Below are 66,109 nucleotides of genomic sequence, written 5' to 3' on the forward strand. Positions count from 1 at the left end.
CAAGTGACGGGGACAGGGACGGGAGACACCTGTGAGGCCTGCCAGCAGGTGCAGAACGACTTTTTTGAGGTGAGTCTGAGGGTCCCTCGGATCGGGCCTTGTGCCAGAGGGTGGCAGGTGCGAGGGTTTGGTGACACTTGTGGGCTCCTGACGTTGGATTGAGCCACAGGGTGGGCTGGTTCCTAGAGATAGAGGGTGAGTCACCCGCCAGCACTTTTCTCAGATACAAACCAGCCACCCAGGGCGTGAACCCTGACCATCTTCCCTGTGTGGCACTCCCGCTCAGGGCCACTCTCCCTGTCCTGGTCATCCTGGGAGGCGCCAGACCACCAGGACAGCCCTGTGCCCAGGGACCACTGCAACTCCTAAACCAGCCGGCCCCCGCCTGCTTGCCCTGCCCATGTGCTCCTTCCACGGAGACCACAGGAAAGGCGCCTGCCCACCTCTCCCCGCCCCTCCGCCTCCTCACGGACCCTGGAGCTTCCGCACGTGGCCCCCATGGCGTGGTGCGGCCCCCAGGGTGGCGTGCCCTCTGCGGGGACCTGTGAGTCACAGGCTGTCTTTCCAGTGGCACCCGTCTCCTGGTCTGTTGGCTTTGCCACACCTACATGATAAAACCCACATGAGAACGTTCACTCCCTTCATGCTAATTCTTTATCGGTTCTCAGTATCTCCTCTTGGCTTTGTGGTCTGTCTTTCCGTGCTTTCTATGCTGTCTTTTGAGGAACATACGTTCTGAATGTAATGCATATCTATCACGGGTACGAAAGGCCCTACCTGGGATGGTATGGTAAGAAAAATAAGTTAGACCAGCCGGCATGGCTCAGGGGTTGAACATCGACCTAGGAACCAGGAGGTCACAGTTCCATTCCAGGTCAGGGCACATGCCCAGGTTGTGGGCTCGATCCCCAGTGTGGGGCGTGCAGGAGAGGCAGCCGATCAAGGATTCTCTCTCATCATTGCTGTTTCTATCCCTTCCTCTCTAAAATCAATAAAAACATATTTTAAAAATTAATTTTTAAAAAGAAAGAAAAGTAAGTGAGACAGATGGAGATTGGAGAAGACACAGTGCGGTCATTGTTCCCCCCTTACAGAGTGAGGGGGACCCCGTGACAAGCACCTCTCGGAGCGGCCTGCCCCACTGCTGCTCACACACCCGCGGCCGAAGCAGGCCGGGTGTTCATGCCTCGCAGCAATGCGGGGGTGTCCCTGCCGTGACGTTATGTCATACAAGACGCCGCCGTAGCACAGGAGGGAGGGTCTGCTGCTGGCTTTGAGGAAGCGAGCTGCCACGTTGTGAGAGGAGCCGCCACCCAGTGGGACCTGAGGACGGCACCCCCAGCTGACCGCCAGCGAGAAAACTAACTGCAGAGGACTGAATTCTGCCCACAACCACGTGAGCTGGAAGCGGGCTTCTCCCGGAGCCTCCAGTGGAGGCCACGTCCCCGGTGTCCGGTGAGACCTCAGCAGAGAAGCCAGCTGATAAACAGGCGTAGCTTTAGCCTGTTTGTGGCCATTTGTTACAAAGCACAGATGACTGATGCAGATTTTGGGGTGGGGGTTGAACCCCACCACGTGCCTGAGAGGTTGAGAGCCCTCAATACTCGGTGGAGAACGCTGGTGACCACCACAGATCCCGGATTTTTATACAAAAATCCATTCCAGGTGGTTTAGCTATAAAGGTGACAGACAAAACCATACAACTTTTAGAGGACCATACAGAAAAACAATTTCATCTGCACACAGAAAATACACACTGCACAAGAAAAGATTGATCCATTTCATTACATTTAGACAAATGACATTGATGTTTGCCGCTCAGAGACTACCAGCAATGCTAATCCCAAAGGATCTATTTCGGGCCAAAGAGAAATAATCACAGAAGGAAGATGTAAAATGCAAGAAAGAAATCATGAACAGAGGCCATGGGGAATAGCTAGGTAAATCTACAGAAAACCACCAACTGCATAAAACAGGAAAAATCAGGTCTAACATGGGGACATTGAAGTTAGACATAAGCTATATGACACAATCGCCGATAAGTCAAAGAGCGGGGATACGTTCTAAGGTCTCGTATCATTTGGAAGGAGTATAAAATACTGGTAGACTTAGACCGTTAAAAGTTATCCACAGTCGCCACTGAGAGACTAGAAATGGAATATATAAGTTTCAAATAGCAGAGAGGAGAGAAGAAAATGGGAAAAGATCGACCATGTGGCAAGCTCAAAATAAAGGGCAGAGATAAATCCCACCGCCCCGAGGTTATACTGAAGGAACCGGTGACTGCTCTGAACTTGACCTTGAGACGACACCCTGCTGAACTTGACCTTGAGACGGCACCCTGCTGAGCCTTACAAGGCTTTCAGGGCCACTTCCTCCTCCACCTTCAGGCTTCGTCTTTAATTTCACCTTCTCAGAGAGGCCTTCGCTGACCTCCCTGCTGTCTGGTCTCCAGGCTGCCTGTTTCCTCTGCGGAGGCACCATTTACTGAGCACCACCCGTCCACCCTCATTACTGGTGCATTCCATATCTGCTCACTAACGGTTATTTCTAACCCCAGATCAAAACTCGCACCCCAGTCATGGTCATTCGAGAGCATTTGAGCCGCTGGACACCAATTCCGGGGAGAGGCTGAGCCAGGCTGCATGCCGCCTGTTTCGGCCCACGCCGTAAATAAGGGTCCTTTTCATAGTCTATTTAGTGCCCTTTTTTGCATTTTTGCGCTTTGTGTTGGTGGTTTGGGCGTGTGAGATGGTCCGAGGCGCACTGCGGCGTGCCTCACGGAGAAAACGTGTGTTAGACGAGACTCATACAGGCATGAGTTATAGAGCTGTTGGCCGTGGGTTCAATGGTAATGAATCAAAATATATATTAAATCGGGTGTCTTTAAACAAGGTGTGGGTGAGTCAGTTGGTGGAAATGTGGCCTGAGGTTCGCAGGAGCCCAGCCCTGTATTGCCCCCGGGGGCAGAGGCTCGGTGTTGGCAGAGAACGGTTACCACCCAGGGGCACTTGCAAAAGGAATGAGTTAAAGGGCACCTGAACCCTCGTTCATACTCTCAAGGTGCCAGGACCCTGGACACAGGATCCCACCCCCTGTCTCAGGCCAGGGAGCTTTGAGAGGGTACTGGCCTGAGCGCCCAGTGTGTGGAGTTCGAGAACCAGTCACCCCTTACTGAGCATAATGCAAGTGACTCCCTCTCCCTGGGCCTCAGAAGCCTGGAAAAGAGCGCGAGTGGTTTTTAACTTTAATTAAGCATCCACTATATGCCAACACTGCAGGCATCAACTAGGGAGCATCCAAAACTCTCCAGGGAGGCTTAACCGGGGTTAGTTTTCTTTAACTGACAAGGGCTGGGGCAGCATGCCATCCATGCGTAAATGCATCTGACCCCGTCATCTTGACCTTGTCGTTTTAGCCTCATGGCCCCGGATGGCCGCTGCATCTCCAGCCTGTAACCTAAACTCCAGGAAGAAGAAAATAGCCCAGAGGAGGCAGCGATGCTGCATCAGGGAAGCAAACGCTCACAGGGGGAAATCCAGCACCTTCCACGTCTATCCCCGCTTAGGCAAGAACGATGTCACGTGGCCCTGGATTCCACGGCAGCAGGGAAGTCAGGGGTCCTCGCCGGCCACTTTGCAGGGAATTTGCTTGTATTCCTAGGAGGCAGTTATTTCTAACAAACCCCAGCACCAAGAAGCTAAGTGACTCGAATCAAACCCGCAGAGCTGAGACCTGAACCCACATCAGAGTCTCCAAACTCTTTCTTGCATCACTGGCTCCTGCTCTGCCAGCTTCTCCAAAGGTGAGGGGGCGGGGGTATGTGAACTTTTAACTCTCCTCCTAAATCACGCGTCCAACTTGCGCATCCTGCTCCTCTCCGACCTCGACGGAGCCCGGCCCGCCTCCCCGCTCCTCGGCACTGTTGACCCGGGAGCAGCTGCTCACCTGAGTTCAGCCGCTGCCCCTGTAAGAAACGCCCCAGGTCCTCGTCAGGCCCGTGGGCGTGGACCCCAGCCTGTCACGGCCCCGTGGGCAAGCGAGGCACCCCAGACCTCGAGGGCCCGTCCGATGGCACACGTCCACTCTGCCCCAGAGGGTGCCTGTGACCGTGGGGTGACGCGGCGGAAGGCGGGTGAGTGTATAAAGCTGCAGAAACTGCAAACCCCTCGTGAGACGACCGTCACAGCTGCCGCTCGGGAATCCGGCCACCCCCGGGGCGGGGACGCCTGCCAAGAGGAACTGTGCTTTCCTGCCTCCCTCCGGCGAGCCCCCCATCGCATTTCCGTCCCTTCTCGCCCAGGAAACCTGAAATCACACGTTCGTCAGGCTAAGCCTGGATTCCTGGGTGGCTAATGTTTCTGAGTAATCGGTGTCGACTTGCTGGTCTGTGGCTGCGAGTGCGGGACAATGGGCTCCCCGGCCAAGGCCCGTTGCCTAAGGCCCAAAGGATGGCTTTCTGCTCATCAGGAAATGAGCCCCCTCCCATCACAATGGAAAGTCTATGTGGCCCGGGGTGCTTCGGCTCCCAAAACCTCTTTGTTTTTGCATGTACACATATACCGAGATTTGTTTCCGGAGCAGGAGGGGCTAGGAGGAAACGCAATGGACACCAGGGATTAAGATAACCCTCGCCAGGGCCGCCACCTCTCCCAGGACATTTCCTGTTGAGCTAAGGCCTGGGTCCTCACACGGCCTGTGGCTCTTCCTGACGGCGTGTCAGCCCCAAGCCCAGAGCTCACGGCCCCCTTGGGGCGGAGGCAGGAGGTCACGGGGGCGACCTGGGCGCCACTGTACCCCAAAGCCAGCGGGAAGAGCAGGAGCATCGACAGCAGGCAGGGGAGGGCAGGGCAGAGCAGGGGCCCTGGTTGCCAGCCATCCCTTCCGAGGATGTGCTGGACGGGACAACAGCATGGCCCTGAAGGTCCCAGCCAAGAGGTGGCAGGACCCGTGGGAGCGTTTCCCCAACCACTGAGACCTGGTCCATTTGGCACCTCCCACGACCCACTGAGAGCCACTGACTTAGGCTCGACAGCAGTCCCTCGTCCTTCTGAGGGGCTTGTCAAAAGACGCCCCACCCTAAGGCCACACCCAGGCGGGGAGCTGGTTTTCACACCATCACCCAGCACATCTGATTCTTCTTCCTTCAGGCGATCCTTGCAACCCAGGCTCCTGGTGGGTGGGTCTTTCCCCTCCAATCCTCTCTGCACGGCCTTGCCAGGCTAATCTCCCCAAAACACCGTGCACATGAAACACAGACACTCACACATCTCCTAACCCTTCAGGGGTAACCCTGACCACCTCCCATTTTATCAGGTCCCTGATAAGCACATAATCACACTCAATCTGCCCAACAGCCTTATGAGGCACCCATATTTCCATTTTACAGATGAGAAAACTGAGGCTCAGAGAGATTAAATAACTCCCCAAACCACCACTCTTCCCCCCCCCCCCGCCCCCGCCCCCAGAGGTTAAGCGATACCGCTTCCCTGATCAGTGAAGCCAGGAGGGGAACCCAGGTCTCTGTGACAGCTCTTAGCCACTCTCTGCCCCGGGCCCACAGGCTCAAGCCCAAACCTCTGCACCTGGCCTTTGAGTTCCCTCCGTCTGGCCATTCTACCCCTCATCATGCAACTTCACTCTCATAAACCAGGCTGCTCTCCTTCCTCCCCCAGACACAGGCCCTGTACCAAAGCACTCCCCACCTGGAACGCCTCTCCTGCCTTGTAGCCAGTTTCCAAGACAACCCCCAGCAATCCTCACCTCCTGGTACTCACTCCCGGTGTAGTCAGCTTCCACTCTGCTTACGAGTGACCTGTGAACCAGCAGGATGTTGCAGAAACGATGTGTGTGATTTCCGAGTCGATCACAAAAGACACTGTGGCTTCCATGAGATCACTCGCAGTGGGGGAAGCTAGCCGCCACGGTGTGAGGATGCTCAAGCGGCCCTGTGGAGAGGTCCACGCAGTGAAGAACTGAGGCCCCCCGCACCAGCTGGCAAACACCTAAGGAGCTGCCTTGGTAGCAAATCAGTCCAGCCCCAGTCGAGCCTTCAGATGACACAGCCTCAGCTTGGACTGCAATCTTATAAAAGATTGAGCCAGAACCCCCTGGAGAGGCCACTCCCAAATTCCTGACCTACAGAAACTGTGCGATAATAAATGTTTACTATTGGTTTAAGCTATTACACTTTAGGGAAATTTGTTGTGCAGTAAAATAACTGATCCACTCTTCATGCCCCCCCCCCAAAAAAAGAAAACTGGGGGTGAAGAAGTCAGCGGATAGCAAGTGAAAAGATTCTCAGCACCATTAGACAGCACTTGATGCTCATTAAAATGGCTAAAATGCTAAACTGACAATACCAAGTGTCAGCAAAGACACGGGGCAGCCAGAACTCTCATACATGGCTGGTGGGAGAGCAAAATGGTGCCGCCATGTTGGAAACCAGTTTGGCAGTTTCTTATAAAGTTAAATATGCATTTATGCAATCCAGCAATCCCGCGTTTAGTGTGCACCCACTAAACCCGTCCACAAAAAGACCTACACCCAAGTGCTCACAGCAGCTTTATTTACATTTGCCACAAATGAAAAGGACGCAAACATCCATTACCTGGTGGATGGGAGAGCAATTGTGGTCTAGTTATACAGTTGAGCATTCATGCCCTATCCCTGTCATGTTCAGCAATAAGAAAGTAAGAACTACGGACACACGCACAGACGTGGATAAATCACAAATGCACTACGCCAGGAGGTGGGAGCCAGGCACAAAGGGCTGCATATGCGTGGTTTCACTCCCGTGGCGTTTTGGAAAAGGCAAACCCATAGGAACAAAGAACAGATGCGTGGTTTCCAGGGGCTGGGGTGGGACAGTTCTATACATCAATTGTGGTGGTGGTCACACAACTGTATACCTTTATCAAAAGGCATTAAACTGTCAAACAGGCAGCTTTTCCTGCATGGAAACTATAGCTCAATCGCCTCCCCGCAAAAGCCCTGGTCCTCGTCACTGGAAGCAGTAGAGCGGGAGGAAGGGATGAGCTCATTTCTGGGGCAGACACAGTGCCAGCGACTAAGGGGCGCTGTCTCCTGTGGTCAGCGTTCATGAGTCCTGTGCTCTGTCCATCAGACAGATGTGTAGACTGAGGCCTGGAGAAGCGAGGTCCCGAGGCGGCGGCAGCAAGGATGCGATGGAGTCGGGACTCTGGCGTCCACAGCCCAGACCACGGAGGCTCCCGGGGAGGACGAGACCTCGGGGAACAATTTGAAGATCAGAATCTGGAGGGAACCAGGTCTCATTGGTCAGCACCCACCTCCTACAAGCACCTTGATCACAGAAAAGACCCCAAAATGTGAGGAGGAATGAAGACCAGGGGCGACACCTCAGCTTACCCTGCCCTCGGGACGCTCACAGCTGCATTTGGCCCCAGGTGACCTCCCAGACCAAGACAGGTGGCTGCCCAGGCACACCCCCACGGTTCCCCGGGGGTGACGGAGGTCAGAGCTGCCCCTCCCCCTGGGCTGGAGTGCTGGGAAGGGAGGGAGGGGACTCAGGTCCTGTCCGGCCTGTCTAGGAGGGACGGCAGTCCCTGGCGAGGGCAGAGGAGTGTCTGGGCACCCACCCCCTGCAATCGAAGCACAGCCAAGTGTCTGCAGGGAGGGGCTAACGTGGGGGGCTCGCTGAAGGACCCTTGCACCCCATCCCAGTTCTGACTGAAAGTTCTAGAAGCAGGAAACTAGCACTAAGCCCTTCAGCCTGAGTATGCAGCTCAGGGTGCAAAGCCTCAGGCCCAGCATGAGCAGAATTTCCCACCTAGAGGCGGGGATGGAACGGCCCCAAGTCCCTGGGCCACCGCTCCCTGCTCTCCCGGCAGGTCTGAACCCCTTGGGGGGGGGGGGGGGCGGCAGGGGCGAGCGGCCTGCGCTCCCACAGTGACCTCTTGCCTGGCTGTGCGGTTTACAGGCAAGACCAAAAGCCACTCTGTGCCTTGGTTTCCTCCTCTGAAAGGTGAGAGTTGAAATCCTGTCTGTATCCGTCTCTCCAAGCTGCTTAATGGCGAGGAGGTCTGAAAAGTACGATGGTGTAGGCCTGGCACATGGTAGGTGCCCCTGTGCCTGGGCCCACGGCCTGGCAGCCCAGTGCCTCTGGGCCATCGCCCATGGAAGGTTGGGCGTCGGTGCCAAGATGCCGAGATATCCCAATCTGGGAACCTTTCTGGGCCACCCCTGGGGCTGGGACACCCCTGGGGCTTATCCAGCTCACGCGGAGGCCCGGCGGCCTGGACAGCCCTCTGTCCCCGAAGCTGGCCAAGGCCCTCGGCGCTGGCAGGGGCAGGTGCCTGGCCTGGACACACGCCAGAGGGGAGGGACTTCCGAGCGGGAGAGCAGGGCAACGGCCTCCTGGGCCTCCGTCTAGGACCCGCGTGGTACTGAGCTGACCGCGAGGACCAGAACCTCCAGGGACAGGGACCGCCAGCTGGACGGAAGGCCGAGAAGGACGTGCGGTCAGACTCTCCCCACAGAAGGAGGCCGGCTCTTTCCAAACTCAGGAATTCCCAGGTAGGAATATCCCCCTTTAGGTGCCTCCCGGGCACCGCCCACAAGCACTGACACTGCGACACGGCCTTCGCCACCCCGAGCTCTGAAGCCGGCTTCCAGAACACAATACTGACCTCTCTCACGGCCTCCTCCTCCCAGCGCCCTCCAAAGCAGGCAGCTAACAGAAGGAAACTGAGGCTTAGCAAGGTCATGCTCCTTCTCAAGGTCACGGCCAGGAGATGTGGAGCCAGACCCAGAACCCAAGATTCTCACTACAGGGCCCCCTCTGTCCCCTCACCCCGCTGCACGGGTGCGGGGTCCACACCCTCAGGGAGCCCCCAGCACCGCCAGCGCCGCCCCAGGCCAGGGCGCGCACCCCTAGAAGGGCCAGTCTTCTCACCTTGGATTAAGGCTCCCATGAGCCTCAGGGACTTGTGCTTTCAAGGGTTCCTTCTTCCATAAAATAATAATAATAAAATAATTTATGTTTATAACTGCATTGGGACAAAAGCAAATTAATAGTATATATCGTGCTACTTTCCCAGGGCTGCAAACCAGAAATTGATTCTCTCACAGCCTGGAGGCCCGAAGTCCAAACTGCAGGTGTCTCAGGGCTTCACTCCTGAGGCTCAGGGTTGGGGGGGTAGGAGGGGGGCCGTCCTTCCGGCCTCATCCAGCTTCCCGGGGCTGCAGGCGGCCTGGCTTGTCGCCCCAGCCCTCCAACCTCTGCCTCCGTCCTCACATGGACTTCTCAGGAGGACACTAGTCATTGGATTACAAGCCACTGTCCCCACTGTGACCTCATCTTGGCTAATTCCATCGGCTAAGACCCTATTTCAGATGGTCACATCCTGAGGTTCCAAGCGGACTCAGAGTCACGGCCCTCTCCACCCCCTAGCTCTCCACATATAATATTAAGACATTTTCTTCCATGTAAGAGGTTACATTTGTATTCTGACTTTAAAACATTTTTTTGTAAACCCAGGCACTGCGCTGCCTGGAGACGTCACCCTAATGTCTGGCCAGCCCTGGACCTAGCCCGTTCACCAGGCGTCACCAGGCGCACAGTAGGTGCTGGCTGCACACTAGGCGCGGGCAGGCTGGTCTTGGCCACTGTGAGGGGCAGGCCCGGCCGTCTTTCTGCCCGGCTGGCTGTTCGCCTCTCCCTCCTCCCCGGCGCTGGGCGGGAGTATTCTCTGCCGTAATCTCTTCCGTCCCGGGCACCTTCCCACTGGCCACCCTTCACACACAGCCCTGCCCGGGCGCCGCCCGCCCGCTCCAGGCTCCTGATATGAATGCGGAGGTTAGATTTCCTTGACACCACTTTAATTTTTCAAATAGCAATCGAGTTACCAAGCACACTGGCACCTGGGCCCAGTTCCACCACCACTTGGCAGGACCTGTGAGAGCGGCTGGCAGTGATGGATGCGGTGCCCCTCGGCACACCCCCACCCTGCCTGCCCTCCCCGATCCGCCCGGCCACCCGTGCCAGCCCGGCGACCGCACGCGGCCGGCCCCTGGCAGCTGCAAGGCCTGAGTGCCAGGACGCAGAGCGGCCTTCTCCCAGCGTCGGGCTCAGGCCGGGCAGCTTCCTGGCACGGCCTGGGGGCCGGTGCAGGGCCTCTCCGCCCCGGGGGCTGGGCTGACGTGGTTTCCCACCCACTCAGCCTCACCCTCCCTCAGCCCCATCGCCAAAGCAAATCACTTAGAAAAACGTGATGCAGAGACTCTGAGAGCTAGGAGGAGGTTAGCCACCCACCCGGCCGGGGGTGGGACTGGGGTTCCGGCTGTCAGAGATACGACTCAGTGGTCCCCAGGAGGGTGGGGGCAGCCAGGCTGGGGTCAAAGTCCAGCCCTTCCACTTGCTAACTCTGCACCCCCGGGCAAGCTCTCAGAGGTGCCCTGGGCTGTGCCCTCAACACACCACAGCTTAACCTCTCTGTGCCTTGGTCTTCCCGCCCGCAGAGTGGGTCGATCTGTGTGACCGGAAAAGCAAGCCCTCCGACGGGTCAGGGTCAGGGTCACGTGTGAGAAGCAGACGCTGGGTTGGTCGGGTCCCTGAGGAAGGCCAGTCAACCCTGTGGCAGGGAGAACAAAAGGCAGCTCCAGGCAGCTCCCCGGGAGCCCACTGTTAAGGGACTGGCCCGTCTGTATGCGACCCACCGTCTTGGTGCTGCCGAGTCTCCCGGAAGGACTTGGCTCCTCGTTTGCAAGCACCGTCCGTGCACAAGGTGGAGAGACTGAGGGCCTCTGGACAGACTCCAGGAGGGGCTGGGACCCGCCCAGGGACCCTCAGCACAGCACAGCCAGTCAGTCCTGTTCCACAGGGCTGACCTTGACCCTAGGTTGGAGTGCAAGAGATCAGCTTGGGGAGGGTCCTTGAAGATTGTGGGGAGTTTGGGGGGGTTGACTGGGCCCCAGCTCTGCTCTCCGTCCCCGACGAGTCCCCCGCCCCCCTCTGCCTGTCTAGATGGGGCTGCACGTTAGAATCCAGTGCCAGGCAGTGCCCTGCGGCCCCCGTTTCTGTAAACCCTGGGTCTGTCGCAGGGAGGGACTCGCTTCGCCGGGCCACTGAGCCACGGCAGGACCGTGGTGTGGACAAGAGTCAAGGACAACTTCCAGGGCCGCCCAGCGGTCACAGATGCGGGATGTGCTGTCTCCACGGAGAGGCGCAGGGAGAGTGACCGATGCTCCTTGGGGACCCACGTGCCTCCTGCTCAGCAGAGAGCTGCCTGTCACCTGGGAGAGCCCTGCTGCAGGCGAGGCCCCGGGACCTTAGCTGGACGCATAGCAGAGCAGTGAGTCAGCCGAAGCCGAAGCCGAGAGCAGGCAGGCTCCGCGGGGCTGCGGGTGGGGAGCGGGCGTGAGGGCAAGCCATCCATGCAGAACAAGGAGAACCGGCCTGGAACCAGCCCTGGGGCAGCGTCCTCCCCGCCTGCCTGCCGGGAGCAGGGCCTTGGGAAGCACGCGGGAGGGGAAGGCACCTGCCCAAGGTCGAGCGAGGACTCCAGGCCGGGACTCTGGGCTCCCAGCACAGCGCTCTGTGGGCAGCCAGGTGCCCAGGTACAGCCACCCTCACATGCAAACTGCACGGTCTCAGAGGCATTTCACACCCTGGATGCTGACGCCAGACAAGGGTCCGAGGAACCTGGTTCCAGACATGGCCTGGCTTCGCCTCAACCCGGCGGCCACTTACATATCTGAGCCTCCGTTTCCCCATCTGGGAAATGGGACAACAATTCTACCTCCCCGACCAAGCACGTTCGCATCAAGTGAGATAAAAGTTAAAGCACCCACTATGTGCCTGGCACCCTGTGGGGCAGGGCTGGGGAACATCAGGCCTGCAGGCCGTATAAGGCCTGAGAAACCATTTGGCCTGGCCCTGCCAAGGCATTAGGGTGAGTTAATTAAATGTCTGACCAAGTAGAGCGGGCTCATTTTTAAGTTGATGATTTTATATGGCCCTCGAATGATGTTATAAATATCCAAGAGGCCCTGGGCAGAGAAAAGGTTCCCCACCCCTGCTGTAGGGGCTTCACATGAGCTATCTGACCTGAGATCCACGTTATGGGTGTGGAAACTGGTGCCGAGATGCCAGCTCGCCTGACGCCACGTCCTGAGGAAGTGACACAGCCAGAGCCGCAGGCTGGACCCGTCTGGCACGGGACCCACCTGACCGCCTCCCCCTGCGAGGCCCTCGGGGCCAGAGGGGGACACGGGAGGTGGATCTGCAGGCCGGTCTCGCCCGAGGGCTCTGTGGGGCGGAGGACAGTGGACCCAGGGACTCACCGCACGACGGGAGGCAGGCACCGACGTGGAGACAGGGTGCGAATCCCAGCCGGACCTCAGTGGGCAAGTCCCTTCACTTCCCCGAGCCCCAGTTCCCTCATCCATAAAGTGGGGGATGGTGTCCCTATCATAGGGCTGGGGCGAGGCTTCCAGGGACGCCGACACCCTCAAAAGTGACCCACGGGTCTGCCCCAGGAAGCCCTTGGAGGCACTGGGTCCTCTCTCTCTCGGCTTCAAGCTCATCCCACATCACCCAGGTGTGCTGAGGACCCCCCCTCCCCCCAAATCCTCATGTTCTGGGAGACGGGAGCCTTTGCCACGGGTACCAATCAGGATGAAATGCCCACGGGTGACTTTCTGTCCTGACAAAGAAGCCCAGAGGCAGATGGTCCAGGGCACAGGAGCCGGCAGGCCCTACAGGAGAGGAGAAGCAGGGGTCCCAGAATAAGTGCAGACGCTGCTTGTCGGAAGACACAGACCACATGTCATCATTCCGAGTCGTTAGCAGCCTAACACCCGCGACTGAGCCTTGGGATCGAGGAGCAAGAATACCCTGGGGACCCGCAGGAGTTTGCACCCTGGGCCAGGAGCTGGGCGTCCCGGGCCGGGGCCCCTCTGCCCCTGTCTCCACCTCGGTGTGCCCAGCTGCGAAATGGACTGGTTAGACCAGATCCGGGGTCCCAGGCAGGGCTGGAGGGAAGGTGCCTGCCCCAACCACAGGCACACGCTTCTGCCGACCCCTCCGGATGCCACAGGACGCCGGCTGGCATGGCCAGGTCCTCTGACTTTCCCAAGACAAATCGGAATCTAGACTCATTCGTGAAATGTCCGGGAGCAGGTTGAATGGTGGCCCCAAAAAACAGATACAACCAAGTTCTAATCCCTGAACCTGAGCATGCGACCTTCTCCGGAGAAAACCCTTGGACGGTGTAATTAGTTATGAATCTGAGACAAGATTGCCTGGGGGGGTGGAGGGGCTTCAGATCCAACAACAAGTGTGCTCAGAGGAGACGGAAGACAGGGAACATGAAAAGGGAGGCCTGTGAAGACAGAAGCAGGGGCTGGAGCGCGCCACACGCCCAGGACACCAGGAGCCCCCCACGCTGGAGGAGGCGGGCAGGACCCCCGCCCCCCGCCCCTTCAGAGATAGCGTGGCCCTGGGACACCCTGATTTCTGTGGTTTTAAGCCCCGTGTGTGGTCCTTTGTGACAACCACCCCGGGACACTCACACTCTACCCACATACATGTGCATAGGCTGGCTTCTCTCTCCTCTTAATACTAAAGGAATCCAACACACACACACGGCAAAGAAGCCCAGAGGCAGGTGGTCAGCAGGCCCTGGCGGGGGAGAGGGGGGGCAGTGAGGCACCTGTGTGATGTCGGAGCCACGACTCAGCCTGAAACCTCGGGCCACTCCTTGCAACCTGGGGCCCCTCCTGCTCCTCGCGGGGCAGCTGCGAGGCTGGCTATGGCCGGGCTCTGGACACCCTCAGTGCCTTCCCGGTTTGCGGGGGGCAGTTATAACAAGGCCTTTGGGTTCCCGTTTCCCGAGTGTGATGGAGCTTGTGCATCCCTTATTCATGCCACCCTCCCGGCTCCCGCCCCACTCCCCGGTCAGAAGTGGCAGTGCTCGGGCACAGAGCCGGGCACAGAGCCGGGACCACCCCCCCGACTCCCGCCCCCACTCCCCGGTCAAAAGTGGCAGTGCCCGGGCACAGAGCCGGGACCACCCCACCCCCGACTCCCACCCCCCCCCGACTCCCACCCCCACTCCCCGGTCAGAAGTGGCAGTGCCCGGGCTCAGAGCCAGGCCCAGAGCCAGGCCCGGGCGGTTGGGCAGACGCGGGCACCCTCCGGCTGCACCTGCCTGCCCCAGAAGAGCGGCCGTCACATGGCCGAGGTGCCAAGCTGGTGAAAGGCCACCCTCTCGCCCCTGGCACCGCTGCCCACTGCAAACGCCCAGCCCGAGTTGGTGCCAGCAGCTTTCGGGGCTGTCATGTGCCCGCGCTGCTGGCGGCCAGCCGGTCAAGCGGCCCTGCCCTCCTTCCCCCTGGCACACCTCTGCCCCGCAGGAATGCGTGTGTGTGCTTTTTATTCCTTCAAGGGGAAAAAGCTCTCTCTCAGCAGAATTCTTCCCTGGACCCCGCAGCTGGCTGCCGGGTGGCATCCTGGGGCAGTGGGTCCTCCTGTTCCCTGGAACCACAGGTGCCCTCCAAGGCACCCCCTCACTCAGGAAGGGTCGGGGAGGGGCCCAAGGTCGCAGGGCAGGCTGGGGAGTCACCTCTGAGACTGTAAGTCCTGGACATCGGCTGTGACTTTGACGTTCCTCCACCCAAGCCTCGGGCTGTTCATCCCCAAAGTGGGCACAGCCACGGGGCCTGGCACAGGGGGGCACACCTGGGAAACCGTGCTCTCCATCGTCCACATGGGGCACTTCCGAGTGTTCACCTTTCGGGGGGCTGTTCCGATGGTGCCAGGAGGAGGGGTGCCCACCGGGACGCTGCGGCTTTCTGGGTGTTTGCTGGGCTCTAATCAAACACGGTAACGCACACGAGCGCACACTGGTCAGATACGCACTTGGCCACCCTCCTAGGATAAGCGACGGGCACGCCTGTTTCTCTGAGCCTCGGCTGTGTGCCCGGCGGGTCCACAGTCCAGTCGGTCACAGCCTCCTCCAGGGTCACCTGGAGGCGAGCGGCCGTGGGGCCGGCCTTGTACAGTCAGGCTCCACGACGGAAGGGCAGCCTCCCTCCTTCACGCGGAGACCCCGTGAGGGCCCAGCACCCAGGCCTTTGTGTCTGGTGTTCCTCCACTGAAAGCTGGGTGCTGACCCGGGCTCATCTCGGCACCGTGACCCCCTGAGAGAGTCGCCCTTCCCCGGTGGGCGGGTCTGTGGGGCGGCGGGAGGGCAGGCTGTGCTGAGGTCACAACATGGCAGAAGAGCAGTGACCGGGGGACTGCCCAGCCTCAGGCAACTCCTAGGGAACAACCACGGCACGGAGGCAGCCTCCACGTGAAAAGTGGGGACAGGGCCCCCCGTTCCCATCATCCAGATGGGAAGCTGGCGCTAAGGAGAAGCAAGACAGCATCTTCCCATAAAGCCCCCTCCTGGGTCCCAGCTTGGTCTTTCTACCCCAGATTTCTGCCCCCCACTCTCCACCCCAGGGCCCTGGCCTCCCCTCAAGCCCAGGCACTGAGCACCCACTCGGTGGGGCCTCCGGAAGAGCTATTGCCACTCCTGCTTCCACAGAGATGGAAACGCAGGGCACAGAGAGGTTAGGTAACTTGCTTGAGGTCACAGCCAGGGCACGGGCCTGAGCCCAGGTCTGGCTGCTCCCCTGCCCTTGCTTTCGACTGCCCAGCCACCCATCTGCGCACTCCTGGCTCCCGGAGCCGCTGCCTCTGGAGTCTTTGTCCCACGGGAGGGGGCTGCCTCCCGCACCAGAGCCCGAGGAAAGGTCTCTGCACCCCCCACCCCACCCCGTGCATGTGTCCTCCCGTCCGTCCTCAACAACAGAGCTCAGTGGTGGCTCTGGCCCGAAACGCACCGAAGAAAAAGGGCGCCGGGAGCCCCACTCTCAGGAAGGGGAACGCGTGGGGACTCAGGTGCCGCAGGGCGAGGTCCCAGAACCTTTTAGGACCAAACGAGGGGTTGGGACTTTTCTCTGAGGAGCCATAGAAAGCTCCAAGTTCAAGGTGAGGGATGGACTTTGCATTCGGAAGTGTCCCCTGGAGGCCCCGTGCCCAGAGGAGGAGAGGCCTGGAGTGGGGCGAGGCCACGCATGGGGGACAGGATGGGGCACTGAGCGGGAACGTGGGACCACGGGCACTTTGCTAAGGAGGCAGGGCTGGCAGGACGTGCAGGGTGGGCAGGAGCTCGCACACAGTAGGCACTTTTTTAAATGCCCTGCAATTGCCTCTGGGTTCCGCAAGAAAAGGATGTTTCTGGAAGTTTGGTAGAAAATTCGGAGAATGCAAAAAATGAACAACGGATTATGAGTGTGCCCTCCCCCCCACCCCCCCACCCCCTCACCCCAGCTGACTTCCGACCCAGCCACACGCAGCACTGGGCCAGGATCGGGTATAGAAAGAGAACATGGAAAACGCCGGCAGACGAGGAAGACAGGGGCCCGGGGCTGAGCCACCGAGAGGAGACCAGGCCCGTGGTCGGCCAGGACGCAACGTGTCCGTGTGGGCTGACCGGACTCCCATCGCACGCAGCTTCTCAGGGGTGGATGCCCACAGCCTTGGGCAGCTGGCTCCTGGGCAGTGGAACCCACAGGCAGGACACGGAGCCCTCGTACCAGTGCCCCCGGGCGCTGCGGGCCACCTCGGGGCCGGCCGCCGGCATGGGCGTGGGGGTGGGGGAATTCACCAAGCCCACAGCAGGGAGGGCCGCCCTGCCATGGCCCAATGGGCAGGTGGAATCAGCACGCCGGGCTGAGCGATTTGGGCCAGAATTTGGAATGCCACATGTAGCAAACAGTTAATGATCAGCTGCTCACCCGATCCATCAGACCCGGGGCTAATAGGCCCTAAACTGTGTAAAATATCTGCCCTCCGACCAGGCTAGACATGACACCAGGGAGTGAACATGTCTCGGTTCCCCTTCCGATAACCTTGTTCTAGAGGCAGGTGCGTGGGAACATTTCCCCCCAAGCCACTTATCTGGAAAAGATTCCCACGCCCCGGCTCACCCTCCCCTGCAGGCCGTGCGGAGGGGACGCATGTTCTTGCCCAGGGGGCATCGTGGTGAAGGAAGCCTGGGGCCTTCCACAGAGCCTGCGTGTTGCCCCTTGAGGGGAAGCGAAGGGGCTATATCAGCCTCCGGCCACCCTGCCGCCACCTGGGGTCGGGCTTTCCAAAGGAGCTGCTGACTTTGGCCAATTTATATGCTAATTCCAGAAATGATCCTTCCCACATCAAATAAAAGCTGAGGAATGTTCCAAAGGTCTGAACAGATTGTACCATTAACAGACGGGGGAGAGTCCCGCGGCGGAGCTCGGGCGTGTGAACTCGCTTGCCGCACACACGCGCCCAACTTTGGGCCCACGTGCTCCTTCAGCTGACTTGGCCAAAATAACACTGCTTCGGCATCCAAAGCCTCCAAGTGCCCATCTTGACCTTGAGGTCCCCTTTCAAGCAAACTTCTGAGAAAGCAAAGCTTGCAAAACAGAACTGGGGGGTCCCCATTGAGCTGAGCCCCCGGAGTGACTGACTGACTCCGAGTATGTCAGCGTCATCCCCTGATCCTGAGCCTCCTCCTCACAACTCTCCACACCCCCGACACACACACACACACACACACACACACGCACGCACGCACATACGCACGCACGCACACGCACATGCACGCACATACGCTTTCTTTCTCCTCTTATCTCACCGAGACCTTTCTGCTTCTGAGGCTTTGCACATTCTGTTCCCCCATCAAGATCACCCTTCTCTACTCTCTCGAGAGTCAGCTTAGAGAAGTCCACCCTGACCCCCAGACTAGGCAAGGCCCGGCTATATACCCAGTGGGCACTGCACCTTCCTTCCTGGTGCTCCTCACACTTTGTGTAACAATTTCTTCAGTGTCTGTGGCTATCATTCAACAGTGGGAGCAAGGACCAGTGTCTGGAAGAATACTTGCCACAGAACACAGGGAGGGAGGGCAGGAAGGAGGGTTATTTGGATGGATGGGCATTTGGATGGATGGATGGGTGGATAATGGATGGATGGATGGATAATGGATGGATGGATAATGGATGGATGATGGATGGCTAATGGATGGATGGATGGATGGATGGATGGATGGATGGGTGGACATTTGGATGGATGAATGGACATTTGGATGGATGGATAGATGGATGGATGGATAGATGAGTGGATGGGTGGATAATGGATGGATGGACATTTAGTTGGATGGGTGGATGGATGGATGGATGGATGGACATTGGATGGATGGGTGGAGGGATGGATAGATGAATGGATGGGTGGATGGATGGATGGATGGATGGATAATGGATGGATGGATGGATGGATGGATGGGTGGGTGGGTGGATGGACATTTGGATGGATGGATGGATGGACATTTGGATGAATGAATGATGGATGATGGGTGGATGGACGGATGGATGGATAATGGATGGATGGACATTTAGATAGATGGATGGACATTTGGATGGGTGGATGGATGGATGGATGAATGGATGGACATTTGGATGGGTGGAGGGATGAACAGATGGACGGATGGATGGGTGGATGGATGCTTGAATAAAGAGAGAGAAGGAAGGGAGAGAGGAGAAATGGGAGTTTGAATGGATGGATGGATAACATGGATCATCCCCAAAAAGACAGTTGTCTTGATAGAATGATTAGCATTTCTTGTTGTTTCCTTCCTAGAGCTGACCAATAGGCAATGTCTTCCACTCCTGGCCTTGGAGACAGAGCTCCCTCCCATCAGGCCACCCCCTTGTCCCCCTGTCTCCCTGGCTGGGTGTTACTCACATAACCCCCTGCTGGAATGGCCGCACCTCCATTCCCACATCCGAGCCCCACCCGCAGCTCATAGCCCTCTTGCCCAGGGACCCTAATCTCTTCTCCCATCTGGGATGATCACATCATTCAACCCCTTAACTGGATCACATCTGCAAAGACCCTTTTCTCCAAAAAGGTCACATTGCCAGGTTCAGGAGTTGGGGTGTGGACATCTTTGGGGACCTCTACAAAAGCCATGGTGAGGCCCTGGTTGGGGAGGTGATGGTGCTGGGGAGTGGGGCACGGGTCCCGGTCTCACGGTGTGAGCCGCGGGGAGGACGCTCTTGTCCGGAGCAGCATTCAAGCAGGATCTGCACCTGCCGCCTCCACAGCCCACCCGGTGCCCAGAACACCGACAGCACAAATGCCTGCACCACAGGGCCCGACTGTCCCAGCCTCGGACCCTCCCAAGTGAGCCCTGGGATTGGGGCCGAGGGGGTCTCTCCCTGCCTCCTGGTCTCGGCATCCCCAGCCCAGGGGTCCTGCGTGCAGGTCTCTTCAGGCCCTTCCTGCTCTGAAGGTCTCCAGTTCCAAGAGCGTGAGGGACTCGCCCATGGAAACGCGCTCACTCACCGCCTTACCCATCTGCTCATTGGCTCCCTGAGCAGCAGCCCCACCTCTGCCTCCTTACCCCCACCCCAGACACACACACACACTCACACACCCACACTCACACACACACAGTCACACACACATACACTCACACAGACACACACACACACACACACACACACAAACACTCACACACAAACACAGACACACACAGAAATACACACAGTCGCACAGTCACACACACAGACATACACTCACACACTCACACACACACAGATACACACACACATACTGACACACAATCACACACACACACATACACACACACATACACTCACACTCACACACACTCCCACTCACACACAAACACACACAGAGATACACACACATACACACATACTCACACACACACACAGACACACACCCACACTCACACAGACACACAGAGATACACACACATACACACACACACTCACACACACACACTCACACACACAGACACAGAGATACACACACACACACAGACACACACTCACACACAGACACACACAGATATACACACAAACACAGTCACACACACACATACACTCACATACACATAGTCACACACACAGACAGACACTCACACACACACACAGAGATACACACACACATACACAGTCACACACATACACACACACAGACACACACAGATATACACACAAACATAGTCACAGTCACACACACATACACTCACATACACAGTCACACACACATACACTCACACACTCACACACAGATACACACACACATACTGACACACAATCACACACACAGACATACACAGAGACACACACAGATACACACATACACACACACACATACACAGACACACACAGATACACACATACACACAGTCACACACACAGTCACACACACAGACATACACTCACACACTCATATGGACAAACACATCCCAGGCCCCCGTCTTCCTCTCCTCGGACACGCCCTCTGCAATCATCCTCGCTCAGAATCCTTTCTCCCACCCGGAGGCTTGGACCCCGAAAACCCCAGCGCTGCCCTTCGCTGTCCCTGCCTGCCTTCTTATGGCCGGGCCCCCACGGAGCCAGACCGAGCCTGACCACTGCCGGCCGGCCGGGCGGGCGCTGTGGCCTCTGCATGGCCCCGAGCGAGCAGAGACAGGGAGGGAGGCCAGGCCCAGGGGGCCGGGAAGCTGATGGGCTCAGAGAATTGCCCAGAGGCACCTTCCCACAGAGCCCGCCCCGGGGCAGGGCCCGTGGCCTGGGGGACTGGACAGTGTGGTTTCCCACCGGGATCCGGACGGACTGGAAATGCAGGCGTCCACACCGGGCACCACACCAGGCCAGCGACTGGAGCTGCTTCAAAGAGCCGGGAGCGGGGCGGCCAGTTCTCAGGGCCACGGCCGAGCCCAGCGGTCACTCACGCCCCTGCCCCGTCAGCCCCCAGCCCCCGACCCTGCAGGCAGACGGGGGAGGGGGGTGCTCCAACCACCCGGCCAGGCCTCCTCTGCCTCAGATATCCACCACGTGCACCCGACAGTGATCAGTGGAGGCGACTTGGCCCGCAGCCTGGCGGGCCTCCAGGCCACCTCCAGCTACAGGAAAGACGAGGGTGGCAAAAGGGATCCTTGGCAAGGGACCGCGCATTGTCCCTCGGCTGTGGGAAAGTGCTCAATGTGCAAACATTTCCTCAAAGCGGGCTTACGGGGAAGCGCTCACGATGGCCTTATTAAGATCATCAGGCCGCTGAACGGGACAAAAATAACCGGCCATCCGCTTCCCAGACTCCGGGCCGGAGGGGCAGCCGGCAGCAGCGCTGCCCCAAAGCGGGTGGGGCCGGGGCGGGGGGTGGGCGGTTGGCGTGGGTTCACCATCTACACATGCCCTAAGTTGGGGGACTCGCCCACACCCCCTCCCTCCCCAGCGCCCTGAAAGCTCACGGGGGTGCGGCTGGCAGAGCTGGGTTGTGGGCCTCGGGCCGTGGGGGCCTCCGGGGCCGGCACACAGGAATGCCGGGACCCGGCTCAGGTTCTGAACCTGCCAGATGGCCCTGCATCCTGGGACCCAGGCGGGGAGCCAAGCAGAAGCCTGGGCTGGGCCCACCGCCCCCCAGGCCCTGCATAGAGCCATTTGTCAAAGGTGCTTCCACACGCTTTCTCCAGGGAGCTGCCCGAGAAGCTGGCTTGGGCCAGAGCCAGGCAGGGGTGTCGGGGAGCTCTTGGCACAAGTGCCAGCCACCCGGAGATCAAAAGTGCTCCCTCGGTCGTCCCTGCTCCTCTGTGCCAGGTGAGCCAGCCGAGGGCACCAAGGGCTGGGGACAGGCGGGGTTGCTCTACCCAGACCACAGGGGTGGGGGCTGACCACAGGCGTGCCTCGACCCTGAAACCGTCACAAAGGCACGTGGTGGGGCCTCAGACAGGAGCGCTCCCAGGACACGGCTCTGCTTGTTCGGGTCATTCGCTGTTAGACAGAGGGTCGGGGCCCCGCCAGCTGACACGGCGTCGGCACCGAGAAGGGATGACGGTCAATGTGGGCATGAGGGAGTCCACTGAAACTGGCAACAAGTCGCCTCCCCTCCTGAAATGAGGGGGGCTGGGTGCAAGTGAATGCCTTCTCTGTGCTGTGAGGCGCGGGCCCTGGGGACCTGGCTGTCACCCGTTCACTGCAGACAAACCTGGTGGAGACTCCGTGGGCATGGAGGCGACATGGCCCGGGTCCAAGGAGCGGGCACCTGAGAGAGAGACTCTGGGATGTCGCTTCTGCCGGAACCCTGCATCTCCTGACTTCACCCGGCGGCCCATCTGGGACCAATTTCATCTCCAGATGTGGCTGGTAACTAAAATGGTCACCCCGGCCTGCCTTGATGGCCAATAATGCCAATGAAACCTGTGTTGGGACCGAGGGCTCTGGGGGAGGGGCCGATTGGCAGGACTCTCCTTGACCATCTCCAAGGGGCCAGGACCAGAGCGGGGCATGCGGCGAGCCGACCTGCACATGGAACCGGCCCTGTGCCAGGCACCGGGCACTTGTCTACTCTGTCCTCAGGGCAAGCTGGTCAGGGGACTCCGGTGCCTCAAACGGAGGAGCCAAGTTTGTGCAGCCAGTGGGCGCGGGACCGGGACCCTCGGCCGTGCCCGAGGACGGTGCCCCTGGTCTCACACTAACCATCTTTCTCTACCCCCGCCACCCCCCCGCCCCCATTTGCTCCAGAGAATCAGCCTCTGACGTCAGGGCAGCGGAGGGAACAGCAACCCACTTTGCAGATGCAGACACTGAGGCCCAGTGGGTTCAACAATGCACGCGAGGCCATGGCAAGGCCAGGAGTGGACCCCAAATCAGGCACCCGCGTCCTTCCTGCCACCATCCCGATTCCTGCTACCCCTCCTCTCTGTCCTTCTGCCCCCAGTGTCCAGCATGTGGCCGCTGGGAGCCTGCTGGGTTCCACGGTCACCACATAAAGCAAAGTGAGCTGCCCACTTACGGACGCTCCTGAGAGAGAAACACCTCTTCCGGGGTGAATCCGAGTCCAACCAGGACCTCGGGGTGGGGATCTTATCTGGATACAGGGTCCCCCAGATGCAATCAAGATGAGGTCACCCTGGGTCAGGGTGGGCCCTAGGTCCCAGGACAAGTTCCTTATAAAATACACTGAGGAGGCGGCCATGTGACCACAAAGACAGACTGCAGGGGCACGCCGCCGTCAAGGATGCCTGGCGCCCCCGAAGCTGCAGGCGGCGGAAGGAGGCTCCCCCAGGGCCGGTCTCGGACTCTGGCCCCAGACGGAGAGAGAGACGCTGTTGGTTAAAGCCCCCCATTGTGGTGCTTTGTCAGAGCACCCCAGGAAGCTGGTACGACACCCCAGACCCTGTGTTCTGTGGGGAGCAGCCACGCTGGCCGGCTCCCACCCTACCACAGGAACTTCCTATTCCTGCTGCATCTGTCTACTGGGATGTAGATGGGTTTTGTTCTGGGGGGAAAAAAAGAGAGAGAGAGAGAAATAGATTCCAAAACTCTTCACCCAGGAGCACGGGCACCAGAGCCCGGGAGGGAGGCCCCTCTGGGGCACACCCTGCCCGCAGCCAGCGCGTGCGGCCCTCCCGCCAGGAGGAGCCCTCCTCTGCCCACTGCCAGTTTCACTCCCCCAACCCGGGCCCCCCAAGGGTCCCCAGGCGGCCCCTCCCCAGCCGCGTCCACACCACAGGCCAGAGCAGAGATCCCGACGGGCATAGCTCCGAGGCCCCGCGGCCCAGAGCCACGGCCTGCAAGTTGTGCAGCAAAACTATGCACCGATGGAGGGCACGGCCTCTGCCCGACGACCCCCAACACCTTCTCTGAATCTCAGAAACACGCTAACGGGTCTCATCAGCGTGAGCCTGGTTCCCGGGAGGGCCGTCCGCCGGCCTGTGACACCTGCCGCAAGCCCGACCCCGAGGTTTCGCCAGGAGCCACAGGGCCAGGCCTCCCCCAGCCTGCCGCCCGCCTGCTCCCAGCAGCCCACCCACACGCCACCTGCGACACCTCCGCGGCCGGTCCTGAGCTGACACGCTGTCCCTGTCCTCCTGGGGGTGACCCAGCCCTGACAGCCCCCCAGCTGGCGGCAGTTCCCTCGGTCCAGCGTAGTGTCCCATCCGTTGGTTTCCGGAAGCAGCTAGCCCAGGCCTGCACAGGGGGTGGGGTGTGAATGCTGCTGGGAAGGGGGTTCCAGGATGTTCTCAGCCTCAGCCCCTCCTCCGGGAGACAGGAGTGAGAAGGCAGGGGTGTGCGTGGGCACACTGACACACAGGAGAGCGCACACCGGAGGTCCCTCTGATGCTGGCCCAGCACCCAGAGGTTTATTTGGCCATTTCTCCAAGAATGTGGGTTTAGGGGTCCCCAGGGCCAGAGGGGGCCCTGTCACCACCCTGCTCTCCAGGCGGCCCGCTGGCTCCGTGGGAGAGGGCAGCTGCGCACCGTCACACGCCCCGACAGACAGGCCCAACCATCCTCCGTTCCACAGCGCAGGTCACGGCCACCACAGGTCCCCAGCATCCGTTAGATCAGGAAAAACAGTGAGGCGTGAGCACCAACGGAGGCAGCAAAGGCTGCAAGGACCAGAGGGAGCGCCCAGAGCTGGCCTTGGGGTCAAGGAAGGTGCGGGAGGAAGAGACACCTTTGGAGATGAGGACCTAAGCCCAGGCTGGGGTCGCTGCCCCTGCCCTCAGGGCTGCGCCTCCTGGGACACCTGCTGCGGAGCTCTGCTGCCCTCCGCTGGCCGGCCCTGGTACTGCGCGTGAGCCAGGCAGCTGCTCTCCAGGTGTGTGTCCTACCTGGCCCTGCCTCTGGCCGCTCAGGGCCTCTGTTGCAGGGCCCTCACCTGTATGCAAATCACCTCTGGGGGCCCCATCCCACTGACAGCAGGGGCAGCATAAAGAGCCTGCATTTCCTGTCACTTAAGCTGGCTCTGCGGGTGTCTGGTGAACGGGCAAGGTGCCCGCTCCAGGCCCACAGGACCACCTCGCCAGCTGGGGCCAGCGCAGGCGTCAAAACCCGCCCCCAGGTGCAAGCTCTGCACAGGTGCTGCGTCCCTGGTGCTCACCTCCAAGGTGGGGCGAGGGGCTCAGAAGGTGCCACCTCACCCCTGAAACAAAGGCCCAGCACCTGTGTGCAGACCCAAGAGGGCGGTGCCCAGTAGGGAGAGGCCGGCCCGCACCCTGGCAGTGCCTGCCAGGTGCCAGGTGAGGACAGCAGCACCCAGGGGCTGTCACAGCGTCGCCTGGGAGCTTGCCAGGACAGACTCCTCCCTCTGCCCCGTGTCCAGGCTCAGGGACAGCAGCCTCAGGAGGAAGGGCCCAGCATGGCACACAGCACTTTAACCTGCCTCACCCCCTTTCTGTCCCAACCCCCAGGAGGTGGATCACTTCCAGTCCTTCTCGCTCCCCAGGAAACTGAGGGCAGCAGAGAGAAGGGCCAGTTCCCAAAGCGCAGGCCCCGCCTGCAGGCGGGCCAGCATCGAACCCGAGTCTGAAGCGGGAGCACGCACCGGTCAGCACCCCGGCTTTCTCGGGGACATTCTCCCAGCCCCCCACCCACCTCCTTTTTCCGAACAAGGTCATGGCAGGTGGGGCCCAGACCCTGCTGAGGACTCTGGGTGCCCTGGGCTAAGACGGGGGACAGTCACCAGGAGCCCCGCCTGCCCCCTGAAGCACACCTCATCATACCTGTCACCTACCACCTTCTGGGGGGACCCACAGAGCCCACCGGGACCGCCATGACCTTCCCGTGCGGAAGGGCAGTCCTGGGAGTGACGGTTCACAGTGCGCGTTTGCTCAGCAAATATTTATCTCAGGCACGTGGAGCCTAGGCTGACGTCCGGTCAGGTGAAACCAGGGGAAAGGCTGGGCCAGGAGGAGCGGCCATGCCGTGGCAGCTGTGTGGCCTTGAACAAGTTACTCAGCCTCTCTGTGCCTCAGTTTCTCCATCTCTCAGTGCTGCCACGCCATGGCTCCTGTAGGATTAAACAAGCCAATATCCTGCGGAGAGCAGGCATTCAAACACATGGCGGCTATTATCAGGAATCACCCCTGCGATACTGCTCTCCCGAGAGCCTGTAGGGAAGTGAGATGCCGACAACCTCCGCGTTCGCTCCTCCGCAGGCCAGACGCCGTTTTTACCTCTTCACTTCGTAGGGTCCCCACAAGGAGCCCTCGAAACAGGCAGGTGAGAAAACCGCGGCTGGGGAGACTGCGGTGGATCCCCCACTTCCCGGAAGACGCGTCCCAGCCCCGCCCAGGACGGCTCCACCAGGAAGCCTGCCGGGGGGTCCCCCCAGGAATCCTGCCGCCCCCCCCCCCCCCCCCGGGCCTGGTGTGGGACACAGCTCACCAGCAAGCAGCCCGCTGCCTCCTCCGGTAGAAACCCTTTTCCCAAAGGCTGCCGGGAAGCTCGGAGCCGACGCGCAGCAGCAGCGGGTCCTGGGGCGTGTGGGCAGCCTCTGGCCCCCCGGCCGGCCCAGCCCTTCTGTCCATCCCACTGCGCCTCCCTGCCCGGCAGAGAGGAGCCCGTCCGTAGCTGCAGAGCGCGTGCTCGAGTCTGATGCCGCGCACCTGTTCCACGTTCTCTCTCTCAGATCTCCGCGGAGCAGCAGCTGCACACCACGCACCCCAGGCCCTGGGGCAGAGGGAGCAGAAACACCCCTTGCTGCGCAGGGCAGGCCGAGGGGAGCAGCAAAGGGAACACGCAACTGCGGGGCCGGGCCCATCTCTGCTCTCGCCGAGCCCTTGTTAGTGTCCCTGCCCCCACCCACAATGCAAGTGGGCCGCTGGCCTGATGCATGCAGCTCGAGCAGTGGTTCTCAACCTTCCTAAAGCCGCGACCCTTAAATACAGTTCCTCATGTTGTGGGGACCCCAACCACAAAATTATTTTCGTTGCTACTTCATCACTGTCATTTTGCTACTGTTATGAATCGTCATGTAAATATCTGATATGCAGGATGTATTTTCATTGTTACAAATTGAACATAATTCAAGCATAGTGATTAGTCACAAAAACAGTATGTAATTATGTATGTTTTCCGATGGTCTTAGGCGACCCCTGTGAAAGGGTCATTCAACCCCCAAAGGGGTTGCGACCCACAGGTTGAGAACCGCTGAGCTAGAGCATGGTCCCCTGGCTATGGATTCCGGTGTCGGTGGCTCCTACCCACCCAAGTCTGTGAGGGAAACTAAAGGCCAGAGAGGTAGGTAAGGCAGGTCGCCCCACCTGCCGACAGCTGTTGCCAAGGCCCCGAAGCAGATTAGCCCGCGGACGTGGGTCCCAGGCAGCAGGGGGCACCCAGGCCCGCAGGTGTGGGCCACCACCCTGTGCGGCTCCAATTGTGTTTCCAGAAGAGCTCGGCCCCCAACGTGATCAGAGGGCAGGGGGCGCGCTGCCCGCAGCGCCTGCTGGCCACTTTGATGTGAGGGCGCCCGAGCCCCACGCCCCCTTTGGCGATGCTCAAGAGCCGTGCGGTGTGCCTGCTGCCCACTCTTTTTTAAAGCGAGGAATTGTCTAACCTTTTAATATGAACCAGCAATTATCTCCAAGGCAGGAAACCAAACCCGGGCTGTTCTGGTGAAAGACAAGATGCCTCCCTGCTGTGCTGAGCAGAGGAGACCACATGAAAGGACCAGCCCGCTCGTCGGGGCTGCGCTGAGGTTCCAGGAACAGATTGGGTCCCGGCCTGCCCCCCCCCCCCCCCCCGAAGCTGCCAGGGCCTGGGCCGCGTGTGGGAGGGAGCCCCGGAGGAGCCTCGGGGACACTGGGCCCCATCGTGCAGACCCTGACCGGTGGCAGGTCCGGCCCAGCCCCTGCCTCTGTGCCTCCTGCCACCATCCACAGCCCTCGTCCACTAAAGCCCAGGCTCCAGCGACTCCTCGGGCCTGCCCACCGAAGGGCTCCCTGAGTCCTGGGCCTCCCTCCCCAGCAGTTCCCACAATCCTCCACGTACGCGGCCCTGCCTGTGGTCACCCGCTTCACCGCCCCCTTTGCAGGAAAACTCCTCGCCCCCAATTCCTCCCCGTCCCCTCCTTCTACATGTTAATATTTGGAAAGTACAAAAGACAGTGTAACATAAACCTACATCACTAAGTTCTTAAGGCAATGACCGTGCCCCCCACGCAGCCAGAATGTGAACACCGTCCAGAACGTGCCACGTATGACCACGGGTCCTACCCACGGTCCTGCCTCCCCAAGAGGTGGCCCCTCCCGGGACTGCAGGCTCCCGTGCCCTTGAGCTACAGGTGACTGTACTGCCAATGGGTGCACGCCCTGAAGGCGCATTAACTGTGGTGTTTTTTTTCTTGGTTTTTTTAAAAATATATTTTATTTATTTTTTTTTTTACAGAGAGGAAGGGAGAGGGATAGTTAGAAACATCGATGAGAGAGAAACATCGATCCGCTGTCTCCTGCACAGCCCCCACTGGGGATGTGCCCGCAACCAAGGTACATGCCCTTGACCAGAATGGAACCTGGGACCCTTCAGTCCGCAGGCCGACGCTCTATCCCAGAGGTCCTCAAACCTTTTAAACAGGGGGCCAGTTCACTGTCCCTCAGACATTCCACACATGCACACTGCGGGCCGGGACGCGTCGGCTGCTAAGCAGGACAGGCAGCGGCGGCAAAAACACCCGGCGGGCCGGGTAAATGTTTTCGGCAGGCCGCAGTTTGAGGACCCCTGCTCTATCCACTGAGCCAAACCGGTCAGGGCTTAACTCTGGTTTTGAATTTTACATAAGTAACACTCTTCTGTATGGCGTCTCCTGGAACTTGCTTTGTTCACTCGACGTGTTTCTAAGATCCCTTCACGCAGCTCTCCGAGGCCGGAGGCCGGTTCGGTGCTGTGTGAGTGGAGCTCCTCGGCGTGTGCGTGCTGTCCAGGACGTGTACATTGTGCCCGGCTTTTGCTCCCTCAATGTTCTACCCGCTGGCCCACGTGGGCAGGGGTCGCTCTTCAGTGTGTCCCTAGCAGAATAAGGTGCCATATCCAACGACCGTAAAGGATGCCAAACTATTTTCCCAAGAGGCTGTGTCCATCAGACTTCCTCCAAGCACATCTGCGGGTTCCAGCCACTCCAAGGGCCAGACCTGCTCGAGGCTGTGAAACACATCAGTGCAGCCTCGCCTTGCATCTCAGATCACGGTGAGACTGCACGTCTTTTCACGTCACTACGGGACTTGGCTTCTCTGTGAAAAACCCGTTCAAGCCCATTTTCTATCGGTTTGTCTTTTTCTTGCTAATTTATAGGAGCTTTTCACGTGGCCCAGACATAGGTCCTTACTCAGTTACACCTGCTACACACACTTCCCCAGGCGGTGGCTTGCCTGTCTGTGGTGCCTTTTATTTTTTTAACTTTTTTTAAATATATTTTCTTGATTTTTTTTTTTTACAGAGAGGAAGGGAGAGGGATAGAGAGCTAGAAACATCGATGAGAGAGAAACATCAATCAGCTGCCTCCTGCACGCCCCCTACTGGGGATGTGCCCGCAACCAAGGTACATGCCCTTGACCGGAATCGAACCTGGGACCCCTCAGTTCACAGGGTGACGCTCTATCCACTGAGCAAAACCGGTGCTGGCTGTGGTGCCTTTTAAAGAAAGTTCTTACGTGTCCTGAGTTTATCAACATTTTCTTTTCTGTACGTATAGTCTGTGAAGTGCTTCCAAGTCTGCGTTTTACACCTAAGGCCCAGGGATCCTCCTGCCTCTGCTCCATCGGGGCCGCGACCCCAGCCCAGGGGTTCCTGACTTGCCGCTATGCTGGATGACTCCCGACCCCCGTCCCTGATGCCCGGCCAGAGCCACGGCAGCCACGGGAAACCACAGCTGGGACAAGAACACACGCTCGTCGCCAGCAGACTTCCCCCAGTGCAGCGTGGTGGCCTGGGCGGGGGCGGGGACACAGAGCACTGCAGACAGGGCCACCCAGGGGCCCGCCCTGCACCAGCAGCCCCGCCCGAGCCCAGCCAGTTCTCACTGGAACAAAGGCTCAGAGGCTGGCACCTTTGAAACTGGCGGATGGAACCTCTCAGAGTGTCAAGAGCCCTGCACAGTCAGAAGGCACCAGAATGACCATGCTCAAGGGTGGAGCCAACCTCTCCAACCAGCCCTGCCCCCCAGGGCCCAGCACAGATCGTCCAGAGCAGCGGTTCTCAACCTGTGGGTCCCGACCCCTTTGAGGGTCGAACGACCCTTCACAGGGGTCGCCTAAGACCATCGGAAAACACATATATAATTACATATTGTTTTTGTGATTAATCACTATGCTTTCATTATGTTCAATTTGTAACAATGAAATTGGGGGTCACCACAACATGAGGAACTGTATTAACGGGTCGCGTCATCAGGAAGGTTGAGAACCACTGGTCCAGTCATCTGCTCGGACGGTAAACGTCAGGGAGACTTCTCTGTGACAAGATGTGAAGCAGGCGGGGTGGACGCACTGTGCGGCTCTGGGACCTGCACAGGACACCCCACCCCGCGGTGCCTGCTCAGCCTGCAGCCCAGACGCTGAGGCAGGGCCACAGCCCGAGACAGGCAGCCTGCGGCCGGCCAGGGGAAAGCAATGAGCCTCCTGGGGTCACAGAGTCCAGCTTGCATTAAAAATGAGGCCAACAGAACCCGATCCCACCATTAGATGGCGCTGAGACCTGGGGTGGAACCCTGTGGGAGGCTGGCAGCAGTGGAGGGGGCCAGGGAGGGGGAGGAGTGAGCAGGGCAGCAATGCAGGGGGCCTCACCCCTGACCCAGACAGCAGGGCCCTGTGAGGCCAGGTGGCTGTGGCCTTCTAGCCGCTGCTCCAGGATGTCCTCCTGCCCCAAACCTGCCTTCTGGAAAGGCAGCTGCAGAGGGGCCCAGGCTGGGAGTGTCCTCACAGCCCCCACAGGTCCCCCACACCTGAGGGATTTCAGATCCACTCCAGGACCAGAAAGTGCAGCGTGTGTGGGTACAAAACCACCCCCAGGGTTTACAAACCCCGAGCACTGGGGCTCGTGACGTTTCAGAAGCTACTTTTTCAGTTAAACTTTCCTCTCATCCCATTGTCCAGACAGGAGACCACACATCCCTTCCCAGGTGGCCAGCACCTGTGCCCTCGTGGCTGTGCAGTGCCCTCGGCAGACATCACTAATCCATCTCAGCAATGCTTTCCACGGAGATCCCGGTCCTCAACAGAGGCCTCCAGGAGCGATCGCCAATCACTGAGCCGGCAGTCCACAAGGGAACCACCTGCCATCTGGACCGGTGGTGGATCACATGGCAACGTGGCCTCCACACACTGCTCACTCCTCCCCCCACACCCTGAGGACACACAGTAGGACCACTCCTGGCTTATACACGCCTTTATGCAAATTAGAAAAAGGTGGCCCCTGCCTCAGGTAGACAGCCCCCCGCCACAATGCACCCCTGTGCCGTGCACAGCTGAAAGGACCGGAGGAGCAGGACAACTGTGTCGCAGGAAAGACAACCTCATTCTTTGCAAAACTCATTGATATTGGCATTCTGACCCATAAGGAAACACCCAATCACATTCACACAATTCGTACAGTGATAAAACAGCCAAGGCCCACTTCGTGCGAAGCCACCAGGATCCACACTTACTGGCCTGAGAAGCTGCCGGCGGCCTGTGCGGGCCCCACGGGGCCTCTGGTCCCTGAAGGCCGCCGGCAGCAAAGGCACCACGGAAACTGCAGGGCCACGAGGAGGCCTGCTTCTTGCTGTCAGACCGTCTCAAAGGTCCCTGTGGAGTCACCCTCTTCCCGCACTCAGACAAGTAAAAGCAGCTCACGTAAGGGCGCAGCGTGGACGCGGCCGAAGCGCCCACCGTGCCGCGATGCTGCCGACAGAAGCTGCCTGCTCCGCTCGGCAGCGCGCAGGCCTCGGCTCTGTCGCTTCTGTCACGGCCTCGGGGGCGGAGTGGCTCTGTCTCTCCTTCGGGCCGCAGCTGCCTCTCCCAGGACCCACGTTGGTCCCCAGGCCACGTCGCCATCCGCCAGCCAGGGAGGCACACGGACGTCACCTGCACAGCTGCAGGTGGGGGTGATGCCGCAGCTTGGCCATCAGCTCCTCCTCCGTCGGCTCCTCCAGGACCTCCCTGCGGGACCGGGAGAAGGTGTGCATGGCCCTTCCAGACAGCGAGGTGCAGTCTGGGCCAGCCCTGCCCGCTCCCTGCGTAGGGCAGCCTCCTACACGTGCACAGGGGACGGGCGAGGGCAGGACCGGGGACTCGGGCACATCTGCGGAGTGTGCCTGGCGCTCCCGAAAGCCCCGGTGGCTGCTGGGGCGGGACAGGGAGCCACTGTGACGAGGCAGCCAACGCCCATGAGGGAGGCGGTCACCTTTCTCCACTAGGAGAGGAACCAAGGGTGGTGTCCTCGGTCACCTGTCCACGTCCCCCCACAGAATCACCCGGGGACTAACAGCACCTCAGGATGTTTCCACGAATATGCTCAATGGAGAACAGGACAGTTCACAGCCAGGCGGCAGGAGCAGCGGAAGCAACAGACCCCGACCCTAGACCCCAACCCCAGACCTCAGGGAGCTCGAGCTCCGCCAGAGGGAGGCCAGGAGCCCGGGCTGTGGGGGGGGTCACTGTCACAGAGGACGCCTGCCCCGCACCTCCCTGCCCCCTCCTCGCCCAGGGGCCGAGCAGCAGGCCCTCCCGCCTGCACACCTGAACAAGAGGTCCACCGCGGTGATCTGGTCCCCAGAGCGGGACTGCAGCTCGCCTCGGCGGTCCCACTTGTGGAGGAAGTTCTGGGGAGCGGGAGGGTGGAGGGGGCCAGTGGGTGCCGGCCCTGCGTGAAACCAGCCTCACCTCCCCCGCCCCACCCCCGCCTGGTGTGGGACATGGGAAGCCCCGGTCCAGGGCCAGCAAGGCCACCAGCTCCTGGGAGCCACATGTCTCCCAGGGCCCTGAGGACACCCTCAGGTCAAATGTCAGGGCTGTTCCCAGACCCTCCCAGCAACAGGTGAGCTGCACTGAGCCCAAGGCCGCCCGAAGCCCCCAGGACTCCCCCTGTACCTCCAGAATGAGAGCCAGAAACAGGTTGATCCAGATGACAGACGACACCAGCCACCACAGCACAAAGTAGATCTTGGACCACCTGCGGAGGACGAGGAGGCGGCTCACGCAGGCCCACCGTGAGCACAGCGAGACCCTGGAGGAGCGCAGACCCCGCCACGAGTCTGGGACCCGCGAGTCTGCGGCAGCTCTCGCTGGGTCCTGCCCAGTAACCCCGTGACGTCCTCCCACTTTAGAGATGCCCAGAAGCCAAGACAATGAGCTGCCCAAGGCGGCAGGGCCAGCAGGAGGTGGAGTGGGGCTGGGCTGCGCTCCAGGCTGAGCTCCTCCTCCCTGCTCCCCCCAGACTTCCCCTCCTCCACCCAGCTCCCTCCAGGCTCCCCTCCCAGATGCCCACCAGCACCCCCAGGCACCCAAGGAACCCCCCAGGTGTTTCCAGGGCCTGTGCGGCTCCCACACATCCCCAGCGACGCCAGGTGCCACCCAGAGTCCCGGGCAAGGGTGCGGGAGGACGGGCAGGAGCCGGGCGGGTCACTCACGGGCCCGAGTAGCGCTGATAGGCGTCCAGGAACACCTGCCAGTTGTTCACGACCATCACGTTCCACAGCGTGACCAGGGCAGCCTGTGGGCAACGGGCACGGTCAAGGAGGGTGCAGGAGGCAGGGGGCCGGGGGCCGGGAAGCAAGGGGGAGGGACTCACCGCAAAGTCGTCGAAGTTGTTGGCCCAGTACTCCAGCTGCTCGTAGCTGCCGCAGGGCGCCGAGCCGTTAGGGGCCAGGCTGGGACACAGGCGGGTCAGGTGGGGTGTAGCACATGCACACCAGGCGTGCCCTACACCCCCTCAGCCCCTGCACAGCGTGGAACCCTCTCTGGGCCCCCAGAAACAGGCAGAAGAAATGCCCCTGACCTCCGGAGGGTCTGTGAGGGCAGCTGGGAGGCAAGAGCTGTGGCCAGCGGTCAGCTCTACACTCACAGCCCTGCCAGCACCGGCCCAGTGGGGGGCCTCGGCAGGGAGTCTATGGGGGGAGCCTAGGGGAGCTGAGTGGAGGAGCTCAAGGTCCAACAGGGGTTGGGAGGGCTGCTCTGAGCAGATATCGGAACAGTCAGCACAGACTCTAGACCAGAGGTCCAGGGGGGAGGGGAGGGCAGGGGACAGGGAAGAAAGAGAAAGAGCAGGAGACTCCTCTTGGAGAGCTGACCCACGCGCTGCCGAGGCCTCACACCTGTGCTTACACCCGTCCCACCCCCCTCCCCCCCCCCAGTGCTCCTTCGGCACCTTAGGCCCCACCTCACCTGATGTTTCCAGGAGGAGGCACAATGGCACCCCGGAACAGGTTGATGCCAACGATGGCAAAGACGTAGTACACCACCTGCGGAGGCAGGGCTCGGTCAGCGGGGGCAGCCCCGCCCAAAGGAGGACAGAGCCGGCTGGCCTGTGAGGGTTCCCAGCCAGGCCACAGCCCCCAACCATGGGCGCTGCTACCCCCACAACACTTGGCTCTACTTCCAGACACCCCCCTCCTGGCCACCCACCTGCCCCAGAGGCACAGGACAGTGGCTGAAGGGGAGAAGGGAGGAGTCACCACCGGGGAGCCCCACAGATACACTGGGGCCCAGGGGGAGGCCAAGGAAGCGAAGGCTGCCTGCCCCGTCAGGACCAGTGTGGCAGGGAGAGTGACAAGGAGGACTCCACAACAGGGTGAGAAGCTGGGCCCGGGAGGAGCTGGTCCTGGGAGGAGCTGGTCCCGGCAGAAGTTGGGCCCGGAGGAAACTGGGCCCAGGAGAAGCTGGGCCCGTGAGAAGCTGGGCCCAGAGGAAGCTTGGCCAGGGAGGAGCTGGTCCCGGGAGAAGCTGGGCCAGGGAGGAGCTGGTCCCAGGAGGAGCTGGGCCCGGGAGGAGCTGGGCCCGGAAGAAGCTGGGCCAGGAAGAAGCTGGGCCAGGGAGAAGTTGGCCCCGGAAAAAGCTGGTCCCAGAAGAAGCTGGTCCCGGGAGAAGCTGGGCCCAGAAGCTGGTCCCAGGAGGAAGCTGGGCCAGGGAGAAGCTGGTCCCAGGAGGAACTAGGCCAGGGAAATGCTGGGCTAGGGAGAAGCTGGGCTAGGGAGAAGCTGGTCCCAGGGAAGGAAGGGGAAGATCAGGCCTCTCCAGGCAGAAGTCCCACCATGTTTCCCACATCCACCAGGGGGCGTCCAAGGAGCACCACCCAGCTTCTTCCTGAAGGTGCCAGGCGGACTGGGGAGCGGTGCACACTCTGGACTAACCCAGCCCCCTCCTATGCCTCAGTTTCCTCCAATGTGCAAATAGGGGTCTGGGACGGGGCCTGATGCAAGATCCTATTTCTAGCCTCCTGGAGGGCCTGGGCTCCCCCCAGGGGCTCCCCACCCCCAGGGTGTTGTTCAACATAAAGGACAAAAGGCCACCAGCGGCACCATCTGCGCAGCAGGGCTCTCCACCTCCTCACTGTCACCGAGTACCCGGCCACGGGCCTTGTGCCTGGGGCAGCAGCAGGGCCCCCTGACCAGGCTGGGCCAGGGCAGAGCTGATGGCCCAGAGAACAGGAGGGATTTGAAAGTGACTGAAAAGCTGTCTGGCACGAAGGGGCCGCTCTGGCCTCCTGCCCTGGTGCTTCCCCCCAGCTCGCCCACCACAGCCCACCTCCCACTGAGTGCCCACCGCACCGGCCCCATGGCGCAGACTCACCACCAGGATCCCGCCGAACGCCCGCATGTTTCTGATCAGGCCCAGGATGGTGCTGGCCACCACAGCCATCAGCTGAGGGTAGGGAGAGAGCAGAGCCACTACTCCTCCTGGTCTCACTAGGGGGCGCCAACCCTGCCCATCACCCCCCTCTGCGAGGGCAGGTGAATTAGCACCACCCCACACACCTGTGCACACACACCCCCACATATACACATATACACACACACACCTGTGCACACACACCCCACATACACACACACACACACACACACACCTGTGCACACACACCCCACATACACACACACCCGTGCACACACCCCCACATATACACACACACACACCTGTGCACACACACCCCACATACACACACACACACCTGTGCACACACCCCCCACATATATATACACACACACACCCGTGCACACACACCCCACATACACACACACCTGTGCACACACCCCATACACACATACACACACACACCCCACATATACACACACACACACCCGTGCACACACCCCACATACACACACACACCCGTGCACACACACCCCACATACACACACACACACCTGTGCACACACACCCCACATACACACACACACACCCGTGCACACACACCCCACATACACACACACACACCCGTGCACACACACCCCACATACACACACACACAGTGCACACACACCCCACATACACACACACACACACCCGTGCACACACACCCCACATACACACACACACACACCTGTGCACACACACCCACATACACACACACACACCCGTGCACACACACCCCACATACATACACACACACCCGTGCACACACACCCCACATACACACACACACAGTGCACACACACCCCACATACACACACACACACACCCGTGCACACACACCCCACATACACACACACACACCCGTGCACACACACCCCACATACACACACACACAGTGCACACACACCCCACATACACACACACACACACCCGTGCACACACACCCCACATACACACACACACACACCTGTGCACACACACCCCACATACACACACACACACCCGTGCACACACACCCCACATACACACACACACACCCGTGCACACACACCCCACATACACACACACACACCCGTGCACACACACCCCACATACACACACACAGTGCACACACACCCACATACACACACACACACACCCGTGCACACACACCCCACATACACACACACACACACCTGTGCACACACACCCCACATACACAAACACACACCCGTGCACACACACCCCACATACACACACACACACCCGTGCACACACACCCCACATACACACACACACACCCGTGCACACACACCCCACATACACACACACAGTGCACACACACCCCACATACACACACACACACCCGTGCACACACACCCCACATACACACACACACACACCCGTGCACACACACCCCACATACACACACACACACACCTGTGCACACACACCCCACATACACACACACACAGTACACACACACCCCACATACACACACACACACACCCGTGCACACACACCCCACATACACACACACACACCCGTGCACACACACCCCACATACACACACACACACCCGTGCACACACCCCCACATATACACACACACACACCTGTGCACACACACCCCACATACACACACACACACCTGTGCACACACCCCCCACATATATATACACACACACACCCGTGCACACACACCCCACATACACACACACCTGTGCACACACCCCATACACACATACACACACACACCCCACATATACACACACACACACCCGTGCACACACCCCACATACACACACACACCCGTGCACACACACCCCACATACACACACACACACCCGTGCACACACACCCCACATACACACACACACAGTGCACACACACCCCACATACACACACACACACACACCCGTGCACACACACCCCACATACACACACACACACACCTGTGCACACACACCCCACATACACACACACACACCCGTGCACACACACCCCACATGCACACACACACACCCGTGCACACACACCCCACATACACACACACACAGTGCACACACACCCCACATACACACACACACACACCTGTGCACACACACCCCACATACACACACACACACCCGTGCACACACACCCCACATACACACACACACACCAGTGCACACACACCCCACATACACACACACACACCCGTGCACACACACCCCACATACACACACACACAGTGCACACACACCCCACATACACACACACACACCCGTGCACACACACCCCACATACACACACACACACCCGTGCACACACACCCCACATACACACACACACAGTGCACACACACCCCACATACACACACACACACACCTGTGCACACACACCCCACATACACACACACACACACCTGTGCACACACACCCCACATACACACACACACCCGTGCACACACACCCCACATACACACACACACACCCGTGCACACACACCCCACATACACACACACACACCCGTGCACACACACCCCACATACACACACACACACCCGTGCACACACACCCCACATACACACACACAGTGCACACACACCCCACATACACACACACACACACCCGTGCACACACACCCCACATACACACACACACACACCTGTGCACACACACCCCACATACACAAACACACACCCGTGCACACACACCCCACATACACACACACACACCTGTGCACACACACCCCACATACACACACACACACCCGTGCACACACACCCCACATACACACACACACACCCGTGCACACACACCCCACATACACACACACACACCCGTGCACACACACCCCACATACACACACACACACCCGTGCACACACACCCCACATACACACACACACAGTGCACACACACCCCACATACACACACACACACCCGTGCACACACACCCCACATACACACACACACACACCTGTGCACACACACCCCACATACACAAACACACACCCGTGCACACACACCCCACATACACACACACACACCCGTGCACACACACCCCACATACACACACACACACGTGCACACACACCCCACATACACACACACAGTGCACACACACCCCACATACACACACACACACACCCGTGCACACACACCCCACATACACACACACACACACCTGTGCACACACACCCCACATACACACACACACACGTGCACACACTCGTTACCCCTACACACACTCATACATACACACACACCTGTGCACACACCCCACAGCCACCCCTACACACACACACACACACACACACACACACAGCTGTACACACCAGACAGCCATAGGCACCCATTCGCCCCCACACATCCAGACACTTTGCCCGCCCAGCCTTGGGTCTGGGCTCCAAGTCCCCGCAGTGCGGCACGTGTGCAGGAAAGGCCATGCTGCCCTCCAGCCGCTGAGGCCAGGCAGCTCCTCTGGGACCAAGTCTGGGAAAGGGCCTCAGAGATGCAGCCAGGAACCCCGGCTACATGGCTGCTCCCCACCCACACAAACCTGAGCCCCATTTCCCAGCTGACACATTAGAATATCATAGCTGGATGCTGGCAGGGGAAGCCAGTGTGCATGTGCACATGTGCATGACTGTGTGTGTATGTGTACACATGTGTGTGCATGTGTGGGGTTGTATGTATGCAGTTTGTGTATCTGTGCATATAGCTGTGTGTATTTGTGTATAGTGTACGAGTGTGTGATTGCATGTGTGTTGCATGTGATTGTGTTAGTTACATGCACATGCATTTCTGGGTATGTATGTGTATACAATTGTCTGTGATGACATGTGTATAATCATGTTATTATGTGTGTTTATGTGTGTGGTTACCTTGTGTGACTAATTGCATGTGTGTAGTTGCATGTGTAAATGTGTGGGCTGTAGTCATGTGTGTGGTCATATGACTTGTGTGGGTATGTGTGTGTTCACACAAACATGTGATCACATGTGCCTGTGTGGCATGCACAGACTTCTGGGCGGCAGCCCCGCCTGCGCCCAGGACCCTGAGCCGCCCTGAGGTGGAAGCCCCGGTGCAGGGAAGGCCCCGGACACACAGAAAGGGGCTGGTGTCCTCGCTGTCTCTTCCCCTGAAACGGCCCTGGGAAAACAGACGGCGCAGTAAAGTCCACTTCCGTTCTGGCTGGGCCGGGCCTGAGCCGCTGCCCACCTCCTTCCCCACCCCTCCGGGCCGATGTCACTCCCGGTGGGGACCCTGAAACACACCGAGGCTCGGAGACGCTCACAAGCCCCCCATCCTTGCACTTGGGGTCCTGGAAGTGAGCGCTGCGGTCAAGCCTACCTTTGCTCTCGTGCCCAGGAGCCACTACGGAGCCCTTGCCAGAAGCCGCTCAGAAACCTCGGGACCCTGGGAGCATGTGGTCCCAGGGGCTCCGCCTGCCCTCACACCTGCCAGGGCCCCGCGAGCCGGACACTCCCCTGCAACAGTCCCACCGTGCTGGCCTCCGCCTCACCCCCAGCCAGGTGAGGGGCGGGGCGCACCGCAGGGTCTGGTCCCTCCCTGCCCAGGCTCCCCCTCTCCAGGGAACGAGGAGCAGTGTGAGCAGGACGGGGCGGCGAGGGGCGGGTCGGCGGTGCCACGGACCTTCATGCTGGGGATGATGCGCAGGAACCGGAACACAATGAGCATGTTCACCAGGCGAACCATGTCCCACAGCGACAGCAGGCCCCGCAGCTCCGGCTTCCTGGAGAGACACACGGGAGATGGGTCGGGTGAGGCCCAGGACGCCAGCAACTGGACACTCATGGTTGAAAACGGAGAAAGGCAGATGCGGAGAGAGCGAGGGGGAGAGTGAAAGAGAGTGAGGGGGGGCAACAAGAACTTGCCCATCTCGGACTCCAGCCAGAACCCTCACCGAGACCGAGGGCAGAGTGGTCATGGACTGTCCACAGCACCGTCCCGCACGGCGCCCGACCAGCTGACCCTTTGTCTTACATGGGACACCTCTGAGGTTCCAGACCCCGGACACTCAGCTCAGGTCCCAGCAGAACTGGGCGACTTGGCCCGGCTCCATTCCTTACCCCCTAACCCACATTCACATCCCTACCTCCGACCCCTTCCCCAGCCCTGACTCCTATGTATCCAATTTCCTGACCCCTTCCTTTGACCCTATATCCTGCCCCTGACCTTGTCCTATCACCTGACCCTGTCCTGACTCTACCCTAACCCCTAACCGCGTCCTATCCCGAACCCTCCCTCCACCCCCATCTCCTGACTCCACCCTGTCCGTCTCCTGACCCTCTCCCTTGCCCACCAGCTCCTGACCTTGTCCCCCGAGCCTTAACCACATGCCCCACCCTGACCCCTTCCTCTAACCCCGTCTCCCGGCCCTTGATCCTGTCCCATCCCCGGCCCTTTGTGTCCCTCATGGCCTCACCATGCCCTCCTTTCTATTTAAATTTAAACCCACGCTCACCCGGATGTCAGCCCCGGAATTCTCAGACAAAAGGACACGTTAGACACCGGAGAGCTGGCCCCCATGAAGCACCTGTCACCCCGGGCCCAGCCCCTCAGGCTCCAAGGACAGCGCCAGCCCAGCGACTTCCCAAATCAACCCTCCCAGCGGCTCCCGCAGAGCTGACCCCAAACAGCAAGCCCTTCAGGCCCGTTCTCCACCGAGAGCAATTCCCAGCTGCTTAGCCCCAGAGGGACCCAGAGACCAGAGCCGGCCAGGGCCCGAGGCCAGCACGTGTGCCTGCCGGGCGGCTGTGTTCTGGGCAGCACGACCCGAGGCTGCCACAGCTACATGGCAAGATACTTGGGGCCCTGCCCCCTCATCCCTCTGTGCGGCCAGAACCAAGGGCCCTGGGGCTCCAACAGCAGCGATCGGCGAGCCCCAGGCCCCGCCCGTTGCCGTATGGAGAGGTAGACTTCGCCCAGCCCGAAGCCACAGGCCTTCCAAGCCAGAGGAGGGCTGCGCCCAATGCCAGTGCCCACGTCACCCATCCCTGAGCTGGGGCCTCCCTGCTCCAGCCCGGCACCCCTGGGCCACACGTCCGCCCATGCCAGGGCTGGGCCCACTGCCTCAGAGGGGCACCGACAGCCTCCTGCCAGCGCTCTGCGCACTACGTCCTGACGGTGAGTCAAGAAACGTGAGAGAGGCCCTCAGGGGGCGGACCATGAGCCCCCTTTCCTAACAACCGGGTGTTTCGCCCGCGAGTCCCAGCGGGACGGTGGGCCACCCTTCCCGGGTGCTAGCCGGGCGGGTTGCTGTAGCCGCCCTCGGTTCTCCAGTCACATACCAGCCTGGGTGTGGGAATCGGTACACAGCCAGAGTTGAGATCTCCAAAACCTTTAATTACAAAAGAAAAGAAGGCATCGCTACAGCAACGCTCACCCGGGCGGCTCTGGGAAGACCTAAAACTCAGCCGAGCAGGCGCCCCACAGGGGGCCTCGGGGAGCGTCGGAGCTCGGTCCTGTCCCCACGGTTGGGTTCCATGCTGGGGCTTCCCGAGGCTGAGAAAGGCACTGTGGTCTCAGGATCGGGGCCACACTCGTGAGGGGGGACAGGGGAAAGGCTGGACGGGGTGGGGGGGGAGCCACTTGGTCAAAGACGGCTGGAGGCCTTTCTCAAATGAGCCCCACTGTCCCGAGGGGCCCACGGCTCTCAGCAGTCACACAGGAGCACGTGTCGCACTAACTTCGCTGTGACCCACGGGGCGACCCCACCCCCTGCTGCTCTGGGGAAAAGCGATGGGACATGTCAGACCTCCCCCCTCCACCCACGTCATCCCACTGCCCTGAGTGGCATTAGAGGCTGTGCCTGGGGCAGGAGTGACCAGGGGGATCTGTGGGCTTGATCTGGGCCTCCCCCAGGGGTCAGGAGAAGCAGCCTGACACCCCCCCCACCCCCCGCCCCATGCTCAGACACTGCAGACCCTCCCCTGCCCCCACCCGCCACCCGCCAAGCAGCTCGCTGGGGAAAGCCAGGCCCTTGGTCCCTGGAGGCAGGAGCCCAGGACTGTGGCCCTCGGGTCCCCAGCGCAGAGCCAGTGCGAGTGCCCACCGCCTGCCCAGGGAGGCAGCAGCGGCCCGCGGACTCACCAGCAGGATGGCGGTGAGGAGGCCGTCGAACACATTGCTGGGGTAGGACAGATACCCCGACAGCCCCAGCGCGAACACCTTGAGCAGCATCTCCGCCAGGTAGTACAGGATGAAGACGCAGTTGAGAATCTGAAAGGGGCCCGCAGGTGCCGGCGTTCAGTCCCAGTGCCTCTGGCCTCCCCGGCTCCCCCTGGCCATTCGGTCTCGAGCCCCGGCTGCCCCCTCGGGTCCCTCTTTCTCCCCGACCCTCCCTCTGCCGTCCGCCCCGCTAGGCGACTACACTGCGCTCACCGGGGCCTCTGCACCTGGCTCCCGGCCTGCACCAGCCTCGGCCAGCCTCCCCCCACGGCCTGCCACCCCCAACTCGGGGGCCCCATGACACCAGTCCCTCGGAGCTAGAGTGGCCCTCCTCCAGCAGACCCGGAGCCCCAGCCGAGGCCGGACAGCCGAGCGGCCTCAGAGCTCACCCCCAGCATGAAGTCGTCACGGTCTTGGGGCTGGACACCTGCGTCGTGCACCAGGAACACCTGCAGAGCCGGAGGGAGAGGCTCGCAGCCCGGCCCAGCACTGGGCCGACCGCAAGGCCACGGTCGGCCGTCGGGGGGCAGGGCCAGGAACCCAGGAACGAGACACCTCCCGGGGCCACTCGAGGGCACGCCTGTGCTCACACAAATGGACACGAGGTTCGCAAGGACGATGACGTTCCCCAGGTAGTCAAAGTAGCGGTGGCCGAACAGGAACTGCGCGACCCGCAGGAACGGGGACTGGTACTCGGGCCGTGGCGGGTGCTGGGGGGACACATGCTCAGAATCAGGGCCGTGCCCCTCATCCTGGGACCCGACGTCCCTGCCCATCACCAGCCCACGGGAATCATCACAAAGGCACGGTCCCTCCCACGGAGACGCCACCACAGTCTTTGTAACAACGGAGGCAGCAGTGCCCTGAGCGTGCCTGGCGCCGTAAGGAACCACAACAAAACAGCACGTAGCCATCTTACGTGTTTGCCACGATGTGAAAAGCGTCATGTGAAAAACACAGATAAACTCTATGCTGAGAAATACGAAAGCATGGCGCAAGCAAGAGACAGGGGTGGGAAGTGATGGAGGGCAATTTGGCAGTAAACACAGACATGAGACACTGGGAAGAGGTGTGGGTCCCTCATGTAGCACCAGGCGTGACAGGACCACCCCAATGTGCCTCTGAGTGGACGGGGACACAGAGGTGAGGAGCGCGAGAATGCCCGCACCCGCCCCGGCCCACAGCGGCCACTGACTGCACGGGGCTACTGAGTTCACGGGCAATCAAATAAAATACAGCCTGGTGGTGTGGCTCAGTGGTTGAGCGTCAACCGATAAACCAGAAGGTCACGGTCCATTCCCGGTCGGGGCACATGCCCGGGATGTGGGCTCTGTTCCCCCGTGAGGGACATACAGGAGGCAGCCAGCAATGACCTAGAAAGACTTTAGGAAACTCGTCCGTAAGGAACCCGCCCTGACAGGAGCCGGAGGGAGACCGCGCATGCTGCAAAGCTGACAACTTTCACCGGCTGAACTGTGTCCCACCGAAGTGCCCACGTGGGAGTCCTGACCCCTAGCACTCAGGACGTGCCGTATGTAGAAAAAGGCTCTCTAAAGCAGCGGTCGCCAACCGGCGGCCCGCGGACCACTGGTGATCCGTGAGGTGCGAAAGGTGGGCGGCCGCTGCTCTAAAGAGTATTAACATAGAAGGTCAGGAGGCGGCTCTAATCCCACAGGACTGGGGTCAGGACACAGACACACACAGAGGGACCACGTGGGGACACAGGGAGAAGATGCCGTCTACACACCCAGGAGGGAGGCCTTGGGAGGAACCAGCCCTGGACACCCGGGTCTCGGACTCCCCCGCTGCCTGCTGCCCACACCCCATTCTCGAAGGTCAAATGGTTGGACCAGCAACCCCTCCCCGGCCCTGTACACCTGGGTCTTGGACTCTAGTCTCCAGGATGGGGACAGTAAACCCTGCTGGTTGAGCCGCCAGCCGGGCACTTGTCGTGGTCGCTGAGCTGACTGAGCAGCGGCACAGAGCTGTGCGGAGTCCGGCCAGCCGACGTCAGACTCCCCCACTGCCTGCTGCCCACACCCCATTCTCAAAGACCGAGTGGCTGGACCAGCAACACCCCCGCTCACCCCCCCGACCCTGAACGGCCTGTGAGCCCCAGCATCTCCAGGAAACCCTCTACATAAAAGGCAGGCGGGGCGTCTGCACATGGTGCTGAGCAGACGCCGTGGCCCATGCGGGGGTTTCACCCATGAGGTCAGGACAAAGACCGCGGCTTTACAGCTCGGAGCCCCCGCAGAAGGACATGGGGAAGAGGATGTTTGTCACGGAGACAGAGAGCCACTTGGAAGGTTCCTCGGTGGCTTTCATGAGGGCAACCACACCTCCCAGCTTCCAACAGCCAACCATCTCCGTCCCTTTACCGTCCTAGGGGCCAGAATCCCTGGGCAGGCCAGTCCCGGCACCGGCCACCACGTTACCCAGGCGGTCAAGCCCTCCGCCTCTGCAAACTCCCCCCTGACCCTGGGAACCCTGGCCCAGTTACCTCCTTCATCAGACTTTTGTCAAGCTCGTTGAACAGCTTCTGAAACTCGTCAGCTGACAGCAGGCCATCACCATGGGAGCGCACCTTCTGCAGAGCAGGGAGGCACAGGTCAGCGGGCCAAGGCCAGAGCAAGAGGGTGAGCCCCCCACCGTCCCAGACGGTCTGGCCCCCCTGCTCTGAGATGACACCCGTCCTGATCAGGGGCTGCTGGCTCACAGGACCACCAGGAGGAGCATGGCCGGGGAAGCCGGGGAGGCCGGGGAGGCTGGGGAGGCCGGGGAGGCTGGGGAAGGCGGGAGGCCAGGGAGGGCGGGGGCTGGTACCTCCATGATGGCCTGCTTGTGGGTGCTATCCACCTGGACTTTCTGAAGCACCTGCAGGAGGTCCTGGGCCTTCACCCCAACTCTGTGGGGAAAAAGCACCCACACCCAGTGAGCTCACTAGCTCAGTCCCCCAGGCGCCTGACCTCTGGCCTGAACCACGCAGCCCTGGGCGATGGCAAGGCCTCCACATGAGCAATCGCGGGCATCCAGCCATCCTCTAACATCCCAAGACACTGTCAGGTCCTCCCCGAGGAGGCGAGAGGCAGGTCCTCCCCAAGGGGGCGGGAGGCAGGTCCTCCCCGAGGAGGTGAGAGGCAGGTCCTCCCAGAGGAGGCGGGAGGCAGGTCCTCCCCGAGGGGGCGGGAGGCAGGTCCTCCCCGAGGAGGTGAGAGGCAGGGCGCTGACGGGCAGCCTCCAACCAGGCTCAGTGGGGACATGGCCCAGATCCCTCTGTTTCCAACACCCAGCTTGGGGCCCAGGTGTGTGGGGAGGGAAGGGTGTGGAGGGAAGGGTGCCGCTGGACCCCCTGGAGCACGGGACGGGCAGGGTGAGGAGGTGAGCGGGCGGCGTGACACGGGAGCTGTCAAGTCCGCAGGGAGCTTGCGGGGTGGTGTTTAGCTCTAGCCCCAGTGCGCACCACGGCCCCCCCAGTGTGCACCACGGCCCCCCCAGGGAGCCCCGCTTCCCCAGGGAGCCCCGCACTCACCCCTGAGGGCGGGCTTCTCTGTCCGCCATCCAGGAGAGGACCTCGTAGGCAGCCCGGGTCCCCAGCCGCTTCCGGAACAGTGAGGCCTGGACAGATTTCTGCAAGGAGGGTGCCTCTGAGTGGCCGGCCCGGCCCAGCAGGACAGCACAGCCCTCAGCCCACAGCCTCTGAGGGCCACCCCGGTCAGGACAGTCACAGGACAGTCACGGTTTCGCAGGAAGGAGCTGAGCCAGTCCCTAGGGCATGTGTTCCCTCCCGTGCAGTGGGGGTCCTGGCTCTCCCACAGGAGGGTCCAGAGTCCATTGCCCTGGCAGCTGTAATCTTGTCACTTCCCTCAGAGGAGCAGGAGGCGGCACAGCTCCAGCTCATCCACAGAGGGAGCCAGAGGGCAGTGCAGAGACCACTGTGGACCCTGCCCCCACGGGGACCTGGCCAGGCCCCCACAGCCTGCTTGGCCTCAGGCCGGCAGCCTCGCTCACCAGCAGGTAGCCCCGGAACTGATTGTAGATGATGGCCGTCAGCAGGTTCATCAAAAACAAGCTTCCTTCAGGAAGAAAACGCCTCGGTCAGTGAGGGGCAGCAGCTGAGGGGGCCTGGGGCGTGCCCAGAGGTGCAGAGGGTCACACGGCACAGCAACCCCAGGGGTGCCAGCAAAAAGGGCCCGGACGATCGCAGAGCAGGAAGGGCCTGGGCACGTCACTCACTGTCCTCATCTACACAGTGCAGGTGCCACCCGGCCTGCCCAGCGTGGGCACTGAGGACAGCGGTCTCAGTGGTCGCAGACTGCAGACAGGGCATGCCCCCCGCCCCCAAGGTGAAGTCACAGGGTCGGGGACCCCCCCCCCCGAGGTGAAGTCACAGGGTCGGGGACCCCCCCCGGGGTGAAGTCACAGGGTCGGGCAGCACACCTACCCCTGAGCATCAGAGGGGACAGAATTTTACCCCAGTGGCCCCTCAGACCCGCCCAGACTCACCGATCAGGGTGAAAACTATGAAGAAGATGGCAAAGGCCCGGTTCTTGGAATACGCAGGAACCATGACTGAGGAAGAAATGAGAGAAACTGAAACGGGCTCACAGCTCGGCACTGGTCCCCTCCTGCCGGCCCAGACCCTTGGCCTTCTCTGGAGCGGGCTCTGCTCAGGGAGAGCTGGAGCCTCCTGGTCCAAACTCTGACCCTGCCGCCTCCGCTCGCACACCCTGGTCACGGGGAGCTCACTACCGTCAGGATGCCCACCCCTTCTGCTGAGCTGACATCTGCCTCCTGCGACCACCCACAGGCTGAGAGCCCAGCTCTCCCTCGGGGACGGGCTAGGGCTCTCAGGACCTGTGGGCACGGGGCCGAGTCCCGCGGCTGCTCTGCGGGCAGAAGCCAAGGGCTGCGCTCCTGGGAAGGTCTCTGTGGTGGTGACCATCCCGAGTCCAAGACGAAGAGACCAGCCCAGGTGGCCGGTCACAGCCGGGCCTTAGAGGAAGACAGCCACCGTCCTGGCCACCCCTGTCCCGAGCAGACACAAGCCCCATCAGCAACCCAAAGGGGACGCCATGGCCAGGGACAACCCGGGGCCTCACACACACACAACTGCTGAGCCGCACCTCACAGCTGGGGAAATGGTGGGGCCCCAGAGGCCAGCAGGGGACCCCCCGACACTGCCGTTCCTCACCACATAAAGAACAGCTTTTAGCTTCTCAGAGGAGTCAGGAGAGAAGGGGAAAGAGGAGACAGGGAACAGTTATAAAAGGAGGGACGAGAAAGTAAAATGAAAAGGGAAGAAAAAAGGGGGAAAGGAAAACAAGAAAGGAAGGAAGGCGGGAGGGGGGATCCAGGTCACCCTGCTTCCCTCCGCCTACTGAGCTGGAGGCCTCGGACACCCCGGCTCTCGGCTCCGCAGGAACCAGGCCTCCCCGCCTTGCCCGCTGGCCAGCCCGCGCCCGCTCCCGCCCAGCCCGCTGCTCACGCACCGTCAGGGTTGTTGGCCGTGGTCAGCAGCACCAGCAGCGAGGTCAGGGACTCCGCCAGGTCGCGGAAGTAGATCAGCCTCTCCCTGTCCTGCCCATCGTCCTGCTGAGAGCAGAGGGGGGCAGCCCTCAGGAGCCACGCGGGCCAGCTCTGGCCGTGGGCCAGCAGAGCTCCAGGCCCTGGACCCAGCCAGGGGGACCCTCCTACCCACAGCCAACCATCCGCTCTCCTCAGCCCAGGCCGCTCCACGAAATCAGCAACCCTCTGGGCCCAACTGCTGCGGGCTCTGCAGGGAGCAGCAAGGGCGGCCACTGCACAGCCCCTGGGGCCTGAGAGTCTGCCAGCTGGTCCCACCCAGACACACACACACACACACACACACACACACACACACACACGGGGTGGGGGGAGAGACAGTCCTCAGTCTCCCTTGTGGGCAGCTCGGCACCAAGCCCCAAACACTGCCACAGGCTAATGAAGACCAGCGACCAGCCCTGGCCAAGCACTGGCCACATTCCCAGACAGAAATGCAGGGCAGCTCTGGCCTGAGGAGGACAGTGACCTGGCCAGGAAGTGAGGACACACACAGGACCACAGATGTGCGGGCACAGGGGCAAGCGGGTGACGGGGCAGGCACCGCCACACAGCAACAAGCTGCTGGGGGCCGGAAGCAGCAAGGGCAGGAGCGGAGGGGACCAGGCAAAGCCCAGGGCTGGAGAAGAGGGACATGATGAGAGGTGCCTGCTGGACAGACGGACAGGTGCTGTGAGAGGGGCCATCCCGCTGGCCCCAAGTGCCAATCTGAGGGGCCTGTCTAGGAGGGTGCAGAGAAAGCCCAGAGCCTGGGGAGGAGAGGGAAGAGGAGGCAGCCAGGCAGAGGCAGAGCGACCCGGAGCCCAGGAGGCCCGGGCAGGGGAGCAGTGGGCCAGCTCTAAACCGCGGTCATCTGAAGCAAGACAGCGGACTGCAGGTGGGCACCACTGCCCTGCCCGTGAGGTGGGCAGGCAGTCCTCTTCTCTGCTGACCTGAGAACCACCCAGCGGGGTTCCCACGGGGCGGACTAACAGAGGGCCCACCCCGCCATCAAACCGAGCAGAGCGGCTGAGGCCGGTACCTTGTTGCCGGTGAAGAGCAGCATCCCGAGCATGGTGAAGACACACAGGTGCAGCGCCAGCAGCAGCACCACGCTGGAAGGACAGGTGCGGGCTCAGCACCGGGCAGGTGCCCGCATGCCCAACGGGATGGGGGTCCAGGGACCCAGCCACCCGGGGAGCTCCCGCAGCCAGCCTCAGGGCAGGTGCCCTCTCTGCCCCACAGCCTGCCATGCACCCGGCGGGGTCCTGCCCTAACCAAGCCTCTTTCTTTGGCAGGGACAACCCACAACCCAGGGGCACGTCCCAGGAGTCCCAGGACCCCAGGGGCTGGAGGGTGAGCCATGAGGGGAGCCCCAGACGCCGACCGCAGGGCAGGGAGCAGGACAGTCCGTCCTGCCTGCACGCCCGGCGCAGCCCACCTGGCCATTTCCGGCAGCGACCACCGGATGCACTTGAGCATCTTCTTCATCATGGAGGAGTTCTGCAGCAGGAAGAAGGGCCGCAGGAGCCGGCGCAGCCGCAGGGGCTGGAAGAGACCAGGACACTGAACGCCAGGCCGGACTTTCAAGTGCCACCCACACCCCACACCTGCCATGGGAGGTGGGCAAACCACAGAGACCCTCCCAGGCCACACGCCCCAGCTGCTTCCCTCCCGGCTCCTGGTCACAGCCCTGACCTAGACTCAGGCGTCCTCGCTGTCCCAGCTCGCCCAGCCCTGCAGACATGCAGTGCCCTTCCCGAGGGGGCGGCCCCACACCTCACAGAGCAGCCTGCACGTGGCTCTGGCAGTGGGGCTGTCCCACCCCACAGAGAGCCTCATCTTCCTCTGGACTCCCAAGTTCAACCTCTAATCCAGGCTCTCAACCCAAGTCACGTCCTACGGGTGACTTGTCTTAGAAACGTAAGGCTGGCCATGTCACCTTCCGGCCCCAGCGTCCAGGGCTGCCTGGGCCCTCCAGCCCAGCCCCGCCGCCCCTCACCATCCCGTGGCACGGCACTCAGCCCCCCTCTGCTCAGCCAGCTGCCTGTCCCTGTCACCGTCCCTCCCGTCTCGGTGGAAGAGCCACCTCCTCAAGTGCTGCCCTGGGCCCCTTTCCCTGGCACTGAGATCCCAGTACATATCCGGTGTTTCCTGGGACTCCAGTCTCTCCCCACAGCACAAGGGCCCGCAGCACTGGCGCACAGTAGGCCCTCCACCTGGCAAGGATGCCCTGCACCTCCCTGCGCGGCACTCCTCGCGGAAGGGCCCCTGCGCCCCGCACAGCACCTCGAAGGCCAAGGAACCCGCAGTACACGGGCACCCACACCCTGCCCACGGCCCACTGCACAGGAGCTCCGTCCCAGGCCCAGCCAGAGTCCCGCAGTCTCCCTCCAGGTGCCGCTGGCACCCCCGGTCTCGGACCCTTGGCTGTGGTCAGACACAGACCAGAGTGCGGCTTCATCCAGACACAGAAACCCAGTCCCCAGCGCTTCCCAAGCTGAGGCCACGTCAGGGCAGGGACATGCGAAGCTCACAGGGGTGGGAGGCACCGCCATGCGGCTCGCCTGCAGGAGGAGCCGGCCCAGCGCCTGGGAAGCCCTGGCAAGGCCACCCGGCACTGCAGCCCAGGTCCCAAGGCTCTGAGGAGGAGCCACCAACTGCTCTACAGACGCTAGTCTCCTGTGAGCAACAGCCACGCTGAGCCGTGACCATGGCCCCTCGGTGACCTGCAGCCCACATGCAACCCGCCCTGCTCGGCCTCAAGTTGGGGGAGGAACAGGCCGTCTGGTAAGCATGGAAGTGAGAGGGGGCTCAAGCAGGTCAGAGGCCCCAAGGCCTCCCAAGGGCCCCGATGCCAGCGGGAGTTCCTGCTGACCAGACAGCTGGCCACGGAGACAAACCTCGGGCCTGGTGTGCAGACAGGTCTGGGTGTTGGGCCAGCCCCAAGCAGAAGTCAGTCCCTAAGAGACGGCGCTGAGGAAAAGCTCTGCCGGGGGCAGGTCACTGGACTGAGAAAGGTTACGCTTCCTGGTGGGTGGTCAGGGCCTGGAGGGAACAGACTGGACGACCGGGGACGAGGACGTCTGTGGAGGACACGTGTGGGCAGGAGGGAACCCACCCCAGGGCATCCCCCAGCAGAGGCTCTCTGGACAGGATGACAGTCTGTGGATGTCCCAAGCCCCTCAACACCCCACTCCGATCTCCAGGGACAGAGGCCACTACCGAGGGCCCACCCCGCCAGAAGCAGAGCCCAGGCTGGGCCCCATGTGGCCCCTGGTGGGTGGTGACTGCCCAGCCCTCCCCCCTGCAGGGTGCTGCTCTGCCCACTGGGCAGACAGGTGTGCGGGTTCGGGCTCTGCCTGCCCTGCCTGAGGCCTCTCCCAGGACCATCCATGCCTCAGGGCCAACCCCGCTTCAGACCAGGGAAGAGCTCACAGCCCTCGCCAGCCTCGCCGCGGACCCTCGCCCAAAGCAGGCGGCCTGTGGGCAGGCCCAGGGCCCTAGGAAGGCCCAGGAACACAGAGCGAAAGAGATGGCAACACCTCCGCTCCCTGCCCCCAGCTCCGGGCCTGCCGGCTGGGAATACCTGCTTCTAAAGGGGGTGCTCCCCCCAAGGACACACCATGACTCTTGGCGAAAAGGGGCTGGGTGCCAGCGGGGTGAGTGGTCCGTTTCCAAGGACAGATTGGGGGGCTACCGTCCAGTAACCAGAAGCAGGACCACCGAGCACTGAGGCCCCTCAGGAACGAATGTGGCCCCCCCCACCAGATAACGAACCCAGACCAGCTGGGAACACGTGGGTGGGAGCAGGAGGAAGTTACAGATTTCTGTTAGGACCAGCGACCAGCAGCAACACAGACACGGCTGTGTGTATTAGCCAATCTTCCTCCCAGCGTCATCCAAGGATTGGGGGTGGTGAGGGTCACAATTGAGGCTGAAGTGACAGAAGGTTCGAGTGGCCGGTAACACGGACGCAATGACGGCACTCGGAAATGGAGCCAGTGGAGGCGCCTCCCAGAACCAACCTCATCGAGCCTCTGGGCAACACCAGAGGGTGCCCTCCCCAGAGGTCAGAGGGCAGGTCCCAGCTCTGGGAGCCCGGGGTGGGGGAGGGGGTGCTTCCCGCAGTTCTCTGAGTTCCACTGGGTCCCCTTTTTGCTCTTGCAGTTACTCAACCCCTGCTTAAGTCCCTGTGTTAAATTCCCTCCACTAAAGCCCCTGGTGGGCCTCCAGCATTGTGTCCCTCACCAGCCCTGACGGACACGACGTCCTCAAAACAACTTTCCCAGCTCTGTCCCACCGAACCACAGGGCAGTGCTCCTGGGTGCTCTGAGGGGAAGCGAAGAGGCTGCAGTCAGACGGGCAGGGCCGCCTGCTCCCATGGGATTTCCTGTCGGGGTCACAGAGCTCTGGGCGTGTGGCTAGGGTGAGGCCCTGGGGTGGTGCTTAATGCGGGACCCATCCAGTCAAGGAATCAGCTTAAAGGCGTGGAGCAGGAATCGGGACCCTGGAACATGCTCCCAGGTCCTCCCGCCTTCTCCAGGCCTCAAGGTCATCACCAGGTGGGAACGGGCTCCCTGGACAATGAGTGACGCACGGCTATGCAGGGAGGGCTATGCAGGGCAGGCGGAGCGGGAGCCAGGAGCTGGGTGGGTGGGTGGGTGGAATGACTGCAGGACCTCAGGACGCCAGCTGTTCACCTGGGCGGCTACACTGGCCTGCCCAGAGCTCCCCACTCCACCCCCAGAGCCAGCTCACCACCTACCTCCTGGCAGACGAGACTCAGCGACACCATCCAGTCCACGAAAGACAAGACCAGCACCACCAGGTAGGCCAGCAGCCACAGGCTCTTCCGGAACTGGGGCCACCCAACCAGGTAGCTCTGCAAGAGAGACAGTGGGTGAGTGGGTGGGCGGTGGGCCTCCGTGCAGATGGCCCTGCAGCCAGCTGAGGCTTTCGGTGCACACGGCAAGGCTGGGTGGCCGGGGCAGAGCACCTTCAGCAAGCAGCGAGGTCTCTACATGACGTGGGGAGCAAGAAACAGGGCTCCCTCCCAGCCCCCAGTGACCTCAGGCAGCTGAGGACCTTGAGCTTGGCACCTAACAGCTCAGGCGCCGGTTTCCTCATCGGTAATGCGGTCCCTGCCAGCTCTGCCCATCTGTTAGGGGCTAAAATAGAATATGGGAATAGAGCTATGTGAAATGTTAATCATGCTCTGTTAACCTTGATCGTCTTGTTCTAATTAAAGAATGGACATGCTAACCTGGCTTGGAGTTGTACGGCCTCTGGGACCTGAGGGTCAACCTTGGACCTGGCAGTAAACCTTGGAATGAGATCCATTCTCATTCAACAACTGCCTATTATCATGGGAAGATTAACAACCCAGATGCCCAAACAATGGGGTCCCACCCCAGCCTGCTCTGCCCACTTCCCCAGGCCTGTAATACCCATTTTGCATACCCATCCTTATCCCCTTTGCCTACTTCCCATGTAACCCTTATCCTACCCAATATAAGCAGCGGGGGAGGGTGCGGAGCAGATTTTCGTGGATGACCCGCTGCTCTCCCACGCTGCCGGCATTACTGGAATAAACGCTCATATATGATTCAACCCTGTCTCTGCTGAATTGGCATGAGTAGTGGCGGGCAGCCCAGACCCATTGGTATACCGTCCAGTGTCACATCCAACCATTTGTTTAGTTTGTGCGACAAAATGCAAAGGCACAGGACTCACTGTAGGAAAGACTAGGAAACAGCACCTAACTGCTATTTCCAACCATCACTAGGGCCTTCAGGTGAACTCGGTCACCTTTTGAGATTTCCCCAACATCCAGACCATTCAAGAAATGCTAATGAGTACTTCTCACCAGTTTCAGTTCCAGTTTAAAAACCCCCAAGACCTCCTAACCACAAAATGAGCTAAAAAGAAGAAATAAGAAACTGCCGAGGCCCTCAGTCACAGACGCACCCACGCCTCTTGGTCAGCATCCCAGGCTGACCCACCCTGCCCTCAGCAGGACTGCCCGTCAGGCCAAAGGCACCAGGCATCGTGTGACCCGGAGCCCACAGACGAGAGCAGCCCACGCTGTGGGCCAGGCAGAGCGCTGGAACCCTCGGAAGCGCTGGAATCCTCGTTTGAGGGCCCAGCCCCTCCTCGCTTTAAGGCTCCAAGGCTCTGACCCAATCAGACGCTTAATGAGCAAGGCAGGGCCAGCCCCAGCTCTGCATGGACTCAGGACACAGACAGAATCGAGAGTCGGACAGGAGGCAGCAGCTGCTGCATAACCGACCCCTTTCCACCCCCTCCTCCCCCCCCTCCGCCCCCACCTCCTTCCCTGGACTGTTTTCACGCTGAGCACCACACAGCCTCTGCTTCGAGGCCCAGAGTTTTCCAAGAAACTGAGGCCTCTGTTCAGCGGGTCAAAGTGCACAGGCTGCAGATTTGGCGGACAGCTCTGGGGGCGTTAAAATCAATGAGAGCCCCGGCCCGGTGGCTGAGGGGTCCTGTACACCAGATGGCTGCGAGTTCGATCCCTGGTTGGGGTGGGCACAGGAGGCAACCGATGGATGGACAGACACATCAGTGTCTCTCTGTCTCTCTCTCTCAAATCAACTTTAAAAAAACAAAAACATCACTGGGTGAGAACTAACAATAAATAAACCAGAAAAGCAGCAGGCAGGTCGGGAGGGTGCAGGGTCCCGGGCTCCGCACCCGCCGCCGGCTCACCTTCACCGAGAGGTCGGTCGCGAAGCCCAGCAGGCAGAGGACCTCGATGCTCTCCGTCAGGCCGCAGGGCGGGTTCCAGGGCTTGGAGCGGTAGCGGACGTCCGAGGTGCTGGTGAACGAGGAAGGGGTCTCAATAAAAGCCAGAAACAGGATCAAGAAAATGATGAAGCCCAAAATCCTGGAAAGGGAACAAAAAAAAGATTACAACTTGAGAACCAGCCACACTCTGGGCGAAAAACCAGATGGGCAGGCAGAACCCCCAGAGCGCAGCAGGGCGGACGCCGCGGTCCCCAGGCAGAACCACAGCTCCTGCCCTGTGGCTACCCGTGTGCTCAGGTAACTCAAAGGGAGTTGAAACCATTAGCATGGCTGCCCGGAATGTTCGCCCTCCTGTCTACCGTCCACTCCTTTCCAGTAAGGAGGGCACAGAGCATCTTCTCCACCTGGGGTCAGCCCGCCCGCCTGGACCTGAGACAGCCGCCCCCGCCCAGCCAGGCTTCGAGAACTCCGAACCCCACACATGTGCGTTCTCACCACTGGCAAGCGTCCGAGTAATACCATCGGTAGAGCCACATCGACCTGGTGTCCATGCGGTGGTTAATGGAGCGATACTGGAAGTGAACGGTCATAGAGGGGAGCGTCAGTGAGGGTCCCCTCGGTCTCAGTGCCACACAACACAGCCAGCCGCATGCGGGCCCAGGATGGGGGGACAGGTTGTAGGGTGAGCTTCGACTCAGCAGGCGGGCAAGATGCCCCACTGTGACCCAGCAAAGCCACACCGTGCCAAGCAGACAGAGCACATCCCAAGAGGCAGACCCCTAGACAGGCAGGTCCACCAAAGGGAAACTCGTTTTCTGAATGCACAGCTGGGCCCATGTGCCTGGAGGCTCTCCCCCCTGTGCGAGGCCCACACCCTGCCCCCACTTCAGCTGTCACCCCCAGGAAGCCTGCAGCCTAATTCCACGATTGGGCACAGCTCGCTTCCATATTCTATTCCCCTGTTCCCCTGCGTGTCGTTTGCAGGCAGGGGATGGTCTTGCCATCTTCGGGCATCTTTCACAGGAACAGGAGGAGGCGGCAGACAACAGGTCTGCAGTAGGCAGTAAATCAATACAGCGAATGACTGGGGACTCAGAAGAAATCCCAGCGCCCACTTTTAGGGTTACGTGGACCACACAGTCTACCAACCTCAGCCTTGACCCCAGCAGAGCGAGGAGTAAAGGGCCATCGGGGCATCCATCACCCAATGCCCACAGCCCCACAGCCAGACAAGCCCAGGCCCCGCCAGCGGGAGCGGGCGCTGCCCACCTGGATCGCGTCTTCGATAAAGATCACAGCCTGTTCAAAGCACAGATCCCGCCTGGCCTCGGCACCTGGGGGCAGAGAAGGAGCACCTGGGTGAAGAGGGATCACACGATGCCCACCGCTGCAGCGTGACGGACGTCGAGGAAGGAACCTGGCTCCGTTCTCTCCCCAGGCTCCGGATCAAGATGCCTTTCACCTGCTGCGTGTCCACACCCGCCCAGAAGAGGACCTCACTCGGCGCCCTGCCCAGTGTGTGGCGGGGCCTGAACAGGGACAATGGCTTTTCGCTGTGTGCCAAGTACTCCGGTTCCTGCCCCGTGACCGAATCCCTGGGGAAGAAATGGAATCTGGGCCTGGAGAGACCGAAGGATACAGCTTCTGAGATAAGAGACAAGCAGCCGGGGCCCAGGCTCGCTCCAGGCCCAGGACCAGGGTGCAGCTGAAGGGGCTCAGGCCCGGGCAGGCCACTACAGGCCAAGAGTACAGGGCACCCCGGAACCGTCCAGCACTCGTCCAACACGATCGCCTGGCTTTGGTTGTTGCTGTGTAAAATTCTGGGTGTGGCCACCTTAGCTCACCTGGCCTTCCGCCCTCCCTCCAGGAACCAAACCTCAGGAAGGCCCATCCCACCCCACTTTGCGGCCCCAACACCGGCCTCCCTTCCCCATCCTGCAGCAGACAGAGGGATCTTGTCACAAACCCTCATGAGCACACACAGCTTCCCGTGGGTCCCCACTGCGACAGGAGAAAGGCTCCGCCCCAGCCTGGCGCTTCGGCCTCCTCTCCTGTTGCTTCCTCCACCCTGTGCCCTCCATGACACTCACCCTGAACTTGGCTCCACCAAGGCCAAGGCCTCCAAACCCCCCAAGCCCTCGCACAGGCTGTGAGCCCCACCGGGAGCACAGTCTTCCACCTTGGTGGTCCAGGGACTCATCACCCTAGGTGGCAATCACCTGGCAGCACCCGGCACCCAGCACCCTGCTGGCCACAGCAGGTGGGAATGTCAGGGTGGAACAGAGCATACAGGACACACAGGAGCCCAAACTGCATCCCCCCCGCCCCCCTCAGATTTGGGCCAGCCTCCCTGCCCCTCTCACTTCAGGCTCCACGCTGCACAACCTGACCAGCTCCCTGTGTGACCCTGGGCAAGCCCCTTAACCCCTCTGTGCCACAGACTGACGTGCAGACTGAACGGGTTGCCGTACGTGGTTCAAGTGCTGTGCACGGTAACATCGTAACGGCTGCCAGTCTAATTATTAAAAAGCCCCTTTTATAGCATAACAAGTCCTGTCCCCCGACTTTTTCATGGCCAGAAAGAGCAAGGAGAAGAGAAAGCCACCAGCCTCACCCTGTGGCCCTGGCCCATTAGGTGGGGCTCAGGCAGAAGGACCCACTGCGGAGTTCACTGGGGTCAGTGGGACACCCAACAGCCAAGGGCCCCACCCCTGCTGGTAGGAGCATCCGACTTGGGGGCCTGCACCCCCGACCGAGCACAAGGCCCCAGGCAGAGGCTGGGCAGAGACTCAATGAGCTGTTCTCAGTCCCCACTGCCCCCGGGTCTCCAGAGCCAGCCAGGTAGCCTGGCAGGAAGATTCTGTTCACATTCTCGGAGGCCCTCGCTGAGGCCACAGCGTCTGGACAAAGAGCATTCCCCCCCTTACACACCCCCCATGTCATCCGGGACCTGCACTGTCATGGTACTCCTCCCTTTAGAAGGGCCATCAGCACCAGCTCCCAGGCTGCCCTGGCCCTGTGCTGTGGGCATTCCGCGGGTCTCCCCAGACCTCCAGACACAAAGTCCGTGCCCCCTGAATGCCACCATGCGTCCCTGTCCACGGCCCTCCAAGGCCTGGCACGGGCTGGATGGAGGGCTTTCCGGGGACAGTCTCCGAGATGGGCGGCAGGCGGCCACCTGGGCCTCTAGTTTTCTCATCTCTCCTGGCAAGATCAGCCACTGTTCCCTGGGTGGGTGCACACACAGACCCCTCCCAGACAGAGGAGAGTGAACGGGGAGGGGGGAAGTGGCCCAGGACGGAGCACCCGCGGTGCCAGCAGGAGATCCCAGGGCTGTGACCTTCGACAGGTCCCAGAGCGTCTCTGAGCCTCAGTTTTCTCCTCCCAAAAGGAGGCTGAAGCCCTAGGGAGAGCTGGACTCCGCCCTCCCCAGCCCTCCTCCCTTCTGGGGATTCAGCAATCTCCCTGCGGGGTAAACAGGAAGGCCAGGAGGGAGAGCCCGGGGCAAGGGGAGGAAGCTGCCCTGGTGGGGAGAGGCCTGCCCCAGCCCCAGACTGAAGGGGACCAGCCCCTGGGGAGCCTCCTAGGACCGAGAATGAGAAGGCAGAGCAAGAGGAATGCCAGCTGGGCCACTTCTTGGCCGTGTGACCTTGGGTAGGGCGATGCCCCCCTCTGAGCCTCAGTTTCCCCGTAAGAATCAGGCGGAAATGGAACTGCTGCCTCCTAGGAGTGACCACGGCGACCCACGAGAAGGACGCGGTCTGGGTCCACCCCGGCACCCCGAGGGGGCTGCAGAGGGCTGGCCGCCGCGCGCCGACTGAACGGGGGCTGCGCGAGGCGCTCTCCGCCGGCCGGTCCCGGGCAGGCGCGACCCCGCAGCGCCCGACCGCCGCCCGCGTCCCCCTCTCCGCGCCCGGGCCAGGGTCGCAGGGCGCAGCGCCCCGCCTTCCGGAAGGCGGCCGGCCTCGCGCCCCGCGCTGCCCCGGGCCCGATCCGACCTCGGCGGCCGAGCGGGGCGCGCCCGCAATGACCGCAGCGACCCGGCGCGGGCCGCGGGACCCCCACGCACCACCCCCGCGGGACCCGGTCCCCGCCCCCGCCGCCGCTCACCGGGGCCGACTTGGACGCAAGCGTGCGAGCCCGCCGGGCAGTCGCGCCCATTGCCGCCGCGGGCCCGGCTCAGAAGGGGCTCCGACTCCGCCATGGGGTCTCCGCGCGCCGCCGGGACCCTCGCACACGCTCGGGAGGAGAGCGCCGAGCTCCACCGCGCAGGCGCAGTGTCCCCGCCCCTGGAGTTCGCGAAAAGTGAACAGCACTGTGACGTAGGGGAGCCCTTCGCTTCCAGCCAATGGGAACGGAGTTCTTGAGTGTGAAGGCGGGGCTTCCAGGGAGAGGCGGGCCCTGAGGACCCTCCGAGGCCCCGGAGGAGCGCGTTCTCTCACAGAATGGTACCGCCCAGTCCCCAGCCCTCAGCCAGCCCTGGAGCGTCAGAAATGCAGAGGCCTGGGCCCTCCCAGACCGACTGAACCTGCAGCTCTGGGGGCAGGGAGGGCCTAGGATGGGCTTTGCATGTGAGCTGGTATGGAGGGGTGACCGCAAAGGACATCTCCCAGCACGGAGCTCTGATAATGGCATTGGGAAGACTGAATTTATTTGAGGGCGAAGTTTAAAAGACAAATGACACACTTGAGAAAATGACATGTATGAAAGCGTTCGCAGCGCGGATAAAGAGCGTGTTTTCTGGGCCTGCTGGGACCCATTGCCACACTCTTGGCTTAAAGCAGCTCCCGTTTTAGTTTCTGTCCGGCCCGGAGGTCAGAGGTCCAGCGGCGCCAGGTGCTCATCCCAGGGCCGCGCAGGGCCTAAGTCAAGGTGGCAGCGCCTGGAGCAGGCTCAAGCAGGTCCTGGCAGAATTTACTGCCATTGGGCTTAGGACTGAGGTCCCCACCGCTGAAGGCTGGCCAGGGGACATTCTCAGCTCCTAGAGGCCACTGCATCTCTTCACTCATGGCCCCTCCATCACCAAAGCCATCAAGAGCGCATCGCATCCTTTTCATGCTCCGAATGCGAGGCTTCGGAATTCCCTCCGAGATCTTCCTGGCTTTGCCTGTGGCCACATCTCTTTGCTTCCAAGGGCTCGTGCAATTACACTGGGCAGCCCGGATAACCGGGGATCATCTTCTTCTAGTATTTAAGATCAGCTGATTAGTGACTTGAATTACATCTGTAAAATCCCTTTTGCCGCTAACCTATCATAACTACAGGCCTGATGCCAGTGGGTGAAGGTCATGGGGGCCAAAATTCCGCCTCCCACCGAGCTCAGAAAAGTCAGTTAAAAAAAAAAAAAAAAAGATTAAATTCTCCGTAGATAGGAACGGAGCAAAGAACATGAGCCAGAAGTTCACAAAAGCCCACCAGAGTGGCTTGGTTGATTGAGCATCATCCTGTGCAACAGCGGGTTGCTGGCTCAACTCCTGGTCGGGGCACATGCCTGGGTTGCAGTTGCAGTCCCTGTCGTGCCCGTGCAAAAAGGCAGCCGATGTTTCTCTCACTTTCTGAACATGTCCTCCGGTAAGAATTGAAAAAGTAAAAAAAAAAAATTTTTTTAATAAAAAAAAATTTTGAGTTCACAAAAGAAAATATATCAACAATGAATGCGTGAAATAAGCTCTGCCTCATTAGAAGAAATGCTGATTAAAATAACGAGCCCTAGCCGGTTTGGCTCAGTGGCTAGAACATCAGCCTGCAGACTGAAGGGTCCCGGTTCGATTCCAGTCAGGGGCACATACCACAGTTGCAGGCTTCTCCCTAGCCTGGGCCCTGGTTCAGGGAGAGTGCAGGAGGCAACCAATAGATGTGTTTCTCTCATATTGATATTTCTCTCTGTCTTTCCTTCTCCCACTCTCCCTAAAAATCAATGGGAAAATATCCTCAGGTGCGGATTAAAAATAATATATATATATATATGCCTAATATGCAAAGTGTCCCCTCTGGAGTACAACGGGGAGACTGGGAGTTTGATCGCTTGCTATGACATGCGCTGACCACCAGGGGGTGGCACAGAGTGAAGGAAGGCCCTGGCCGGCAGCCAGAAAGCCCCAATCAGCCCTGATCGCTGCCCAGGCCTAGGGACCCTACCTGTGCACAACTTTTGTGCACTGAGCATCTAGTAATAATAATAACAATGAGATCGGTGAGCACATCAATTGGCTAAGGTTTGAAAGATGATAATGCTCAGAGGGCTCAGAGGGCTCAGAGAGCCAGGGTGTGACTAGCCACGGGATGTGTTCATGGTTTGATTTTAATTTTAACATTTTTAAAACTTGACAAAAGTAAGATATTTTTATTCCAAAAAAGGAATTAATAGATGCATGCAGCTCTTAGCAACAATGGCCCATCCCCTAAGGACTTGTCTTACTGCAATTAAAGAATTCCCTCGATGTTTGCTGAATGCACAGTGTACGCAATTGCCCCGACTGCATGGTGTTGGTGTTGAGGATGGTGTAAATACAGGGGGCTAACAGGCTCTCTCACCAAAGGGGGGGGTGGAAATTAACTAGTGGGGAGGGGCCCGGCTTGGCCCATAGGAGGGCCAGCATATTGTCCCTGGTGCAGCCAGACTGTCCCCAGGATGCAGACAGATGCCCTCTAGGCTGTGTCCATCACTAAGCTTTCAGTCAGTCTGCCTGGTACTTAGGGGTGCCTGCAAGGAGAGAAAGGGCTCGTGGGGCCCTCTGGGCAGCTGGGTCCTCACAGCAGGCCCCTGTGTGGGTCTCCTGGGCACTGGGGCACTGTCCGGCTCAGCCTCAGGATCACGCCCTGTCACAGCCGGCAGTGTCGAGGGATCGATGCTGGTCTGGAGGTGAAACCAGAGAGACGTCTCACTGGCCCCTATGTGACGGTGACAAATAACCCCAAGCTCCACGGTTTAAACAGCACTTGTTATCTCCCATTTTGCTGAGACGGGACTCCGAGTGTGGCTCAGCCGGATGCCCCCGGCGCTGGGTCTCTCACAGGCCCGATCACGGTGTGGGCCTGGGCTGCAGCCATTCCCAGGCTCCGTGGATCCAGGCGTGCTCCTCCGAGAGGCCGCCCTCAGTTCCCAGCCGCAGGGGCCGCTCCATGGGGCAGCTCAGGACACGGCAGCCGGCTCCGTCAGAAGGAACAAGCGAGAAAAGCCAGAGGGAGCGGACTAACAAGATGGGACTCACCATCCTTCATAACCTAATCTCGGAAGAGACATCCCATCACTCGTGCCATGTTCCGTTTGTGTGAGGCGGGTCAGCAGGCCCAGCCCCCTTCAAGGAGAGGGAACCACATCCCACAAGACCACCAGGAGGTGGGGACCCTTAGGGGTCATCTTAGAAGGCTACCTACCACCATAGGTGACAAGAAAGGCTTTGTTTTCGTGTTCATGCCTGCCCCCTTAAGAGCATCTGCCACACCACGATTCTCATCCGGGTCTCCCATCTGCCCTGTGAGCTAAGACAGAGGTCCCTCTCCCCGTGACAGATGAGGAAACTGAGTCTGGAGGGGCTCCGTGTTGCCTCACCCAATGGGCTGGAAGCACCATGTCTAAGAACAGCCCTGCCCCCCGTCAATGGAGGCCAGGAGCACAGGACCTGCTCAGGAGAGGAGGAAGCCCAGCGGGCAGCGCGCAGCACAGCAGGCCTGGGAAGGGCCAAGCTGGGTCCTGGCACGGGCTGGCCCTGCAGTCATAGAGCAGCAGCTTCCGCCTGCAGCTGCGGCCAGCCCGGAGGGAGGACCCAGCAACGTCACAGCCAGTGGTTTGCAAAGCAGCTGAGAAAGGGGCTCCTTGGCAGGAAGTCCAGTGCCTGCCCTGCCCCCAGGCAAGAAAACAAGCCTGAGATTCATTAGGGCACAGGGTCCTCCTCTCCCCTCGCCGCGCCCCCCCCTCCCCCGCCCCTCACAAGGTGTCCCTTGGAGCCTGCAGTGGAGAAAGGCGTCCTCTTGGTGGGGATAGACACTGTCCGGTTCAGCCTCAGGACCACTCCCTGTCACAGCAGAGCCACTGGGAAGGCTCCCTCAGCACAGAGCCCTTCCTCCCCAGATACCCAGCCAGAGGTTGCACCACACTTGGTTGGAATGCCAGCAATGCTCCCTCGGCTCCCAAGCATGTGCTCCGCGCTTTGGGCAAAGTGCCAACCACCGCCCTGTTCGGTTCCCACTTTGTTTTTTAGGGGGAAACTTCCTGGTGAGGCTGTGGGGGTGCAGAGGAGATCCCAAGAGGGGCCACTGTCCTCACCACCCGGAGGCACCGGCCATCACCGGTCAGGCACCCTGGGCCTGCTCCTCACTCTCGTCATGTTCATTTCCTTCCTGGTGCATCCGGCCACCGGGGCTGGGTTTCCTCGTCACGAGCAGGGAGCATGTGCCCATGTGGGTCTTTGTAACGGTAGCATCAGGGCTTTTATTCAATCATCACGCATCTATTGAGCGCCTACTGCATGCCAGGAACTGAGCGAGGCCCTGCGAACTGATACAGAGAGTGCTCAGATGGATTCTAAGAGCACGTGGAACAACGTAAAAATCACCCAGCCGCCCAGTCACGTGGGGAAAGCATGGGCCCCGAATCCTTCAGATCTGAGTTCACACCCCGCCCCACCCCCATCCTCAGGCCTCTGTTTCCACCCCCATGAAGCGGGGTTTGCAGCAAGATGGGCACACAGTAGGGCCTCATCCTCCCTGCCCCCTCACCCACTTCCTTTCACACCGTCTCTGGAGAAGAATGAGCCAGTGTTTTAGGGTCACAAAGGATTCTCAGATCCCTCACACATCAGCCCCGAAGCTGCCCCGAGAGCAGCTCAGCAGTTGCCCTGCTGCTGCTCTTGGGAAAACGGAGACTCAGAGAGGCCACGTGCTCTGTCCCAGGTCACACCGTGAGTGGGGGGCGCAGTGGGCACGCAGCCTGGCCCGGGACCGGAGGGACACCATGTCTCAGAACACAGGCCACGAGCCGGGGCCTTGGCGAGCAAACCCATGCCCTGGGGACAAGTGTGTGGAACACCGTATGCTTCCCAGGCCACACGGGCTCCATGCTATTTCCAGTTCTCTCACGTGACACAAGCAACAAGAATCTGGGGAGACCCGACCATTGCTGTGTTGGGAACTGAGCTTGTGGTGGGAACTAAGTGGGGGGAGGGGGGAGGGTGATGAGGGTCAGCAGGGTGGAGGCGGGAGAGCGGAGGGCTGAAGGCCGAGCCCAGAGGCCTGGGGGGTTGGGGTGCAGCTCAGAGCAGAAGGCCCACGGGGAGCCTAGGTCAGGGCCCGGGACAGGCCCGTCGGCCAGGGTGGCGTCTGGGGCCTCGCCAGGTCAGACCGCAGTGCAGGCCTCCTCCTGAACCGGCAGCTGCTGAGACAGGGCCCGAGGAGTCGGTGTGGATGTGGGTCCCAAAAAGTAGGTCAGGGCTGGCAAGAAACTGAGGAAGGTGCATTATCCGCTGGTAGCAGCCAGTTCAGTCCCGCAGGGCCCTCGGGGCACGGAATCTGAGTGCTCTCTCCACCCCCTGCACTGCTGGCCATCAGCTGGGGGGGCCACTCCTAGGGCACAGAGCTCCCTGCACGGAGATGGGGATGAGCGAGAGATAGCAGGACGGGCCTGGAAGCCGCCCCCGTGACTGCCTGGAAAGCAGCCCAGACTTTGAGCTTGCTGCCAGGCCAGCTGCCCAGAGCTCTTCGGCAGGGCACAGGTCCAAGGGTAGAGACGACCAGGACCCAGGAGCCTGGAAGGGAGGCCCCTGGATTCTAGGCTGAAGGGGGACTGGAGTCACCCAGGCTGGGGAGAGCTGGTGCCCGGCCTGCAGGGGTAAGCCAGGCGAGGGGACCTGGTAGCTCAGGGTCAAGGTCTGTTCTGCAAGACGGAGGAGAAGTCCCCATCTGGTTCGGGCGGCGGATGGATGGTGTGAGCCCCTCAGAGCCAGCAACGCCCCAGCAGCTGAAACCAGGAAGCCGTTCAGAGAATGAGACCCAGGGACCTTCGGCTCCTCTCAGAGCAGGCTGAGCGTGCCCCCCTGGGACGCTGGTGCCATATCAAGTGTGTCCTGCATGACAGGTCGTCATGCTGGGTGGGCAGGGGCTTGGCAGGGGACCACGGGGAGTTCATGTTTAATGGAGACAGAGTTTTGTTATGCAAAATAATGAGTTCTGGAGACGATGGTGAGGGTGGCTGCACAACACTGTGGGTGTGCCTGATACCCCTGCGCTGGGCACTTCGAAATGGTAAAAATGGGAAAGTTTACCTTCGGTGGATTTTTTTTTTTTTTTTTTTTTTGGTTTTTTTACAGAGAGGAAGGGAGCGGGATAGAGAGTTAGAAACATCAATGAGAGAGAAACATCGATCAGCTGCCTCCTGCACAGCCCTCACTGAAGATGTGCCCGCAACCAAGGTACATGCCCTTGACTGGAATTGAACCTGGGACCCTTCAATCCCCAGGCCAATGCTCTATCCACTGAGCCAAATCGGTCACAGCAACCTTCAGTGGATTTTACCATAATATTTTTACAGATCCTGGTGGGGTTTTTGTTTTGTTTTATTGATTTCAGAGGGAAGAAGGGAGAGAGAGATAGAAACATCAATGATAAGAGAGAATCATTGATGGCTGCCTGCTGTACGCCCCTCACGGGGGAACAGAGCCCACAACCCGGTCACGTGCCCTGACCAGGAATGAACCGTGACCTCCTGGTTCATAGGTTGACGCTCACCCACTACACCACGCCAGCCGGGTCCTGGTGGGTTTTTTAATGACTTGACACACACACACACACACACACACACACACACACACACAATCAGAACAATCTGTTCCGCTGGCAGATGGAACAAAACCTCGGGGAAGCTCCAGGTCAGACAGCGGCACCAGGAGCTGCCAATCGTGACTTTTCTCTGGAAA

At 60.5% G+C, this 66,109-nt stretch overlaps 1 protein-coding gene across 5 annotated transcripts; it reads right to left on the reverse strand.

The window, feature by feature from the left end:
• Positions 1-30,213: 30,213 nt before the first annotated feature.
• Positions 30,214-59,478, reverse strand: TPCN2 (two pore segment channel 2). 5 transcript variants are annotated; one of them, XM_036326361.1, is made up of 25 exons: positions 59,310-59,478; positions 56,469-56,533; positions 55,695-55,771; positions 55,161-55,269; positions 53,200-53,316; positions 49,873-49,979; positions 49,474-49,546; positions 48,362-48,464; positions 47,376-47,441; positions 46,881-46,945; positions 46,402-46,499; positions 45,696-45,777; positions 45,373-45,459; positions 43,460-43,579; positions 43,259-43,318; positions 42,792-42,920; positions 41,990-42,039; positions 40,332-40,431; positions 35,652-35,723; positions 34,248-34,324; positions 33,655-33,733; positions 33,494-33,576; positions 32,955-33,036; positions 32,604-32,686; positions 30,214-32,024 (listed from the first exon to the last, which is right to left on the reverse strand). In XM_036326361.1, the coding sequence occupies exons 1-25, from the start codon at positions 59,401-59,403 to the stop codon at positions 31,946-31,948; spliced, it is 2,157 nt and encodes a 718-aa protein (XP_036182254.1). In that variant the 5' UTR covers positions 59,404-59,478; the 3' UTR covers positions 30,214-31,945. The 5 variants fall into 5 exon arrangements, 4 of the variants coding, with proteins under 4 accessions (XP_036182254.1, XP_036182253.1, XP_036182252.1 ...); XM_036326360.1 differs by having other exon boundaries at positions 49,873-49,934; positions 55,161-55,338; XM_036326359.1 differs by having other exon boundaries at positions 48,362-48,461; positions 55,161-55,338.
• Between the last annotated feature and the right edge of the window lie 6,631 nt (positions 59,479-66,109).

The sequence above is a fragment of the Myotis myotis genome, unplaced genomic scaffold (assembly GCF_014108235.1).
Source record: "Myotis myotis isolate mMyoMyo1 unplaced genomic scaffold, mMyoMyo1.p scaffold_m19_p_10, whole genome shotgun sequence".
NCBI classification, from domain to species: domain Eukaryota; kingdom Metazoa; phylum Chordata; class Mammalia; order Chiroptera; family Vespertilionidae; genus Myotis; species Myotis myotis.

Coding starts and splice junctions, on each gene's coding strand:
- TPCN2 (XM_036326358.1), bottom strand. CDS start 59,403: ATGGCGGAGTCGGAGCCCCTTCTGAGCCGGGCCCGCGGCGGCAATGGG. Junction 46,500..46,880: donor AGTTCCGGGGCTACCTGCTG/GTGAGCGAGGCT, acceptor CCCTCCTTGCAG/AAATCTGTCCAGGCCTCACT. Junction 32,687..32,954: donor TTCTGGCTCTCATTCTGGAG/GTACAGGGGGAG, acceptor CCCGCTCCCCAG/AACTTCCTCCACAAGTGGGA.